The following is a 72,089-nucleotide window of genomic DNA, read 5'->3' on the forward strand; positions in this document are numbered from 1 at the left end:
CTTTCGTCTGGAATCAACCTTTGCCCAATGGATTTTTGATGTTGCTCTCAGACAGAACTCAATCAAAGGCTGGAGTACTGGGCAAGGAATATAGGAAACCTAATCATGTCCGCTCCGTGGCACGATATTGGACTGAGGCTTGGGGTGAGGAACGCATGGTTTCAACTATCCTCACCTGCTTTAAATCACTGTATAAAACAATACCAGATGCTACCCTCCGAGAGTTACAATTTCGATTCCTACACCATCTTATCTGCGATGATGTGCGACGATACCGAATGGGCCACTTGCCATCTGCTCAGTGTATTAAATGTGGCTTGGACTTGGGCACTCTGGCTCACAGACTTTTCAATTGCTCGACCTTGCAAGCATTCTGGGATGGGGTCTTCACACTCATAGCACAATGTTTACAGATCAATCTCCGAAGGTCCACCATCTTCACTTGGCTGGACTACGGGGAAGCGAAGTTGCGGCAGATGGGGCAATGGACAGGTTTGGACGCACCGCCATCCTTCTAGCCTGCCGCACGATATTAGCTACGTGGATTGAACCTGCTGCGTGTCCTGCACTTCATGCCTGGTACCTTCGACTTGCCTTGGCTATGCAAATGGAGAGGCTCATTGCCGTTCTTACACACTCATGCCCGTATGATAAATCTTGTTGTGACTATTGGTCCACCTGCTTCCTTCTACTACCCCAGGATGTACAAACTGGTTTAACAGCAACTAGATATCAAACAGCCTGGTGCTGACTTTTAATAGTGACGCTGCATCTCTCATCTCCTCTGGTAGCAATGTGGACACTACCGGTGCACTTTTTCTATGAGGCCGTAGGGTCTCTACTACTTGGACTCCCGAGGGGGGGAGGGGAGGGATTCATTAGGGACTGAAGGGTGTGTGGTGACTGTGGTTGTGTGTGTGGGTTACGTTTGTAGGGGGTATGTGTTATGTTTGTTGTAGTGCTTTAACTGAAGAAAAGAGGAAAAGGAGAGGGTGTGCGGGTTGGACATTGTCTCACAGTTATTGTTATTGCTGTTTTGCTCACTTGATGTCCTGACTTGCATGTCCTGGAAATAAAAATGATTTTGAAAAAAAAATATTACAAATTTAATATCAATAACAGAATATTTACAATCAAATCAAACATAAAGTTAGCACAATAATGGATCCAATACACCCAACATGGCCATGTTTTGACAAGATGTCTGCTTCAGGGGTGATTAAATAATTGATCATCTTTATTCCCTCCTAGATAAGAGGAGAAGAGACTGACCTCTATGACTATAATCAAGCTTAAAAATCACAAACCTAAAAGCAGCAGTAACAATTTCAAGGCACCCTAAGAGACACCAGAAATGGTAAAATGAATATTCTTCCTAACTTACAGGTCGATACAGTAAAGTGTGCTCCGTTGGAGCGCACTGTCAGCCTGCTCTGGACGCGTGTTTTCCCTTACCCCTTATTCAGTAAGGGGAGGAAAACACGCGGCTCACCCGCGGCACCTAATAGCGCCCTCAACATGCAAATGCATGTTGATGGCCCTATTAGGTATGCGCGCGGGATCCAGTAAGTAAAATGTGCAGCCAAGCCGCACATTTTACTCTAAGAAATTAGCGCCGACCCAAAGGTCGGCGCTAATTTCTTCCGGCGCCAGGAAAGTGCACAGAAAAGCAGTAAAAACTGCTTTTCTGTGCACCCTCCGACTTAATATCATAGCGATATTAAGTCGGAGGTCCCCAAAAGTAAAAAAAAGTAAAAAAAAAAAAAAAAAAAAATTTGAATTCGGCCCGCGGCTGTCGGGCCGAAAACCGGACGCTCAATTTTGCCGGCGTCCGGTTTCCGAGCCAGTGGCTGTCAGCGGGCTCGAGAACCGACGCCGGCAAAATTGAGCGTCGGCTGTCAAACCCGCTGACAGCCGCCGCTCCAGGCCAAAAGGAGGCGCTAGGGATGCGCTAGTGTCCCTAGCGCCTCCTTTTCCTCGTTTGCACCGCGTCACCTCATTTGCATACTGGATCGCTTGCACCGACGAAGGGCCGGTGCGTGCGCCGGGAGAGCGGGCGTTCGTCCGCTCTCCCGCGGTTTTACAGTATCGATCCGTTATTTGGAAACAGAAAGCACAGCTCACAGTGGACAGTCTGCAGTGCTGCACTGTAGAATGAGCCAATATTAATGAATCATCCCTGTTAGTCAAGCTAGTTGAGTGTTAATAGCAGCAGAGTAGCTGTCTCAATAGTTGATGACATCACAGAGCTCTTACTATGTATTCAGCTTGTTACCAGTTTAATTGGAAAAAAATATTAGATTAATTTGAAGTAGGAATATTTTAAGTAAGGTGTTTGAACATGAAATCAGTTGCTATAAGGAACATATATATAAAACTTAGATGGTGCATCCCATGATCATATCAGGGAATTTATCATTTTTCTTCTTGATTTCAAAGGTTGTTATCATTGCAATCCAATGAATCTAACCTTTGGGTAATCTTCAGATTATGGTCAGCATTTAGAATCATAATATTAACAGTGACATTGGTACCCATCTCTAATTTTCCTAGGGTTACTGCCTCACCCAGATTAACCAGGACAGACTGATCTAGTCCTGGTTTTGCATGGAGACCTAATCCTGCTTTTCTTAGGGAAATTAGAACTAGGGATGTGCATTTGTTTCATTCATTTAATTCGTTTCATAAGTTTCCCATTATATGCCAGATGTGCATTCGTTTCATATGTTTCATACGTTTCATATTATATGCTTGTATAGGAAATGTATGAAACGTATGAAACGAATGCACATCCCTAATCAGAACTACAGTTCTCTACATGCAATGGGGCAAACCAGGATTGAACCATCCTGTTGTTGTTTACCTGAGTGAGGTGACAGCCCTAAATTTTTCCCCATTATGTGGTTATTGAATAGGAAACACAGAAATCAAATTATTTATGATTATTAAATTTTTCATGTAGTACACCATGGTTCAATTTTCGATACAGTGTGTTGTTTAAAAAATATACATGTCATTGCAGGATTCAATGGAGCATATTTTGTATTATATTAACATGTATGCTCTCAAGCTCTTTTATATTGTAAATCAGTTGTTTGTCCTGCATTTTAAATCACTAAACAGAAATTTAAAAACAATGTTAATTAATCAAGCCCTTGATGTGACTCAATAATACAATTTGACCTCCTCAGAAAGCCATAGATCAGAATCCAACCTAGTGAACCAATGGGTTTGAATAGCAGAGTAATCTATTGCAATTACACTGCAGGTTGAATAGTAAGATACAATCTGATTAGCTATTGCACCTTACATGGCAGAACTTTCTTTTGCAGTGACAGATACATTTTATAACTGAGGTGAAAATTACAGTAATATAATTTTTCAATTGTGTTTGCTCATGAGGAAGAAAGCAGGAGACAAGGGGTGGCAAAAATGAAGCAACAACATTTTAGACTATGGAGAGCAAGAAAGCCTGCAGGCAAGTAGTTTAAAGATATTAAACAATAAAAACAGCATAGAATAAATTTGGGAGATAATAGTGACAGCAGGAGGAAGCATAGGCTACAGCATTTCACAGAAAAGCAGGTGAAAGACAAACGGTGAAGAAGGAACATAAGAAAGTTGTACAGCATAATTTGCTTAGTAATTAAAGTTTAACCCATTATGTCCCAAATTTTTAAAGAAGTTATCCTCAAATAGGATACTGGGATGAAATGAATTAAGAAAATATTAAGACAGCTGAAGATTTCTGGGACCAGTATTATAAAATATGGAAGGTCATAAGATGTACATAGAGCTGCTTTACAATTTACAGTTCAGGGAAGAAACATGTATGATACATAATGATGCACACCTTCCTGTCTATCCATCTATTAATTATCTTGTTCTCATGTATCTTGCTATCATTTTTCTATTTATCTGTCTATCTATATGTTCACCATTAAAATTATTTGCAGATTATCTGTTAAGACATTTACCAGACAATTACTTTGTCAGCTCTCAAGAACTTGCATAATAAAATGTATAAATGCATCAGACATGAACAGCAGAACACTATAACAAGCTATGTATTTCCAGTCCGCTTGTTCATTCATTGAAACAGTAGCCTTTTGGTTTTGGCAGTAATTTCATATGCTTTCTGGGATACTATATAACACTGAGAGCATATGGTTATCTGAGAAACAAAGCAGAAATGACTGAAACAATGTGATACCAACTAAAAAGCCAGGATTAACTTTATTATTATCTGTTGATTAGGTTCCAAAATAGGCATAGGATCTTAATATTAAATCATCTTAGCCTATGCATACATATTTGTTGTCACCTGTTGATTAGGAAATTTACAGTGCACCTTATGAATCATTTTCACAATTTGCTGTGTGCATAATGGAGGCCAATTTATACAGTTGTTAGAGGTTGCCCAGTTCAATTGCTGTGTAACATTGCAGAGACTGTTCCATTTTAGAGACTTCACTGTACAAGAAACCCAGTAAATCTTTAGTTAAAAATTCCAAACTTTAAATTGATTTCAGCAGCAGCTCTGTATTGATCTCAAAAGCTTTGTGTTCCTAACTAAAAGCTAATCTTTATTTCACCCTTTGGTGACTGCAGGCCGTAAATATGCTCATTCCTATTGGAGTCTAGTGGATTAATGGATATTGGGATTATAGCTTCCCACTGAGGTTGGTAAACCTTAACCTTTGGAGGACAACATGAAGGTATGTACTCCTTGCCATCTGTAATAAGTAGGTGCATTGTTGACAGTTACCTGGATGTAACAGAGCCTGAGATGGAAATGAAGCACCAGAGGCTGTGTTGGACAATTAATCAGCCATTAGAATAGCCCGAAGGGGAGCATTTTCCATAGGGTATCTAACTGCAAAGGTAAATGTGTACTTTTCAGCCTGCACAGAGGATTAAACACAAGGTATCCACCTTACTATGTTTGAATATCAATGTGGATGGATTTAGATTTTTATCAACTCTAGGCACTGTTGGTGGTGTTGCTCCTAAACCCTTAGCCATCCCAAGGGTAGACCAGACTCACAACCTCATCCCTCAGTCTCCATTCTCTTTCTCCTCCAATCTCTCAATTCCCACTCTCTCTCTCTCCCACCCCCACTTCATCCCAGAGTTCTTACTTCCCCTCCCTCATGTAATGCTGGGATTGTCATGGAATGACCCTGCAAATGGCCATTCACACCCCAGGATGCTGTGAATTTCACTTGCAGCAGAGATGTCGCCAATGCATCTTGCCCTGCTCCCATGTGTTGCCCCTTGAAGCACACATGCCATTGATCAACAGTTTTAGGCTACATGGTGGAAACTAAAGCCTGGTGCCAGGTGATGACATCAGCGCGACTGGATATTTAAAGCCCAGTCATGCTCTACACCAATGCCTCAGCAACACGTCTCCTGCCTTGCCATTCAGTGCGTGTTGCTATTCCTTCCTGCAATTTCATCCAGCCTGCCCTGCCTCATCCAGCCTAACTTGCTTTGTTCCAGCCTGTCCTCGTTTGGCCCTGCCTTTTGCCTGTTCATGTACCAGTCTTCTCCTGCTTTTCTTCAGACTGATCGCACCTGCCCTGACCTTTGCCTGGACCATGAGACTGCCTGACCTCTGCCTGCTCTGACTATTTTCTGGATCTTAACACTTCCTGATCTCGGCTTTCCCTCTGACTTGCCTTTCCTTTCTCTGGGACTCTCGCCAAAGACCTGCTGGCTCCTGAACCCAAGGGCTCAACCTGTGGGGAACGGGGTCAGTACAGGTGAAGCTCGACCTTGTCTTAGTCCGTGCAAGTTTGCCAGCTGCCAGTGTGGGCCTAGCAAGTTTGTTTGTGAGGCTGCATCAATCATGCCACAGCCAGAAGAGCTTACACACTGTGACACCCCATCCCTGAGACCCCAGCTCCTCCAGCCTTCCAGGGAGCCTCTATCCCTCTCTTCCATAGTTCAGCCTGGGGAAGAGCGGAACCAGTGGTCAGGTGCATCTAGCTAGCCATTCCTGCTGCCATTGTTTCCTCTCTCTCCCATGCCAGTCAGATCAGCTGGTTGAGAGGTGCAGAAGGAAGAGAGGCTCATGGTAGCAGAAGTCAATTAGAAATCAAGATTACTAGCCCCACTGTCTTCTGTGATTTTGCCTTTCAGGTTGGTGGCTCCAATGGGAAGGGGTTAGCAGCAGTAAATTTATATTTGGACCTGGGTTGCATTAGGAGGTGGGGGGCAGGGATACTGTGGTGTTGTGAGCACATCACCACAGTTTATTCTCCCAAGGCTGGGGTGGGAGGCATTGGAGTGGACAGCAGCAAGGGAGCAGAGGGGATGATGGTGGAGCCAGTGGTTCTGCATGGCCCTACTGAGGATGACAGGTAACACAAGGGGAGGGAAGCAGATGACAGTAGTAATGTATGTCCAGCAGCTCTGTTTGGCCCTGCTGCAGGATCTCAGTGAGGTGACAGGGGCTTTTCTTAGCTTGCTTTGGGTTTCATCAGGCAAGTGATGAGTGGCTGCAAATCTTCTTTGGCCCCACATCTACTGGGAGGGCAGTGGTTCTTCCTTAGCCATGGTATGCAAACATCAGTGGGGCAGTGGAGGCTCTTTTTTTTTTTAAAGTTAGAATGCTGGATGTTTTTTTACTGTGCCTGTTTACCCACCTTGACTCAGACCTACTATGCCTACTGACAAATCCAGGCCTGAATATAATCTTCTTATGCAGCTGAAAGTACATGTGTACACTTAGATGGTGCTGAATGATGGCACAATATGGGGTAGATTTTAAAAACATACTTGTGCACGTCCATGTGCATGTGCTATCCAGTGCGCACACATGGATGCACGATTTTAAAACATGTGTGCACCGGCGCATGCATGTTATAAAATCTGGGGCGGCACGCACAAGGGGGGGAGGGTGTTGAAAAATTCAATTTATGCGCGGCTAGGTAGGGATCAGGCCTATCCCAGTTCCCTCCCAGTCCGCTCCAATGAAGGAGCGGATTGGGAGGGAACTTTCCTACCTCCCTACCTATCCTCCCTCCCACTTCCCCTCTCCTCCCTGACCCCTTAAAATGCCCTACCTTTTTTTTTTCTTTGTTTTATGCCAGCTCCTGAGCTGCCAGCACGCAATCCCCCGGCACAGAGGCAAATGGCCACTGTACTGGTGGCCTCCAGCCTTGCCCCTTCCTGCCCCCTGGACCACCCTTCCCCGCCCCCCAGAAGGACCCTTTTCTTTGGCCCAGCTCTTGTGCGTGTAACCCCCCTTTTTTTACGCGCGTCTGCCATTTAAAATTGGGCCATATTTATCAAGATGCCATCTACATGCTCCATTTTATTGTTTATTTTGTTCTAAACTGCTGTGATTGACTAACAGAATAGCGGTATATAAACCTAACAAATAAATACATAAAAGAATGAATGAAGCTTTAATGTATATATACATACTTTCCAACTATGCTCCAGAAGTGTCTCCTTCAATGCCCTTGCCCTCCTACCCAAATACCTCTTTTGAATGTTGCTAAAGGTTTGCATATTGTGAAAATGCACAAATACTTTGAGGCAACTGAAAATGGTATCATGTGAATTTAGCAAACCAACCCACATTACTGCTTATTCTACATGCATAGATCCCAATCAAGCCTTTGAAAGGATATTCCTCTTTTGTTGTAAGGACAATTATGAATTTATTTCATTCATTCGTATTACAGAACCTTGATTAGTACACTGTAATTTGCAAGTAAAGCCTTTCAGTGAACTCAGTTTTCTCTAAATCACAACATGCTTTTCTTGTCCTTACACTTTACACACAATTAGTAAGTGAGACATACTTTATGTAGGTTAGAGCAGCCGTCTGTAATGTGTGCTTAATAGAGTTTTCGAAAGCAGCTCAAGGTGAGCATTGCATTCCACTGAAAGAAGTTATTAGTTATCTTTCAAAACATAATTATATCACTGATTGTTAAAATATAAGACCACTGGACCAATATATATTAGAAGTAGATTTTAATATGATTTTTCATATGTGAACCAAGGGGAAGCAATGCAAACATCAATGGCATAAACTTGATAAACATTTGATATGCTGATGATACAGTACTAATGGCATCTAAAAAAGAAGATCTACATGAGATGATGAATACATTTTATGTAACCTTCAAGGTCTATGGAATGATACTGAACACCAAGAAGATGAAAATTAGGATTATCAGACAAAAGAATACCAACACTATAGAAATAGTCGATGATGGAATTAAATTGGAATAACTAAAAGAATAGAAATATCTAGGTGGTTGGATTACAGAAGATGAAAAATATTTAATGGCATCACAAAGAATTGTGAATGCAAAAATACATTTTTTTGTCTGTAAGGAATTTCTCAGGAGGAACTAAAATTTAGAGATAAAAGAGAAGCTCCAGAGTTCACACATTTCAATAGTAGGTCACGGACGTGAAATATGGATTTATAGAAAAGAGAATAAAGAAAATATGGGCATGTGAAATGTGGTAACATAAAACATTCTGAAGATTAGATGGAAAGCTTGATCTCAAATGAAAGACTACATAAGATGATGGAAAGACTTGGCCTGGAAGAAGACTTGGTGAAAAGGAAAATGAGGTTTTCTGGTCATGAATTCAGAGGTTCTGGTGGCAGATTAGATAATCTAGTACTGGAAAACATGATAAAGGGCAAAAGAGAGAAGAGAGAGAGAGAGAAAGAGAGGAAAGCAGAGAGCAATCTAGGATGATGTTATTAAAAAAGATGGTCGCAATCTGGAAACATGGGAGAAGCAAAGAGGAAACTGAAACATAGAGATAATTTGTGTCCTACCAGCCTTTGCATTGATGGAAGCACTTGATAATGATGAATGCAAACAAGCATGAGACTACACAGAATTCTGCTGGGAAGGAGGGGCTGAGAAACAAAGTTTTGCTTCAATGCACAAATTGTTCTATAGTTATCCATGAAAATGGTAGTGCAAAACTGAAATAATTTTACCTCTGAAGGAAAATGTTAATAAATTACCTCCCCCCCAAGAAATAAAAAAATAATTTTGACTAATGATCCTCTCAAGATCACCTATTCTGCTTTAATTTCAGTTGCTTTGCCTTGTACCACACAGCATTTCTCTGGTTAGTGTCTCCAAAGTGGTTTGTTCTGCATATATCATGACAGGCATAAACGTCATTCTAAAGCCAACATGTGTCGATTTATCTAGTAAGCAAAAGGAGCATTCTCTCAAGATCCACTGCCATTATGGACATACCTTTGTATCAAAGTCTGTTTTATTAGACACTAGAGTCAATGATTAAAAGGATGTATCACACATCTCATACAACAAAATCAAGTAAAGTATTGGTAAAAACATTTTGAGTTGTGACATTATGCAGTTAAATACATTTCTGAACATGATTTGGCATTTGTGCCTATATAGTCACACATAGGTAACTCCTTGGACGATATGATTACCATCATCATCATCATTGATTTATATCTTGCTTTTCCACCCACAGAGTTCAAGCCATTTTACAATAGAACTTGGGGTACAGTGATCAAAAAGATTTAGCAAGTAAAGGTTATAGTTTATAGATTAAAGTATTTTACAGTTAAATATACAAGTATAAGTTTCAATTCACAGTGTAAATTAATTTTAAAAAGTGGGAATTATTTATTTATTTATTTATTTATTTAGATGATTTTATATACCATCTTTCCAAGAAATTATCCCAACGTAGAACATATATAGGCTATGTAGTAAGTGTAAAGTATAAGTTAGTAGAGATGTTGTTGCATCCGTCACTGCTCGATGCCCTCACTCTGCCCTCCTTACCACTGTGGCGACTCTCTCCGGGCCTGATGGATGGTTTGCTGCCGCGGCGTCTTCTTGCCGTCTTCCTCCGGCGTCCCCGGAGCGGCATGACGTTGTGGATCCGCCATGTTCCTGATGACGTAGGGTAGGGGTCCCCAAACCTGTCCTGGAGGGCCACCAGCCAGTCGGCTTTTTGGGATATCCTCAATGAATATGCATGAGAGAAAATTTGCATGCACTGCCTCCATAAAATGTAAATTTTCTCTCATGCATATTCATTGAGGATATCCCAAAAACCCGACTGGCTGGTGGCCCTCCAGGACAGGTTTGGGGACCACTAATGTAGGGCGTGCATGTATGCTCCGAATAATGTACCAGCTAGGGCGCGAACCTCGGGGGCGCCCCCTGATCTGACATCATCCGCTTCCAATATAAAAGGTCTCAGTATTTGCTAACGGATTGAGTTAGCAAGAATTTGTCCAGGCTACTCTGCCTCCTCGAACTTACCAGGGGTACCCGCTCCTCGGGGGCCTCACTCTCTTTTCTCTATTTCAGATTGCCGATAGGAACCGGTACTCATTCCTCAAGGGCCCATGTTCCTGAGCACTCTGAAGATTCTCTACTGCCTGGAAGCTATCACAGATACAGACAATTGTGAGTTAAAATCGCTCTCTCAGAGCTTTCCCTGGAACCAGGTACTCGCTCCTCGAGGGCCTAACCCTTTCCAGCTACCGAACTTTCTAAAGACCTTATGTGAGATCTGTCATCCAGTTCTGGCTATGAACACAACATACCCTATCTACTCACTATCTATAGTTTCTCTACAGCTCAGCAACCCTGGGATCGCAGTTCCAGTACCTGAGGGACTTCAGCCCTGTTGGGCATATCAGCTCACTACTGACACCTCTGGTGGTTCTAATAACCTGTCTAATAAAAGAATTATCTGTGTCTGTTTCCGTACTGAAGCCTAGCCAGTGGTCCCTCTCAGAATATCCTCCTGGGGGCACAGTCATCTGCCATCGGCCCAAGGATTCTCCTATCTACATTCCTCTCCAAGCACTCCGCTAGTAACAGATGGCTACTCCTTCCCCACCAGGAGTCTTCAGCAACAGATATTCATTACAGTTTGTTACTACTCCCTCTACAGGAGCTGAGCATATCAGTTTACTAACTTCTCCTTCCTCAGGAGTAGATTATAACAGATTGCTAACTCCGTACAGAGATTCATAACAGATTGTTAACTCCTCCCTCTTGAGGTGTCATTCACAACCAGCTTGCTCACTCCTCCTCTTCATAGGAGTATAACCATAACAGATTGCTAGCTCCTCCCTCCAGAGTAGCTCGCTCATAACAAGATCTCTAACTCCTCCTACCACAGGAGCAGATTCCTAACAGAATGCTAACTCCCTAGCAGTTTCATAACAGATGTGCATGGAAACATTTTTGTTTTGGTTTGTTAATTTATTTCATATGCCTCCATTATTTATTTTGCTCATTTCAAACAAAAAAAATATTTGTTTGTATCATTTGTTCATTTGTTTCCCATTAAAGTCAATGAGGGAAGCAATGTATCCTATTTTCTATTCAGTCATAATGAAACTTACAGGTAGACATCTCAGAAGAAGGAAGAGTGCTCCAAGACACCAAGACCATGTCAAAGTGACACCAAAATTGGTATGACTAGCACAAGATATCATGATAGGGCAAAATAGCCCAATCAGAGGCAGCAATAATCCAATGCAATGTGAAAATAGCAAAGTGGTACCAAGGGTAACAAAAACATTCCAAGAATACAAAAGACGGGCAAGGGCATCAACAACAATGGCATGAAGACTCCAATTCGCAAGAAGAACAAAAGAGCCCCAACAATGGCATGAACAGTCCATAGCTCCAAAAGAGAGTCAAAACACCACAAACAATGGCATGAACAACCCAGAGCACCATGAGAGGAGCAAAGCAGCCACCTGCATAAGTGGCAAGAATATCTTAAGGCTCCAAAGGCAAGGGACAAAGGGCACCAATAAAAGTGGTATGAAGATCCCAAGGCACCAAAAGAGGGGCAAATGGCACCAACAATAGTGGCATGGAAACCCCAAAACACTGTGAGAGTGATATGAGGCCATTCTGACTGTGACACCTGTCACCCCATTGATCACCTAGATTGATTCAGCTGATCTGGCTGGGTATGGGTGTGGATAGTTGTCACCCTACTTCCCTCACCACTCCTTTCTTGTCCCTCCAAAAGTTGTGCACTTGGTCAAAGAGAATGACTTCCTCCAATAGAAGAAATTCTGTTCTTTGGTCATGGTTATATGAAAATTTTGCTCCTCTGTTAGGATCTCCAAATCACCATGTGAGGGGAAAATCATTAGAAACCATGACCAACTCAGGAGAAGGTATGTAGCAACGATAATATGCAAATCATACTTCAGACCAATGTATATATATATAGGGCAAAAGACTAAGGGCTAGATTTTATAACATGCACGTGGGCGCAGATTTGTGCGCGTAACCCGGCGTGCACAAATCTACACCTCATTTAATAACATGTGCACGCAGCCGCGTGCATGTTATAAAATCCAGGGTAGGTGCACGCAAGGGGGTGCAAACTTGTGCACCTTGCGCGCACCGAGCCATAGGGGAGCCTCGATGGCTTTCCCTGTTCCCTCCGAGGCTGCTCCAGCAGCCTTGGAGGGAACTTTCCTTCCGCACCCCCACCTTCCTCTCCCTTCCCCTATCTAACCCGCCCCTTAGCCCTACCTAAATCCCCCTTACCTTTAATTCTTTATTTACGCCTGCTCTGGGCAGGTGAGGTTATGGGTGCTGGCCGAGTGCCAGTGCGTGAGCCCCCTGCATGACCGCTGTGCCCCCGCCCTGCTCCCGGCCCACCCACTCCCCGCCCATTTTTTCAAGCCCCGGGACATACGCGCATCCCGGGGCTTGCACGCACAAATCTGGGTTACGCGCATAACCCTTTTAAAATCCGCCCCTAACTGAACAATCTGGAAGTTGAAAGATAGTAAACTTACTATCCTTGGGTGGGGAGAAACCAGAGAAAATCTCTGCAGGAGACCTGATGTAGTTTCTCTACAGCATCATTGGGGAATGGGCTGTTGGTTCAGGCATGGAGATGGCCTTCCCCTTTGCTGTGGTAAAATCCACAAAAGGCTAAATACTGAATAAGATCAATAGTCAGAACCATAAAGGAAGGGAGTTTAATGTTTGTTAATATTTAGTAAAATTTGATATACTGCCAAACAACTGTAGCATATAAGTGGTTTACAAGAAAATATTATATATTACATGCTAGCATCCCCCCCCCCCACACACATTTCCAAAATATAAAAAACCCAGCTAATCCAAAATAAAATAAAATCAACTCCTACCCCTCAACATCAAGCTAGGTTGAGAGAACATTGTAAAAATCTCATCGTTGTTTGAGTTTCCTCATTCCGAAAGACATGAAATCTTCACAAGAGTGTACTGTTCTGTTCGTATGTCTCACTCTGCATATAAAAGTGGTGCCTAACCCCTACACAACTACCTAAACCTCAACCTGAGCTTTCTATGGTGCCAGCCACAGAGGCGCTCTCTCTCTCTCTCTGGCCCTTCCCCAGCTTAAAAATGCCCAAAATAGAATTTGCAAAAAAAATCACAAATCCTCTTATGGGCATAATGCACGATATCGCACAGCTTAACGCAATTGAAAAAGGTGTAGTTATTTTCGCCATTAAAACTGTGCGATATTGTGCATTATGGCTTTGTGAAGCCAACCCACTTTTCCGGAAATCCTGCCCCCGACTCCTCCCCAAACCCTCCCCTTTTAAAAATTTGCATCACACCATGCATTATGGTGCTTATCGCATGCGTTAAGGCATTTTACTCATATGAAAATGCCTTAACACGTGCGTTAACACCATAATGCATTTTGAAGAATGATGCGGTGAGTTAGCAAAAGATCTAACATGGCTGGAAAGAACAGAAATTCCATGTTTTTTCCAGACCTATCTGCAAGCAAATTGAAATCAATGAGCAAATTTAAATAAGAGCTTCTAGTAGAGAATTCTGCCCCCTGCTGAACTCTGGCAAAGCCAACCCCTCACCTCCCAGTACCTTGCCAAGACATCCCTGGTGGTCAGTGGGGGCCTGGAGAATCTCCTACATCTGTGGGCCTGGCACAGCCATTTGCAAAATGGCACCAGCTGGCCAATGTACTACCTTTGCCACTGTCATGTGATGGGGCAAAAGTAGTACATCAGCTGGCCAGCACTATTTTGCAAATGGTTGCACCAGCCCAGAGCCCTAAGAGGTGCTCCATGTCCCCACTTGACCACTAGGGATGTCTCAGCAAGGTGGGAGGTCTGAGGTCCTTGGGATTTGGCAAAGGAGAAGGGTTTGGATGAGCAGGGTTGGAGCCAGCACTCGTGATTAAGCATTTAAACATTTTTTTTTTTTACTTTAGCCATCTCCGAGGGTGGTTGTGGGGGCATACTTTGGGTTAATCAGTCCTTTTAATTGATGGCCCCCAGAGCATCAGGATGTGTGTTAGCATCCCAGTGCTCCCAGGGAAAGCTAGCTACAACGCAATAGTTGTAGCTAGCTTTAAATCAAATAACATGGCTTGTGAATTTTGAGGTAAGCCATGTTACTTGATTTACATCATTTTGGAGGGGGTTTTTTTTCAAATTTTGCAGGAGCTGAAGATCACTCAGTAGCACATTCTAAGTCACATTGGGTCCCTGAGGGCCCACTAGACCCCTACCTGCAATCCTTTAAAGATATGGTTCTGTAAGATGTGTCAACTCTGAAACAATGTTTGTCTCGCTTGATTATGAATTTAACAAAAGAACATCAAGTAGCCTTGAGGAAATTGGTAAATAACCAAAATGTAGTCATAAAACCCTCTGATAAGGGCAAAGGGGTAGTCATACAAAAACAGGCACAATATGTTGAGGTGATACAGAAACAATTGTCAGAAAGCATTTATTATAAGATGGTACTGAGTGATCTCATGGCCGAAATACTCATGCAGGTTTCAGAATCATTACAGTTCTCTGTTCAAAATAACAAGTCATTTGCCCCCGCCGAACATGCTGAGTCGACTGCAGATGATGCTGCAGTCTCGTCTCAACTGGGTGGAAGTTTTGGCGAGGTGGCTGAGCAGGGGAACTCACCGCATCCCCCTATGACTCCGGAAAACTCGGTAAGGAGGGAGGAAGAAACCGAGAGAACACCCCAAATAACACCGTCGGGTGAAGGAGGAAATGGAGTTGGCGGCGGTTTGAGAAGCCCCTTACAGGTAATAAGACCGGCTGTTATAACTATGGAATCCCTATGGGACTTGGTAGTAGGAATGAATCGAGTAGTGAATGAATATACCCATGAGACGGATCAGAACTCCCTTAAAATATCCTCTTTGGAAAATCAACTAAAAAGAGAAAGTGAAGAACAAACCAATAACTTGATGCAAGTTAAAAATGACTTGAAACAGATCTCTGATTTAAGTGTGATATCTTTTAAAGAACAAGCAGCCTCATTGAGGAGGCTTGAGTCTGTGGAGAATTATCTGAGACAATTAAATCTGCGGATCTTGAATTTCCCGAAGATAGTGGGCGAACCGCCACTAATTACATTTAAAAGATATCTAAAAGAAATTTTAAAGATCCCGGAGGAAATGATACCTACTCCGAAGAAAATTCTCTTTTTAAAGCAGAGACAGAGTCCAGTTCAGATATCCCCAGCGGGGGCTACAGGTGACTTTGAGAACTTATCTGAATATCTTGAAAGTTCAGGACTGGAAGTAATAGAGAGATTGGTGTTGTTTGTCTCACTCTACTCTGAATATGATAAATCATTGATTATGAAGTATTACTTTAAAGCCTTAAATATTACCTATTTGGGAGAGCTTGTCCGTATATTCCCTGATTTGTCCAGAGTTACCCAGTTACGCAGGAGAGATTTCTTAAAAATGCGCCCAGAGGTTCGTACACTGGGAGCAGAGTTTCTGCTGAGATATCCTGCTAGATGCGTAATTAGATACTCAGGAAATGTGTATGTTTTTTATAATCCTGTTCATTTAAGGGAATTCATAAACACTAAGAAGCTCACTCCTATATCTAATACAGTCGCGTAAAGATTGAAGAGGGTAATAACAGTGAGCCTTTCCATAAATTGTTATGTTTCTTTGAATTTCTCCTCAATTGTTTCCTCTCTCTCTCCCAATATTTCTTTGGAAAATGTAAAAGGAAGAATATTGCCCATTATTGGATATATTGTAGAAATATTTTGCTTATATGTTAACCTTTTGCTGTATTATTAACAAAGATATCTTTGTGTTATTGTAAAATTCAAGAAATAAAAAATTAAAAAAAAAAAACAAACAAGTCATTCATCAAAATGCATTATGGCGTTAATGTATGCAATAACGCAAGTGTTAACACCATAATGCATGCAATAATAATGCTAGTGCATGGCGTGAACTCAAATTTTGGGAAGGGGTGAAATTAGGGAGGAGTTTGGGTGGGATTTATGAAAATGAGGGGTAATAACACTGGAAATAACTACACCTTTTTCCTGGCATTAAGCTGTGCAATATGACTGAAACAGCAGTAATGCAATTTACAATATATTTTTTGAATTGTATTTTGGCCATTTCTGGAGTGGGGAGAGAGATCCTCTAGGAAGGCCTTCACAGTGTGCAACTATTTATATGCCTTTAGGAGGGGAATCTAATAGGTCGAGGTGAGGTGGTGGTGGTGGTGATTTAGGGTTTAGGGGCTAGTTTTTCATGTAGGGATTATCACAGGGTGCAAAATGTTTACCACACTACTGATGTGAAGCAATAATTTCCATAAACATGTCCCTTTTTCTTAGCGTGGGCATTATCCATGCATTATTATCACATTTTGATGAATCTAGGGGTAAGTTCCAGGAAGGAACTGGGTTTCTTGGAGGTGGTACATCCCTCAATACCGATTCTAAGCACAGTTCCTAAGGTACACAAATCATTATCTTCTCTGTTGGGCAGACCTATAGTTCCAGCGCGGGGGTCACTCTTAAAAGTTGGTAGTCTCTTTTACAGATTTGTTCCTAAAACCAATCTGTACAAGAAGTAACATCTTATGCTAAGGATTCCACACATATGTTATTTTTTTATTACAGAATGTCGACTATATTCCAGAGGGAGCTTTATTAGTGACCTTGGAAATTCAGTCACTATACACTAACATCCCTCAAAGAACAGCAATATCAGAGATTAATTCGATTTTACAATGCAGAATAAGTCCACAGAGAATTCCAAATCAATTTATTGCTCTCTTGGCAGAGATTGCTTTGTACAATATTTTTTTTCTCTTTGAGGATAAACATGGGGTCTCCCATGTCCCCACGGTTGCAAACTGTTGGTATCCTTGCATGTCCATTTGGAAAAGATACATTGATGATCTCTTCTCCATCTGGCATAATTCAGTGGGAGAATTTCTGGCCTTTTAAGAATGGATTAATTTGTTTGACCCGTGTTTACAGTTTGCTATGCAATATCATTCATAACCATGATCTTTTTTGGACATTTTGAGGGAGGGGAGACTTGACACAATGATTTAACACAAATCTACAGAGCAGAGCAATTTATTTAAATTTGACAATTTTCATCCTCGACAATTGCGTCTAACTCTCAACATCAACCAGTTTTACGTTTAAGACATCTATGCTCTAGCAGTGAAGAATTTAGAGCTCAGGCTAAAGATATGTTACAGTGTTTTTTGGAAAGAGGGTATCCACCACAAGCAATAAAATCAACATACAAACAAGCATGTTATGTTAAGCAGGATTTATTGTTCATACACTAGTCAGAGAGGAGGATCATCCCACATGTATCTTAAAACATTCTCAAATCTCAGGCACAATTACATCCGACTATTATGAGGAAACAGTGAGATTTGTTAGCATGTTAGAATGTTTTTCTGAAGCCCCTCTGTTTTGAACATAAGAACATAAGAAATTGCCATCCTGGGTCAAACCAAGGGTCCATTAAGGCCAGCATCCTGTTTCCAACAGAGGCCAAACCAGGCCACAAGAACCTGGCAATTACCCAAACACTAAGAAGATCCCATGCTACTGATGCAATTAATAACAGTGGCTATTCCCTAAGTAAACTTGATTAATAGCCGTTAATGGACTTCTCCTCCAATAACTTATCCTAACCTTTTTTGAACCCAGCTATACTAACTGCACTAACCACATCCTCTGGCAACAAATTCCAGAGTTTTATTGTGCATTGAGTGAAAAAGAATTTTCTCCATTTAGTCTTAAATGTGTTACTTGCTAACTTCTTGGAATGCCCCCTAGTCCTTCTATTATTCAAAAGTGTAAATAACTGATTCACATCTACTCGTTCAAGACCTCTCATGATTTTAAAGACCTCTATCATATCCCCCCTCAGCCATCTCTTCTCCAAGCTGAACAGCCCTAACCTCTTCAGCCTTTCCTCATAGGGGAGCTGTTCCATCCCCTTTATCATTTTGGTTGCCCTTCTCTGTACCTTCTCCATCACAACTATATCTTTTTTGAGATGCGGTGACCAGAATTGTACACAGTAGTCAAGGTGCGGTCTCACCGTGGAGCGATATAAAGGCATTATGACATTTTCCGTTTTATTAACCATTCCCTTCCTAATAATTCTTAACATTCTGTTTGCTTTTTTGACTGCTGCAGCACACTGAGCCGACAATTTTAAAGTATTATTCACTATGACGCCTAGATCTTTTTCCTGGGTGGTAGTTCCTAATATGGAACCTAACATCGAGTAACTACAGCAAGAGTTATTTTTCCCTATATGCAACATCTTGCACTTGTCCACATTAAATTTCATCTGCCATTTGGATGCCCAATCTTCCAGACTTGCATGGTCCTCCTGTAATGTATCACAATCCGCTTGTGATTTAACTACTCTGAATAATTTTGTATCATCTGCAAATTTGATAACCTCACTCGTCATATTCCTTTCCAGATCATTTATATATATATTGAAAAGCACTGGTCCAAGTACAGATCACTAAGGCACTCCACTGTTTACCCTTTTCCACTGAGAAAATTGACCATTTAATCCTACTCTCTGTTTCCTGTCTTTTAACCAGTCTGTAATCCACGAAAGGACATTGCCTCCTATCCCATGACTTTTTAGTTTTCTTAGAAGCCTCTCATGAGGGATTTTGTCAAACGCCTTCTGAAAATCCAAATACACTACATCTACTGGTTCACCTTTATCCACATGTTTATTAACACCTTCAAAAAAAAAGAAGCAGATTTGTTAGGCAAGACTTCCCTTGGGTAAATCCATGTTGACTGTGTTCCATTAAACCATGTCTTTCTATATGCTCTACGATTTTGATCTTGAGAATTGTTTCCACTATTTTTCCGGGCACTGAAGTCAGGCTCACTGGTCTATAGTTACCCAGATCGCCCCTGGTGTCTTTCTTGAATATTGGGGTTACATTGGCCACCCTCCAGTCTTCAGGTACAATGGATGATTTTAACGATAGGTTACAAATTTTAACTAATAGATCAGAAATTTCATTTTTGAGTTCCTTCAGTACCCTAGGATGCATACCATCGGGTCCAGGTGATTTGCCAATCTTTAGTTTGTCAATCTGGCCTACTACATCTTCCAGGTTCACAGTGATTTCGTTCAGTTCCTCTGACTCATCAGCCCTGAAAACCATCTCCGGAACTTGTATCTCCCCAACATCCTCATTAGTAAACATGGTAGCAAATAATTCAGTTAGTCTTTCTGCAATGGCCTTATCTTCCCTAAGAGCCCCTTTAACCCCTCAGTCATCTATGGAATGCTTTTACACAAGGAAAAAATATCAAAGAAATGGTAACGAAGCCAATATTGCCTAACAATTATTAGGACACTAATACATTACCAAGGCTTGCTCATATTGTGGCCAATGCATTGAAGGTTCAGAATGGTAGCTCCAGAATACACAATTAGCTATCAGATTGAGGAGATCCTTAGATTGTTCATTGAAATGGGCTGTGGATGCCATCAAATGTTCATGTGATCTGTTGTATATAGATCGACCTAGGAGACCCATTTGTATTAGATTAAATGAGCAGAGACATTGTTTACACACTGCCAAATTAAAGGCATCAGTGGTTCAGCACTACATTATGTGGAAACTGTTGCGATTCCGGGCCGACCCCGGAATCGCCTCCTACCTCGTCGGGAGGCCAGACGGGCTCCGCGCTCCCCAGGTCTCCAGGGACCCCGGCCGCTGCAGGCCCGGCGTCTCCCAACCTCGCCCGGGCCTGCAGCTTCTTCGGCTCCTGCCTCATTACCGCGCCGGAGCAGCCGGCGTCTCGCGGTGGTAGGCCCCGCCCCCTAGACGCACGCGCGCGTCTCTACTCTATATTTAAAGGGACCAGCGCGGGAAACTTGCAGGAACGCCCACCGATGACATCAGACGCTGCAGGGTACTTAAGCCCTGCAGCTGGACCTAGTCCCTGCCTTGCAACGTGGTTCCCAGGTTTACCCTGTCTCCAGTTGCTACGTTCCTGATCCTCTTGCTTCCCTGTGCTTCCTGATCCTGGACTGGCTTACGGTGATTCTCGGCTTCTGACTCTGGACTGGCTTACGACGACTCTTGGCTTCTGACCCCGGTGCGGCTTACGGTGATCCCTCTGGCTCTGGACCTCGGACTGGCTTACGACGACTCCCAGCTCTCGGACCCTGCCTTGGCTTACAGCGATCCTTTGGCTTCTGATCCCGGACTGGCAAGCGACGATTCTCTGGTACACGACTCCGGACTGGTGAGCGACAACCTCGGACTCCATCTGACTCCGCCCCCGCGGGCTCTCCTAAGTCCCAGCGGCCGGGTCCCTACGGGCTCCTCCTGGGGGGACTCCGGCTTCCAGGGTGAATCTCCTAAGTCCCAGCGGCCGAACTCCTACGAGCTCCTCTCGGGGGAGGCTCGGCTTCCAGGGCGAAGATCTCCTCACCATTGTACCAGCTCCACCGCTTCATCCTTCCTTGCCACGGCCCTTGGTCGCATAGGGCTTTCCCGGATCTTCCTCCAGCCACTCTCAACTCCGCCCTTGCCGCCTTCCGATCGGGACCTCCGTTGTCACCTCATTCAACGACTCTTCATCTGGTTCCGATCAGTCCAAGGGTCCACGTCCGTAACAGAAACATTCCTATGATGAATTCCAGTGGTTAGTAGTTGACCATGTTTTAGAGTCTATCCGAATGGGTGATGGGGAATCGCTTTTGAATACCCGAGAACAATGTTGGATTTATACTCTTACAATTCCAGAAAAGAAGTCACAGGTGTAACACAGTTCATTGGTTTACCCTCATAGATGGGCTAATGTACACTTCCACTGATTTAGCGTTTATAACTTTTATGCCTAGAAATCTCTGGCTGCCCATTCGTTTGTAACTTTTATGCCTAGAAATCTCTGGCTGCCCATTCATAATTCAATCACAGGGTAACCTATTAATGAACCGTGGTTGACACTGACGCTTAAGTGCTGCTGTTTATTTAAAGCAGAACTTCCAAAAGATTTCACACGATATTTTTTTTTTAATTTTTTCTCAAAAATCTCCAATTTTATTGATAGTTTCCATTAAATTGAGTAATTGTACTTATCTCATTGATATAGCGAAATTGCTGAAATCCGTCGAGCGTCTTTAGCTCGCTCTGCTGGTTTGTCTGGTTTGCCCGAAGCTATGAAGCATTCTGAGCTCGCTTCTACTGTCTTGCCCGACACCGCTGGTGTTTCGAAGTTTTTTTATCCTTCTTCTTCAGGGGCTTAAATACTGAAAGAGTCAAAGAAAAAATCTTGAGAAAACTACAAGATGTTAGTTACAACGAACCAAAAATTGAACACTTACTGCATTTGAAAATAAAGCGATTTCTGCGGCATATATTAGAGATCCGCCATCTTGACGCTGATGTTTTTTATATGTTACGTGTTAAGTTTCACTGGTATCATGGATCCAGCTATGCTGAAAGAACTTTAAACAAACAGCAGCACTTAAGCGGCAGTGTCAACCACGGTTCATTAATAGGTTACCCTGTGATTGAATTACGAATGGGCAGCCAGAGATTTCTAGGCACAAAAGTTACAAACGAATGGGCAGCCAGAGATTTCTAGGCATAAAAGTTATAAACGCTAAATCAGCGGAAGTGTATATTAGCCCATCTATGAGGGTAAACCAATGAACTGTGTTACACATGTGACTTCTTTTCTGGAATTGTATTTGTATTAAGTCACAATTGTTCCAGTTTTTCAGATAAAGGATTTATACTCTTAGCATACTGCACCCTAAGGGGTTGAATTTGGAGGTGGATTGGTACTCACTAATTTGAAAGTTAATTGATAAACTAAAACAAAACTCTTTTAAATAAAGTCAGGTGATTAAGACAGCATAACAATATGTCAGATACTTTGATTGGTGGCATGGTTTTATTAACATGGTGGCCGCATTTGTTCTTTCAGCACAGGGCTAGAATAAATGCTGTTTGGCACAAAGATAAGGAAGTTTTAAAACAAAGCTCTGTACTAAAAGCTTTGTGTGAAGATCTGAAATGTGGACCATGTCAGGGATAGCCATCATACCAAGGCTAAGTAAAATGTATTGATCTATTTGCCTTTGCTGCTATACATGCAAATAATAAAGACAAAAATTAAGAAAACTGAAGTGAAATTGGGACTGATGATTATATGTTGGAGAAAAGGAAGGACTCGAGTCACTGTATGTGATCAAAGGTGACATTTTTCCCCGTGTTTATGAAGGTCCTTGAAAGAACATTAAATTCAATATAAGAATATTGAATACAATCAAGCAGGATATTTCACAGTGGTACATATTGAGAGCTTTGATTTACTTTTTGTTGCTAAAAAACACAAAATGTTGGAGAATTTTAATGAATTGGTCCTTTAGTATATAACCCATAGCTACAAACTAACATTTAGCCAAGTGGTCTGGCAATGAGCTTAAGCAACAGAGAATACTAAGTCCTCTAACAGATAGAAAATGCAAACTTATGCTGGCTTTTTAAAATATTTGTTTAATTTCTCTGGTATAGAATAGTAATTATAATGTTTTTAGTCATTCAGAATACACTATTCCAGTGCAATTTATTTTGAACACTAATTAAGTTTTGGCATGGCTTTAGTACTTAATTGTTGAAATGAACAAGTATTTCCTAATATACTAATCAAGAAAGCACACTGGGACAGATGTACTAAGGAACTCCTTCCACTTTATCCCTATAGTGCTTCCACCTCATTATTGCACAACAGCACTCTTTTCTATGGTTAATAAACACAAATTTTTTAAAGTATCTTAGTAACATAAATCTTTGAAATTGAATATTTATATCCTTTTGATTTCTCTGTGTAGTACCCTCTCAGGAGCATTATATTTCCCTGCAGCTAGTGATAAACTATACTGTGTCTACGGTCTGGCTAGTGATATGCCAGGTATTAATGTCACCCAGTAAAGAATTACTAAATGATAAAGCATGATTGCTTTTTTCAACCAATGCTTAAACATGTATTTTGAGATAATTCAATAGGTACCAAATAGTTTCAGTCAATATGCTGTAGCACCATTCCTTTTAGCTAATGCTTCATCATCGTTTTTGTAAATAGAAAAGTTGTATATATTCATTTTCAATAATCTGGATTTGTTATCTATCAGCTAGAGACAGTTGAACAATTTCACTTCTCCTTCAGCTGGTGGCCTGACTCCTCACTATTTACTACATTGAAGTTATCCAACTAATATTTATTTTCAGTCTGGAAATGCTTCAGCCTCTGCTGTCACACACGTTACTTATATAAATAAAAACATTAAAAAGCACAGGGGGTCATTTTCTAAAGGAGTTACGCACGTAAATGTAACATACTATTGTAGCAATTTTCAAAAGCGCGTTTACTCGATTAAAGTGCCCTCAATCGGGTAAATCCTATGGAGAGTTCAATGGCATAGATTGTAGCAATTTTCAAAAGCCCACTTTCTTTGGTAAAGTGCAATTACTCGAGTAAAGGCCAGTTTTACTTGAGTAAATGTTTTTAAAATCAGGCCCATTTTGTCTCCAAAACTCTCATCTGACCTTGTGTCAGGTTGTTAGCCAAAAAATACCTTATAAGACATAGGAACATAAGATACGCCATACTGGGTCAGACCAAGGGTCCATCAAGCTCAGTATCCTATTTCCAGCAGTGGCCAATCCAAGTCATAAGTACCTGGCAAGTACCCAAATATTAGATAAATCACAAGCTACTACTGCTTATTCATTACCGTAATAGCAGTTGATGGATTTTTCCTCTAGGAACTTATCCAAACCTTTTTTAAACCCAGTTACACTAACTGCGGTAACCACATCCTCTGGCAACAAATCCCAGAGCTTAACTATGCACTGAGTGAAAAAGAATTTTCTTTGATTTGTTTTAAAAGGGCTACTTGCTAACTTCATGGAGTGCCCACTGGTCCTTCTATTTTCTGAGAGAGTAAATAACTGGTTTACATTAACCTGTTCAAGTCCTTTCATGATTTTGTAGACTTCTATCATATCCCCCCTCAGTCGTCTCTTCTCTAAGCTGAACAGCCCTAACCTTTTTAGCCTTTCCTCATAGGATAGCCATTCCATGCCCCTTATCATTTTGGTTGCCCTTCTCTGCACTTTCTCTAGTGCAGTTATATCATTTTTGAGATGTGGTGATCAGAATTGCACATAGTATTCAAGGTGCAGTCTCACCATGGAGCGATACAGAGGCATTATGGCATCCTACATTTTATTTGCCATTACCTTCCTAATAATTCTTAACATTCTTTTTGCTTTTTTGATTGCCACAGCACACTGAGCTGATGATTACAATGTATTATCCGCTATGACACCTAGATCTCTTTCCTGGGTGGTAACTCCTAAGATAGAACCTAATATTGTGTAACTACAGCAAAGGTTATTTTTCCCTATATGTATCACATTGCACTTGTCCACGATAAATTTCATCTGCCATTTGGATGCCCAATTTTCTAGTCTCGCAAGGTCCTCCTGCAATTCATCACAATCCGCATGAGATTTAACTACTCTGCATAATTTTGTGTCATTCGCACATTTGATCACCTCACTCATCGTACCCTTTTCCAGATCATTTATAAATATATTAAAAAGCACCAGTCCAAGTACAGATCCATGAGGCACTGTTTACCTTTTTCCACTGTGAAAACTGACCATTTAATCCTACTCTCTGTTTCCTGTCTTTTAACCAGCTTGCAATCCAACCTTGTAGGTTCAATGCAGGATTTATTCACATTCAGCAGGATTGACATAAAGAGTGTACATATTCTCTTCACCTTGTTAACTTAAACGTATCATGTAGGTTCTCTTCAAATATGGAGCACAGATACCTCTCAGCACTCCAATGCATGAACACCAAATCTGGCCAAGTAAATCAGTCCAAAGGGAGTGTTGACTGCAGAACCGCCATCTGATGGTAGTAAGATGGACTTGCTGAGAAATAATGCTTAAAATCTAAATAAAATTCTTAAAGATTTAAACTGTTACTGACTGCATTTATTGTGTGTTAGTTTTTAAGGCTAGCAGTTGTTTGCAAGTGTTAGGAATTGTGTGTGTTTAGAAATAGCACTCTGGGTTATTTTGTGATCTTAAATAAGTTAGTATTTGTTTGCCACTGTTAGTAATTGTGCATGTTTATAAATAGGACTTTGGATTATTTTGTGAGCCTTGTATAAGTTAGTATTTACTTGTAAGCACTAAAATTGTGAGTTTGCAAAAGTCACTTACTTGATCTGAAAAGGTAGGCGTACTGGTTCGTGACAGTCATTAATTTGATTCCCACTCACCCCTTTCCCCATCTCCTACTCACCCAGGTTCTTTTTCTGTTAAATAGATACCCCCTCCCCCTTCTCCTGCCTCCAGTTAGGAAAATAAATCTTGAAAATATGAATCAATTAGCAATTTGCAAAACATACAATTAATCCTGATTTTAGTGATTGACTGATTTTAGTCTTGTTGCTGGTCATTCACAAACTAACAAGAGTCACCTAGTTTATTTAAAAACCTTAGATTTTAAACGACACCAAATAATTTAAAACTCCTTAAATTGAGAGACATACCTACTCTATAATCAGCTTTAAAAGCTTAGCAACTTAATAAAATGAAAATGTCCAGCAGCAAATTGGGACAAGTGCCACATATATGATTATCTGCCAGTTAGTGAGCTGTTGTATGTGTGCACCTGGTCCAAATAGTTCCTGGCTCTCAGAGAATGAATCTGATTTCTGTAGGCCAGAGTGGCAGACCTGGAGGAGCTGAGACAGAGAGAGATGAATATAGAGGAGACCCAACTCCAGTCAAGCAGCACTTATGCTGCTTTGGTGGAACAAGGTCACTGGCAGGAAACTATCGCCTTGGTGTAGCAAGAGGTGATCCTATAACTAGGACCTGCCCTACAACTGATGACTTTTCCTATCACACCAAGAATGTTTCTCCAGGACCGTATGCCCAGGAAGGAAGGGTTATTACAGCCATTATAGTGGGTGATTTGATCATTAGAAATATAGATAGCTGGGTGGCTGATGGGTGTGAAGATTGCTTGGTAACTTGCCTACCTGCTGTGTAGGTAGCGGACCTTATGCACTGCCTAGATAAGATTTTAGAGAGTGCTAAGGAGGAGTCGACTGTCATGGTGTGGGTACCAGTGACATAGGAAACAATCAGGAGGGAGGCTCTAGAGGCTACATTTAGGCTTTTAGGTAGGAAACTGAAATACAGAACCTCCAGGATTACATTCTCAGACATGCATCAGGTTCCATGCGTAGGACCCCAGACACAGGCTGAGCTCCAGAGTCTCAATGCGTGGATGAAATGAAGGTGCAGGGAAGAGGGTTTTAGATTCGTTAGGAACTGGGGGACATTCTGAGAAAGGAATGGACTTCAGCTTAACCAGAGTGGAATCAGGATACTAGCATTAACCTTTAAAAAGGAGCTAGAGCAGCTTTTAAACTAGATGATGAGGAAAGATGACAATCACTCAGAAGCACCTGGTTTGGAATGATGTATCTTTGAGGGATACTAACAAAACAGGAATATTAGGGCATCCTGATAGAGAGATTGTAATACATGCTATAATAGCCCAGATGCCTTTAAGTAAAGAGCAAAAAGAGCAGAAAGATTCCAAATTACCCAGTCAACTGATAAGCAGATCATTAATACAAACAAAATACATACTTTAAAATGTCTGTATACAAATGCAAGAAATCTAAATAATAAGAGGTAGATTTTAAAAGTGTTGCTCACATAAAAACAGCCACATATGTGTATATGTGGGCCATGAGTGAATTTTAAGAAGCCAGGAAGAGTGTGCCCAAAATAAGGGTGGGACCAAGACTGATGCACGTAGCCACAAATTTTGCAAAGGCAACTTGTGTATGTTGCGTGTGTAACTTTGCTGCTGTTCCTCATGATGGGAGAGAGAGAGAGAGAATTGCGACAATGGACCCCTGAGATGAGACGAGAAAGACCTACCTGAGAGGAAACTTCCCAGACTCTCTTCATCGGGGAGGCAGATCTAAGTACCAGTTCAGGCAATGGTCAGCAGCAAATCCAGTACACAATCCAAGGGTCGAGGCAGGCAGTAATCAGGCAAATCCGGGGAACACTCTGAATTTGAGATAGGCAGCGAACAGCAGAATCCATTAACAATCCAAGGGTTGAGGCAGGCAGCTAGCAGCGGAATCCAGTAACAATCCAAGGATCGAGACCAGGAGACAATCCAGAAGGAAGGGAGCAGGGTAGGATGGAGAGGAACAGGAACCAGGACGAGGAGCAAATAGCGCAGCCAGCAGCTTCAGGAGACCTGTTGAGAGGCAAGGCTGGAGAGCCGGGACTCCCTAGGTGATGCATTGTTCTTTCACATCAAGGATGAGTCTCTCAGGGCTACTGCCCAAAAGGGAAGGGTTAGATCGACTATCTTAGTTGGTGATTCTATTATTAGAAATGTAGATAGTGTTATGAATCGGCTCCTGAGGAAGGGAGGAGTTAGCAATCTGTTATGCTTTGGCTTCTGTGGAAAGGAGGAATTAGCTAACTGTTATGATCTACTCCTCAAGAAGGGAGGAGCTATCAATCTGTAATGAATCTGCTCCTGTGGAAGGAGGAGTTAGCAATCTGATATGCTCAGCTCCTGTAGAGGGAGTAGTAAACAATCTGTTAGGGTTTAGACTGTGGAGTAGCAATCTGTTATGAATCTGTTGTTGAAGACTTCTGATGGAGAAGGAGTAGCAATCTGTTACCAGCGGAGTGCTTGGAGAGGGCACTCAGCTGTAGAGGAATGTAGATAGGTGGATCCTTGGGCCGATGGCAGATGACTGCGCCCCCAGGAGGATATCCTGAGAGGGACCACCGGCTAGGCTTGAGCATGGAGACAGACACAGATAATTATTTTATTAGACAGGTTAGTAGAACCACCAGAGGTGGCAGTAGTGAGCTGATATGGCCGGCAGGGCTGAAGTCCCTCAGGTACTGGAACAGTGATCCCAGGGTTGCTGAGCTGTAGAGAAACTATAGATAGTGAGTAGATAGGGTATGTTGTGTTCATAGCCAGAACTGGATGACAGATCTCACATAAGGTCTTTAGAAAGTTTGGTAGCTGGAAAGGGTTAGGCCCTCGAGGAGCGAGTACCTGGTTCCAGGGAAAGCTCTGAGAGAGCGATTTTAACTCATAATTGTCTGTATCTGTGATAGCTTCCAGGCAGTAGAGAATCTTCAGAGTGTTCAGGAACATGGGCCCTTGAGGAATGAGTACCGGTTCCTATCGGCAATCTGAAATAGAGAAAAGAGAGTGAGGCCCCCGAGGAGCGGGTACCCCTGGTAAGTCCGAGGAGGGTAAACAGTGGAATGCCTTAGGGATCTGTATTTGGACCGGTGCTTTTCAATATATTTATAAATGATCTGGAAAGGAATATGATCAGTGAGGTAATCAAATTTACAGATGATACAAAATTATTCAGAGTAGGTAAATCACAAGCAGATTGTGATAAATTGCTGGAGGACCTTGTGAGACTGGAAGATTGGGCATCCAAATGGCAGATGAAATTTACTGTGCACAAGTGCAAGGTGATGCATATAGGGAAAAATAACCCATGCTATAGTAACGCAATGTTAGTTTCCATATTAGGAGCTACCACCCAGGAAAAAGATCTAGGCATCATAGTAGATAATACATTGAAATTGTCAGCTCAGTGTGCTGTGGCAGCCAACAAGCAAACAGAATGTTAGAAATTATTAGGAAGGGAATGGTGAATAAAATGGAAAATGTGATAATGCCTCTGAATTGCTCCATGGTGAAACCATACCTCAAGTACTGTGTACATTTCTTGCCGCCACTTCTCAAAAAAGATATAGTTGCACTGGAGAAGTACAGAAAAGGGTAACCACAATGATAAAGAGGATGGAATGGCTTCCCTATGAGTAAAGGCTAAAGAGGTTAGGGCTGTTCAGCTTGGAGAAAAGACTGCTGAGGGGGGATATGATAGAGGTCTATAAAATCATGAGAGGCCTAGAATGGGTAAATATGAATCGGTTATTTACTCTTTCGGATAATAGAAGGACTAGGAGGCACTCCATGAAGTTAACAAGTAGAACATTTAAAACAAATCAGAGAAAATTATTTTTCACTCAATGCACAATTAAGCTCTGGAATTTGTTGCCAGAAGATGTGAATAGGGAAGTTAGTGTACCCGAGTTTAAAAAAGGTTTGGATAAGATCTTGGAGGAGAAGTTCATTAACTGCTATTAATCAAGCTGACTTAGGGAATTGCCACTGCTATTACTGGCATTAGTAGCATGGGATCTGCTTAATGATTGGATACTTGTCAGGTACTTGTAACCTGGATTGGCCACGTTTGTAAACAGGATGCTGGGCTTGATGGACCCTTGGTCTGACCGAGTATTGCAACTTCTTATATTTTTATCACTTATAAGGACTATAATTCTTTACTGATGTAAATTTTACTAAGAATACCTCTGAATGTGTCTGTAACCCCCACCTCCTGAAAACTCACTCCGATTCAAAGTGCCTCTCTAGAGTGGTACCTATATATAGAGTATTAGACTGACCCTAAACATAATTTCTCTCTCTCTTTCCATTTTCTCTCTCCCTTGAGTACAAAACATAACGCATGTAAAGGCTGTAGAAGTACATGAATGACAGTATTTTAAATGCTCCTTGTGTACTTTTATAAAATGAGGCATATTTATGGGGCACACGTAAGTTCCTTTTAAATTTTACCCATAAGTTGGAAGAGTTAGAATGTATAGCACTGAACGAAGGGGTAGATATAATAGGCATCTCAGAGACTTAGTGGAAGAAGGTTAATCAATGGGACCCTGTGATACCAGGGCACAAATGAAATTATATCACAGTAGTACACTGGATAAAATTGGTGGAGGGATGGCCATTATGTGTAAAAGCAAAGAGTCAAACAGGATAAAAGTTCTGCAGGAAACAAAATGCACTGTAGAATCTTTGTGGGTAGAAATTTCATGTGAGAAGGGGAATAGAACAACAGTGGGGGCATAATACCATCCACTTGACCAGAATGAACAGAGTGAACAGACAGATGATGAAATGCTAATGGAAATTAGGGAAACTAACAAAAACAGCAACACAATAATAATGGGTGATTTCAATTACCCCAGTATTGACTGGGTAAATGCCACATCAGGACAATCTAAGAAGGTAAAATTTCTAAATGATATAAAAGACTGCATTATGGATCAGCTGGTACAAGAACTGACGAGGGGTTATTTTAGACTTAATCCTTAGTAAAACACATGATTTGATGAAAGTGGTAATGGTATTAGGGATACTTGGCAATCGTGATCATAGTGACTTTATAACTGGAAGGAAGACACTGAGGAAATCTACTGCGATAGCCTTTAACTTTTCAAAGGGAGATTATGACGAAATGAGAAAAATGGTTAGGAAAAAACTGAAAGAAGCAGCTACAAAGGCCAAGAGTTTACATCAGGCATGGACATTATTTAAAAATACCATTTTGGAAACCCAGACCAGATGAATTTATGCATTAAAAAAGGTGGAAGGATGCCGACTGCCAGCATGGTTAAAAGGTGAGGTGAGAGAGGATAATGTAGCTAAAAGAATATCTTTTAAAAAATAGAAAGACATCCAAATGAAGAAAACAGGAAACAACATTTATTTTATTTATTGATTCTTCTGTTCCGCTCAGCATAAAGGGGTAGATTTTAAAAGAAGCGCGCATGGACTATGTGTGCACACGCTACCCAGCGTGCGCACATATATGCCCGATTTAATAACATACGTGCGCAGGCACGCGCATGTTATAAAATCCAGGGTTGGCGTGCGCAAGGGGGTGCACAATTGTGCACCTTGCATGCGCCGAACCGCACTGGCTTCCTCCGTTCCCTTCCCTCTAGCCTGATCTTCCCACCCCTTCCCCTAACCATTCCCCCCCAGCCCTACTCTAACCCCCCTGATCTTTATTTTACCTTTTGCGCCTGCCTCCAGGCGCGCACATGTTATTAAATCAGGCATATATGTGCGCACGCTGGGTAGCGTGTGCACATATAGTCCATGCACGCTTCTTTTAAAATCTACCCCTTTATGCTGAGCGGAACAGAAGAATCCCCTGAAGATTGGAGGGTTGCCAATCCCCTGAAGATTGGAGGGTTGCCAATGTACATTAGTTTTTAAAAAGAGTTCCATGAGTGATTCAGGAAACTACAGAGTAGTGAGCCTGATGTTAGTGCTGGAAAAATAATTGAAACTTTTGTAAAGAACAAAATTACTGAAAATATGTAGACATAGTTTAATGGGATAAAAACATGGATTTAGCCAAGGGAAGTCTTGCCTCACCAATTTGCTACATTTTTGGAGGTATGAACGAACATGTGGATAGAGGTGATCTGGTTTATATAGTTTATCTGGATTTTCAGAAATCTTTTGACTAAAGTATCTCATGAGAGACTGTTAGAAAGCCATGGGATAGGAGGCAATGTTCTATTGTGGATTGAGAACATGTTAAAAAATAGAAAAGAGAGAGTAGGGCTAAATGGTCAATTTTCTCAATGGAGCAAGGTGAATAGTGGAATCCCCAGGAATCTGTGATAGGACAATTGCTTTTTAACATATCCATAAATAACATAGAGATGGGAACAATGAGTGAGGTGATCAAATTTGCTGATGATATAAAATTTGTCAAAGTTGTTAAATTACAAGAGGATTGTGAAAAATTGCAGGAGGGCCTTGCAAGACTGGGAGCCTGGGCATCCAAATGGTAGTTGACATTTAATGTGGATAAGTACAAATTGATGCATGTAGGGAAGATCAACTCAAATTACAGCTACACAATGCAAGGTTCCACGTTGGGAGTTATCACACAGGAAAAGGATCTAGGCATCATCATGGACAATATGTGGAAATCCTCTGATCAGAGGGTGGCAGCAGCCAAAAAAGCAAATAGAATGCTAGGAATTAATAGGAATGGAATGGAGAATAAAACAGAGAATATCATAATCCCTCTGTATCACCCTATGGTGTGACTGTACCTTGAGTATTATGTGCAGTTTTGGTAACCACATACCAAAAAAGATATAGCAGAATTAGAAAAGAATAGAGAAGAGTGACCAAATTAAAAAAAAGGATGGAACGATTTCCCTATGAGGAAAGGTTAAAGAGGTTTGGGTTCTTCAGTTTGTATAAGAGATGGCTGAGGGGAGATATGATAGAGGTCTATAAAATAATGAGTGGAGTGGAACAAGTAATTGAAAATTAGTTGTTTACTCTTTCAAAAAGTACAAAGACTAGGGGACAATCAATGAAGTTACTAGGTGATATATTTAAGACAAAAGAAGAAGATATTTTTTACTCAAAGCATAATTAAGCTCTGGAATTCATTGCCGGAGGATGTGATGAGTGTTGCTGGATTTAAAAAAGCTTTCCTGGGATAAGCAGCATTGAATCTATTGACCTTGTGGGTTCCTGTAATTGTGACCTGGATTAGCCACTGTTGGAAACAGGATTCTGGAAACAGGATACAAAGATATATCATTGATGAACATTTGGTATGACCTGGTATGGTAAATCTTATGTTCTAATTTGGACCAGGTCAGAATACATGGTCTCAGCAAGGATACTAGAAAGTGAGGTTTCTTACAAACTCTTCATAGACTCAGCAGGGTTACATTTGTCCCTCCCTCATCTGTTATCCACAGCACAGCTCACTGCCTACAAATTGCCAGGACACTGTAGTGCTCCCAGCAATCCCTTGTGAACCCCTTTGGATCAATCCAGATCCTCAGGGGGTAGGGCCATATACCAGGCTAACAGTTATCTGTGCCTTCCTTTATTTAATAACTCTAGGGCTCTGCATGTAAACTCTGATCAGGCAGAACCTGCTTTGGGGCTAACTAGAGCAATTTTTGCCCTGACATCCTGGTTCTTTCCCAAGTTCTGTTCATGGATATTTTTTTCTTTCCTGCTTATCAGTCAGTTTTCCATGCACTGCTGACCACCTTCATATCCTGTGAGTCATATGCAGTATTTTAGTACAGGACTTCTCAAAGTGTAACACTTCAACAACTGAGAAGCTTGCTGAAAGCCTAATTTAGTATATTATGGCAGCACATCTTATCTGAAGAGCTGCGTGAAATGTCACTTATTTCTGATGGCAATTACTGGGGGTTGCGCCATATTATCTTTTGTATTACTATTTAGTAACTCTGTGCTGTGTGCCCCTTTTTATTGAAGAGTAACCAAAAGCATGTAAATCTAAACTATACATCCAGCTGTTTTGTGTTTTTGACAAACTCAATTTGCAACTGTTGCTATGGAGAAGCAACTTCAAATAATATGTGGCATTTTGTTAGTATAATTTTTGTCTACAAAATGTCTTGTAACTCTCTTTTTGACTCAGGCTTTACAACTAATACAACTCAGAAAGGGAACCTTATATATACATATGAATATATATATATATATATTTATAAAGCTCACTATATATATATATATATATATATATACTAGCTGTACCCGGCCACGCGTTGCTGTGGCTCAGTCTGGTTTAATTTCACAATGCGCATTATCTCTGCTCCGGCCGTCCCAACTCCCTCCCCCCCTTCCCCGGCGGTGGACGGACTGGCTCGGCGACTCTTTCACCCTTTCCTTCTCCTGTGTGTAATTGTCCGGCAGTCCCTACTCCCTCCCCCCTTCCCCAGTGGCGGAGGAACGGGCTGAGCCATTTCTCGGCGCACGTTGCTGTGGCTCAGTCTGGTTTAATTTCACAATGCGCATTAGCTCTGCTCCGGCCGTCCCAACTCCCTCCCCCCCTTCCCCAGTGGTGGACGGACTGGCTCGGCGACTCTTTTAACCTTTTCTCTTCCTGTGTGTAAATGTCCGGCAGTCCCTCCCCCCTTCCCCAGCAGTGGAGGAACGGGCTGAACCGTTTCTCGGAGCGGCGACTCATCTGCCCTTTCAAAACAACCCTAAAACCCACCCGTCCCTTTAAAAGAAATCCCCCACCCTCCCGAACCCCCCCAAAATGTTTTAAATTACCTGGGGTCCAGTGGGGGGGTCCCGGCGCGATCTCCCACTCTCGGGCCATGGCTGCGTTAAGAGAAATGGCGCCGGTGCTACCTTTGCCCTCACTATGTCGACATAGTGAGGGCAAAATGGCGCTGGCGCTACCTTTGCCCTCACTATGTCGACATAGTGAGGGCAAAATTGCGCTGGCGCTACCTTTGCCCTCACTATGTCGACATAGTGAGGGCAAAGGTAGCGCCGGCGCCATTTTGAATATTGGCAATACTGCCCGAGTGCAGAAGGTTGCTCCCGGACCCCGCTGGACTTTTGGCAAGTCTTGTGGGGGTCAGGAGGCCCCCCCAAGCTGGCCAAAAGTCCCTGGGGGTCCAGCGGGGGTCCGGGAGTGATCTCCTGCACTCGTGACGTCGGGTCACAGGAACCAAAATGGCGCCGGCGCTACCTTTGCCCTGTCATATGATAAGGGCAAAGGGCCACCGGCGCCATTTCTCTTAACGCAGCCATGGCCAGAGAGCGGGAGATCGCGCCAGGACCCCCCCCCCCCATTGGACCCCAGGTAATTTAAAACATTTTGGGGGGGTTCGGGAGGGTGGAGGATTTATTTTAAAGGTTCGGGGTGGGTTTTAGGGTTGTTTTGGTGTGCCGGTTTTCCTGCCCTCCCCCGATAAAATGATTTTTTAACCTAAAAAACTAAGACGATCAGATCCCCCCCCCCTCAGCCAAAATCGATCGTTAAGACGATCGATCACACGATTCACATCCCTAGTAAGTATAGCTTTCAGAAATTTTTGGGCTTATAAAAGTTTGGTGAAAGGTGAAATTAAGGGATATATTCTTTAGAGTTTGTGTGTGTCTGAGGTAATAAGAAAGCCAGAGATAGTTAATTCTAATGTCTGTCTTTCCTACCCACTCAACCCTTAATTTTTAGGCATGAGACACTTTCTCATTAAAAATCAATCAGGGTCTTATCTAAATCATACTATTGTACCAGCCCTTATTGAAAGTTTAATCATCCCCTTGAGGGACACTAGCTAATTAATTAGTAAATTCACCTGTAAATTTAAAATACTCTCATTCCAACTCCCCTAGTATCCTAAACTTAACTAGGAACTCAATAAAACTAAGATGAAGGCAGCAGTCCAGCAGCAAGAGGGGGGGCTTTCCAGTCTTTTGCATTGAGTGTCACATGTATGATTTTTTACCTGCTGGTGAGAGATTGTATGTGTGCACTTGGTGCAAAGAGCTCCTGGCTCTCAGGGAACGAGTCCAATCTCTGGAGGCTAGAGTAGCAGACTTGGAGGAGCTGAGGTAGACAGAGAGGTACATTGATGAGACCTTCAGGGACATGGTAGCCAAGTCCCAAATCCAGTCTGGCAGCCCCAGTGCTGCCTTGGATCAGAAAGGTCTCCCAGTAGGAGAACATCACCCTGGTGTAGCAGGAAGTGATCCTGAAGCAAGGACCTGCACTCCAGGTGATGTATTGTCCTCTCGCACTGAGGACAAGTCTCCCAGGGCTACTGCCCAGGAGGGAAGGGTTAGGCTGGCCATCATAGTTGGTGATTCAATTATTAGAAATGTAGATAGCAGGGTGGCTGGTGGATGTGAGGACTGCCTGGTAACTTGTCTGCCTGGTGCGAAGGTGGCAGACCTCACGCGTCACCTAGATAGGATTATAGACAGTGCTGGGGAGGAGCCAGCTGTCGTGGTACATGTGGGCACCAACAACATAGGAAAATGTGGGAGAGAGGTTCTGGAAGCCAAATTTAGGATTTTAGATAGGAAGCTGAAATCCAGAACCTCCAGGGTGGCATTCTCTGAAATGCTTCCTGTTCCACATGCAGGTCCCCAGAGGCAGGCAGAGCTCCAGAGTTTCAATACGTGGATGAGACGATGGTGCAGGGAAGAGGGATTCAGCTTTGTAAGGAACTGGGGAAACATTCGGGGAAAGGGGAGACTTTTCCGAAAGGATGGGCTCCACCTTAACCTGAGTGGAACCAAGCTGCTGGCACTAACTTTCAAAAAGGAGATAGAGCAGCTTTTAAACTATAACAAGGAGGAAAGCTGACAATCACTCAGCAGTGCAAGGTTAAGAGAAATGTATCCTTGAAGGACACTAATGAAACAGGAGAGTTAGGGCATCCCAACAGAGAGATTCCATTAAAAACAAACATAGTCCATGTGCCTATATGTAAAAAATCACCAAAGCTAATGATTTCCGAATTTTCCCTAACAACTGAAAAGCAGGTTGTTAATACAAACAAAAAACACACTTTGAAATGTCTGCATGCCAATGCCAGAAGTCTAAGAAGTAAGATGTGAGAGAGTATAGCAGCAAATGATGAGATTGACATAATTGGCATCACAGAGACTTGGTGGAAGGAGGATAACCAATGGGACAGTGCTATATCAGGGTACAAATTATATCGCAATGATAGGGAGGATCAATTTGGTGGGGGTGTGGCACTATGTCCAGGAGGGTATAGAGTCCAACATGATAAAGATCATACAAGAGACTAAATGCTCAGTAGAATCTATATGGGTAGAAATCCCATGTTTGTTGGGTAAGAGTATAGTGATAGAAGTATAGTACCGTCCACCGGGACAAAATGGTCAGACAGATGCTGAAATGCTAAGAGAAATCACGGAAGCTAACCAATTTGGCAGTGCAATCATAATGGGAGACTTCAATTACCTCGGAAAAACGTTGTAACACACAATTTTGAATCATGTAGGTATCAGTATTTAAACATATATGTCATATTTGTAAATTAGGGACCTTCATAACATCCACGGTGCTGCAAGTTAGTACTTGTTTTTTGCACCTATGTGGATCATTTTTAATCATTGGTCCAATAGTCCTTTATGCAGTGTCAAACTTGTATACTTTTTAAGACGTTTTTATAAATTTTTCAATTTTTTATGTTTTGGTAAAACACAGAGGGTTACTTCCCTTTTTGTGGTCAGCTCAGCTGGTGTCAGAGGTCCGAAGCGTGCGTTTCGTGGTCCGCTGCTTCAGGGATTTTTTTTTAAATTTCTTTATTGAGGCGAGAAAAACAATGCAACCAAAAACAGTACAAGAATATCGCCCCTGATTTTGACAACTTTTATACCCCGTGTCCTCACCACCCCGCACCTACCCTCCCCACCCTACAGAGAACCTCAGCCATCTAAGAGAAAGAGAAGGGAATCAGATAAATTCAAAAAGAATCTGAACACAATGTCTGATTTCCAGGAATGGTCAGAGCATTGACACAAGCTTTTTCCGAAAACCCGATGATCGTAATAATTTATTAAGATTTAACAGTTTTCACCCTGTCACTTTTAAAACCAACTTACCAGTTGGCCAATTTTTACGCTTGAGGAGACTTTGTACTGACCGTAGTGAGTACAAAAATCAAGCCAAATATATGGCCACTCGCTTTTTACAACGAGGCTGTCTGATACAATGTGTAAAATCAGCATACTGAAGAGCTTTGTTTTCAAACAGAGACTATTTATTTTTACCAAAAATATCTTTGGCACAGGATTTGAACCCACAAACCATGGTGCTGAGACATACATTGAGGTCAGCCCCAATCAGTATAGCCATCAGGAAACACTGGGAAGTTTTTTAACGAATTCGCCCTCTATTCAATCAACCATTAAGAATTGCATATTCAAGAGGCAGGAACATCAGGGACTATGTAGTCCATACTAGCTGCTACAATCCCAGCGATAAGCTTGAGCCAGTGAAACCATACACCAAGTATATGTGTTGCCCCCTCAAAGCTACTCAGACTATCATTACCACAGCTATGGGCAAAGTATTCACCTTACCTGAGTCCACATGTCATTCCACCTTTGTGGTATATGCAATTTTCTGCCCATGCCCGCTCACATATGTGGGCATGACTAAACGCCAAATCAGAATTCGGTTGACTGAGCATAAGTGCTGTCTAAATACAGACAGGCTTGAGGAAACTTTGGTTGCCCATTTAAAGGAACAAAAACATGAGTTCAAGGACATCAAGTGGACAATCCTTGAGACAGTTAAACAACATTGGAGGGGTGGAGATAGGATATTGCAGCTACGGCAATGTGAACAAAAGTGGATTTTCCTACTGCAATCAGTAACCCCAGGTGGACTCAACAAAGAAATCAAGTGGCACCATTTTGTGTGATTTCCCGGTAAAATCACAGTCAATTCATCACATCAGGTGAGATCAGGATATCTGCCTATAAAACAGTCTCGTTTTCAGTCTCACAGTTGCTATCATGCCGAAATCGCACATGGAGACAGGTCCGGTAAGCGTCGGTTTACCCTTTGAGTGAGATGTGTTTGTTGTAAAATGTTTGTCAATTGAGTTTCTAGAAGACATACAATTCAAAGTGCCTTACTTTTAGGAATAACTGATGGGACCCTTGCAAAATTGTCAAGTGGAGTCTTTACCCGCAGCAGCACCGTGGTGAAGTGCGCCGGCTATACAAGTCAGTTTAAAAACATCCCTGAAGCAGCGGACCACGAAATGTGCATGTCAGACCTCTGTCTCCGGCTGAGCTGACCACAAACAAGGAAGTAACCCTCTGTGTTTTACCAAAACATAAAAAAATGAAAAATGTATAAAAACATCTTAAAAAGTATACAAGTTTGACACTGCATAAAGGACTATTGGACCAATGATTAAAAATGATCCACATAGGTGCAAAAAACAAGTACTAACTTGCAGCACCATGGATGTTATGAAGGTCCCTAATTTACAAATATGACATATATGTTTAAATACTGATACATGATTCAAAATTGTGTGATACAACGTTTTTTCTGAGGTTATTTAATTTGTTGTACAGTGGCTATAAGAGTATTGTTTATTTAGATTTCAATTACCCCAATATTGCTTGGGTAAATGTAACATCAGGACTTGCTACAGACATAAAGTTCCTGGATGTAATAAATGACTGCTTCATGGAGCAATTGGTTCAGGAACCAACAAGAGAGGGAGCTATTTTAGACTTAATTATTAGTGGAACGCAGGATTTGGTGACAGAGGTAACGGTGGTGGGGCCACTTGGCAACAGGGATCATAACATGATCAAATTTAAACTAATAACTGGAAGGGGGACAATAAATAAATCTGCAGCTCTAACACTAAACTTTCAAAAGGGAAACTTTGATAAAATGAAGAAAATAGTTATAAAAAAACTGACATTGTTTAAAAATACAATCCTAGAGGCACAGTCCAAATGTATTCCACACATTAAGAAAGGTGGAAGGAAGGCAAAATGATTACCATCATGGTTAAAAGGTGAGGTGAAAGAGACTATTTTAGCCAAAATGACTGGAGGGTGGCCAATGTAACCCCAACATTTAAAAAAGGCTCCAGGGCAATCCGGGTAACTATAGACCAGTGAGCCTGACTTCAGTGCCGGGAAAAATAGTAGAAACTATTCTCAAGATCAAAATCGTAGAGCATATAGAACGACATGATTCAATGGAACACAGTCAACATGGATTTACCCAAGAGAAGTCTTGCCTAACAAATCTGCTTCATTTTTTTGAAGGAGTTAATAAACATGTGGATAAAGGTGAACCGGTAGATGTAGTGTATTTGGATTTTCAGAAGGCGTTTGACAAAATCTCTCATGAGAGGCTTCTATGAAAATAAAAAGTCATGGGATAGGAGGCGATGTCCTTTCGTGGATTACAAACTGGTTAAAAGACAGGAAACAGAGAGTAGGATTAAATGGTCAATTTTCTCAGTGGAAAAGGGGAAAACAGTGGAGTGCCTCAGGGATCTGTACTTGGACCGGTGCTTTTCACTATATATATAAATGATCTGGAAAAGAATACGACGAGTGAGGTAATCAAATTTGTGGATGATACAAATTATTCAGAGTAGTTAAATCACAAGCGGATTGTGATACATTGTAGGAGGACCTTGCAAAACTGGAAGATTGGGCATCCAAATGGCAGATGAAATTTAATGTGGACAAGTGCAAGGTGTTGCATATAGGGAAAAATAACCCTTGCTGTAGTTACATGATGTTAGGTTCCATATTAGGAGTTACCACCCAGGAAAAAGATTGTCAGCTCAGTGTGCTGCAGCAGCCAAAAAAGCAAACAGAATGTTAGGAATTATTAGGAAGGGAATGCTTAATAAAACGGAAAATGTCATAATGCCTCTATATCGCTCCATGGTGAGACCGCACCTTGAATACTATGTACAATTCTGGTCGCCGTATCTAAAAAAAGATATAGTTGCGATGGAGACGGTACAGAGAAGGGCAACTAAAATGATAAAGGGGATGGAACAGCTCCCCTATGAGGAAAGGCTGAAGAGGTTAGGGCTGTTCAGCTTGGAGAAGAGATGGCTGAGGGGGGCTATGATAAAGATCTTTAAGATCATGAGAGGTCTTGAACGAGTAGATGTGAATCGGTTATTTACACTTTCGAATAATAGAAGGACTAGGGGGCATTCCATGAAGTTAGCAAGTAGCACATTTAAGACTAATCGGAGAAAATTATTTTTCACTCAACGCATGATAAAGCTCTGGAATTTGTTGCCAGAGGATGTGATTAGTGTAGTTAGTGTAGCTGGGTTCAAAAAAGGTTTGGATAAGTTCTTGGAGAAGTCCATTAACGGCTATTAATCAAATTTACATAGGGAATAGCCACTATTATTAATTGCATCAGTAGCATGGGATCTTCTTAGTGTTTGGGTAGTTGCCAGGTTCTTGTGGGCTGGTTTGGCTTCTGTTGGAAACAGGATCCTGGGCTTGATTGACCCTTGGTCTGACCCAGCATGGCAATTTCTTATGTTCTTATCTGATGGGTACTTGTAACTCTGACTGGCCACTGTTGGAGACAGAATGCTGGGCTCAATGGACCTTGATCTGACCCAACATGGCAATTCTTATATTCTTATATTCTTAATCTCTCTTTTTAGTCAAATAAAATACTTGCTTTATGGGCATATGATTGTCTCCCTGACGGGGAGAGGTTAAATGTGTGCATCCAGTGCACATAGTTCCTAGCTCTTTGAGTATGATTTCTGAAGGCTAGATTGGCAAATCTGGAGTTGGTGAGGCAGACAGCGAGGTATATAGAGGAGACCTTCAGGAGCACAGTAGAATGGAACCACTTGTACCATAGTAGCTCTGTGCTGCTTTGGGGGATCAAAGTCACCAGGAAGTACAGCATCATCTTGACATAAGAAAAGGTGAGCCTGTAGCTGGGACCTGCTTTCTGTGTAATGTGTTATCCTCTCGCACTGAGGTTGTGTCTCCAGCAGTATGTGCCAAGGAGAGTAGAGATATCAATATTTAAGGTGTTTTATTGCCCTCAGGGTGACTTCAAGGTTTCTCATATCAGATGCTATTCTTTTCCTGCCTTGAACCAGATTGAATAGGCAGGAGAAAACAAATCAAAGTAATAAATAAAAAAATAGAATTTTCCAAATGCGCTTTTTTACTACCAGAGATTTTCTGCTGGAGTCTCTCTCAGCAAGTGGACTTCAGCTTTATAGAATCAGCTCCAGAATTTTGTGTTTTATTCTTGAATGAAAGCTGAACTATTGAAATGTTTTGTTTATTGGCAGACCTAAAGAACTGATAAATATCAGCAACTGATGCACAATCCTGCAGCACACATTATAACTGGCTGCAGGATCAGGGATATGAAAAGTTGCCTAGGCTTCCAATCGAGTTTTGCATACAATTTAAATTTGTCTGCTTAGATTTAAATGCCACTCTTGATATGGGAGCTAAATATTTGTGTGATCAACTGCCTCCCACAGAGATATAAATACCTATCTAGGGTGAGGGCATTATGGCTAGGCTCTCTCTCTCAATCTCTCTCTCTCTCTCCATCTCTCTCTCCCCGATGGCCTGGATAGCTAGGCTGGTGCTCCGGGAGCCTCAAAACTACTACAACAGGCCTTTGAGAACACATCGCAAAATGTGATGAAGCCTATATGCAACCTATCGCACGGCTTAATGCCACTGAAAAAGGTGTAGCTAAAATCGGCGTTAAAGCAGTGCGAAAGGACTTCGCAAAATGGTTAACCCAGCCCACTCCCGCCCCTAACTCCTCCTCTTTTTCAGATTTGCATCGCACCGTACGTTATGATGCTATCGCATGCGTTAAAGGCATTTTCGCATGTAAGGGCTTATCGCATGTGTTAATGGCGCTTTTTGCATGTGATAAGCCCTTTAACGCATGCGAAAACGCCTTATAGCATTTTGATAAAGGACCCCCATATCCTCTTCTCCACTTAGCTTTGTGAAGAAAGCTTACTCCTCCTTCAGACTTCCAATTCTATCCCAACTCCTCCCCACTGTGTAGTGGTTAGAATAGAGTCCCAATAATTTATTAGAATGTAAGTCCCAATGTTATTACCTTTTCTGAAGTCTTATTAAATATTTCAGAAATATTATGAAAACCTCAAGAGAGCATGTAATGAACACAATGTAGGGAAAAAGAAGGGGGGGGGGATAAAATTTTATGAATGTATTTTTAATTTATGTTAATTTTTTGATGATAGGTTTTATTGTAATTAGCTTTTTGAAGTACATAACCTATAATCATGACTTTTTACTATTATTAATAAAATGTTTGTTGTGAACCGCCATGATTGTATACAGAATGACAGTAAACAAATGACAATAAATAAATAAATTAATCTCCTTATAAAGTACTTCCTTCAAGTGTAACACACCTGAATCAGCAGTAAGCACCATCATGGATTTCCTTCCTCTCCTTCCCTCTAGCAAGAGACAGGATTCCATTTCTTAGATGAAAAAAGTCTTCACTCCTCAGGCTCTACCTAGATGAAAAACACCCCTTCGTAATAAAATGGAAGGTACAGAGAAGGGCAACCAAAATAATAAAGGGAATGGAACAGCTCCCCTATGAGGAAAGGCTGAAGAGGTTAGGGCTGTTCAGCTTGGAGAAGAGATGGCTGAGGGGGGATATGATAGAGGTCTTTAAGATCATGAGAGGTCTTGAACGAGTAGATGTGAATCGGTTATTTACCCTTTCGAATAACAGAAGGACTAGGGGGCATTCCATGAAGTTAGCAAATAGCACATTTAAGACTAATCGGAGAAAATTCTTTTTTACTCAACGCACAATTAAGCTCTGGAATTTGTTGCAGAGGATGTGGTTAGTGCAGTTAGTGTAGCTGGGTTCAAAAAAGGTTTGAATAAGTTCTTGGAGGAGAAGTCCATTAACAGTTATTCATCAAGTTTACATAGGGAATAGCCACTGCTATTCATTGCATCAGTAGCATGGGATCTTCTTGGTGTTTGGGTAATTGCCAGGTTCTTGTGGCCTGGTTTGGCCTCTGTTGGAAATAGGATGCTGGGCATGATTGACTCTTGGTCTGACCCAGCATGGCAATTTCTTATGTTCTTATTCCTTGGTACAAAGAGCATGCAGCTCCAGCTGGAACAAAAATAGTTTTTTTACAAAAAGGGAAGAAACAAACCAGAGACAGGAAGAGTGGAAACTCTTCCTTGCCTCGAAAATGAGGAGATAGCTACAAGAAGAATAAAACCAACTGAAGCCTGAAATTTCATTGCATCAGGTCACAGACAAGTTCAAATCCTGGAAGAGTTATAGCATACAGTCTGCATCTTCCCTTCCCTTTATTTAACCATACACAGGAATACCCCAATCCTCTGTGCACCATTCACCAAGAGTCTCACAAATGGAAGACTCCCAAAAATGTGAATAAAAGAGTAAAAAATAAAAAAACAATTATAAGTAGGTCAGGTTGATAAACTGACTCACAACAGTAAAAACAGGCAGTCCTTATGTTGCGGGCGCAGACCCTTGGAAGAAGGTGGAGTTGGCACAACTTGCATGTCCCCACCGCCAGCTAGCAGAGCTGCCTATGCAGAAGCACAACTGGAGCTTTGCCTATACCAGCCCTCATTCTGCTTAGGTTGAGCCCTCGGGTGCTGGGGCCAGCAGAATTTAGGTGTGAGACTCTGTCTATGAAGTGAAGATCTGTCGAGGTGGTCATGTCACAGGCCAGGATCTGGGACAGGCTGATACAGGCAGAGTCAGAGTCAGGCAGTGGTCAGGGTAGATGGCAATCAATCTAATTCGAGAATCAGGCAGTGGTCAGTGGCAGGTGGAGTCCAATTAGAGAGTCAGGCAGTGGTCAGTAGCAGGAGGAGTTCAGAGTCAAGAATCAAGCCGAAGTCAAAACCAGAGATCCATCCAAGGGGACACAGGACAGAGATGCAGGTAGGGAGTCAGAGAACAGCATAGGTAGGCAGAAGAAGATACTGAAGACTGATGACTTGAAAACAGTGAATTGAAGACTGACCACGGGGTGACGACGAAGAGCCAAAGACTGACCACAGGATGAAGACAAGGAACCCAGGAACACAGATTAGGAACTGCCAATATAAAAGACCAGTTTACACAGGAACCAGTTACACAGAAACGAAGACCAGGAATGAATATCAGGAACACGCTGAGACAACTTGCTATACTGGAAGGTAGTCAACCTATTGCTGAGGCATCGATTGCTGGGAGCTGGGCCTTTTAAAGGGCTAAAGGCAGTGACATTAGAAGTGGGCACCATGGGGGATTTGCTGCCATGGCCCTTTAAATCTCTGACAGGCACGTGCAAACTCCTAGGAGGAGCATTGAGCGCAGCCAGCGACATCTTGTCGCAAGTATATTGTACATTTGTATATAATTAACCCCCTCTATCTCTCTTTATTTCTTACAATCCCAGTTCATTAGCCCTTGTTAATTGTAACTGCTTCTTTTCATCACGTTTTATTATGTTTTTTGGTTGTATTCTTCGCACCCCTGTTTTCTGTAAACCGACATGATGTGAACGAGTTCATGAATGCCGGTATAAAAAAACCTTAAATAAATAAAAATAAAATAAATAAGTTGCATCGGGCCTGTAGGAGCATGGCTTCTTGCTATGGTGTCGGGGCTGGAGGTAAGCATGGTGGTCCGCAGCCTTGCCCTGTGGACTGCTGAATGCAACACTTTATTGAACAATTTAGAAAAATAAGTACAGGAGAAAGAGAGCTCCTGCCTTATAGTAATCCAAGCTAAAATCCACACTCCTAAAATAGTGCCTGCTGGTGATAAACAGCTAGAGCACATCATCTGCAGCTCCCACATCAGGAAGTAAAATCCAAACCTCTTTTCACTAATTCTCTCGGAAACTCCTCAGCATAGTTAGTTCATTCCTTCTGGTAAGGAAACCAGAGGTTCCTTACAAGTAGGCAAGAAATCATTTAAAGAATAAGTAACAATAGGTTTGATTTTCACTTTTATTTGGGCAAAAAAACCCCACAACATGCAAATAGTGTGGAATTAGGAAAATCAGTTAAAGGTATTTTGCATATTTGCTGGTTGAAATGTAAAAATACTCATTGAGAAATGTTCCTCAATTTAAATAACATCTGAATATTACATATAGTTGGATTGAATGGTTGTATGGCATGTTAATCCAAATTTTATCAATATACTTATTTTATTTTAAAACATTTTTAGACTGACTCCCCAGTCATCAAGTGGTGTACAAAAGTGAAAGGCCATTTAGCCAACAATACACGTAAACAACAAGACCAGGACAAAACAAAATTAACCTTTTAGGTACCAATGTTCCACAAGTGGAACATTTTTTCATATTCTTTTAATTACTTGCAAATTTTTTTATACCATATTTATACCATATTTGGGTCTAGTTAACTAACATATGTAAAAAGGGGCATCAGGAAATAATTCCTTCAATGAGCAGAATCTAAAAGGCTAAAACAACAGCATAGGTAGAGTATGGGATAAATATATAGCAACATCAAATCCCTGAAGTACACATTAAGGGGGTCATTTATCAAAGGCTTATCGCATGCGATACGGCCATATCGCATGCGATAAGCCTCTATCGCATGCGAAAAGGGCCTTTTTGCATGCGATAGAATGCAAATTAGGGGAAGGGGAGGAGTCAGCGGTGTCTTCGCTGCCGGCGATAATGTTACTAACATTATTGTCGGCAGTAGCGCACCAAATAGCACCACCTTTCACGGTGGCGCTATCCAGTGCGAAAGCCGGCAGCCGGCGCACGGCCGTGGTGCGAAGGCTGCGGGCTTTCGCTGGCCCACCCCCCCGCCCCCCGGTTTCGCAGGATTCATCATTCTGCGAGGAATGATGAATCCAGGCCTAAGACTGTTAATGTGTGGAAAAGATGACATTTTTACTTTCTTCTAAAACCTTAAATAATTTGTTTCTAATTTAAAAGTGAATGTTAAAAGTGATGCACACGCACAAGATACCTGTGCATATTTACTTCTGCTCTTTATCCGGTGTAAGTCACTATAAAACTTGTTATAGCCAAAAACTGAGTAGGTGAGGGGTCTTGGTAAACTGGGTGGAGTGCAGGCTGAGGAACCAAAGGGGTCTTGATGATCTAGAGATAGACTGGGCAAACTGGTGAGCTAATTGGTAATACTGGTAATTTTCTTCTTGCCCTCATTTTATAAAATGTGCTCACTTGTACATGCAAAAGCTGCCAAGTCCTTAGGAAAGATACACGAATAACGTTTCCTCATGTAACTGCCTAAAAATGGAACACAAATATGTGTCTTAGGTGTATTTTATATAATATGCGTGCATGTGCATGGATGATATATAATTCTAGCTCATGTGTGCTTGTGCCCACATATAAGCATATATGGGTGTGTGCATGATCGTGGCAGTCAAAAAGCAAACAAAATGTTAGGAATTGTTAGGAAGGGAATGGCAAATAAAACGGAGGATGTCATAATGGCTCTGTATGGCTCCATGATGAGACCGCACCTTGAATATTGTGTGCAATTCTGGTTGCTGCATCTCAAATTGCACTGGAGAAAGTGCAGAGAAGGGCAACCAAAATGATAAGGGGCATGGAACAGCTGCCCTATGAGGAAAGGCTAAAGAAGTTAGGGCTGTTCAGTTTGGAGAAGAGACAACTGAGGGGGGAGGATATGATAGAGGTCTACAAAATCATGAAAGGACTGAACAGATTAATATAAATCTGTTAGTTACTCTCTCAGATAATAGAAGGACTAGGGAGCACTCCATGAAGTTAGCAAGTAGCTCATTTAAAACAAATTGAAGAACATTCTTTAGGTTTAGATAAGTTCCTAGAGGAAAAATCCATAAACTGCTATTAATTAATAAGCAATAGTAGCTTGAAATCTATTTAATGTTTGGTACTTTCCAGGTACTTGTGACTTGGATTGGCCACTGTTTGAAACAGGATACTGGGCTTGATGGACCCACGATGGAATATCTTATGTTCTTGTTATGTTCACTGAGGGTAAATGACACATATTATAATGCTTGTAGTAGCACTTTTTTTTTTATTATCCTGTGATAGCCATTCATAATGTATTAAATAAAAACTTACATTGCTTTGAATGTACAGGATATAGTTGTTTGCTTCTACTTTTGTTTCAATTTCTTTTTTGTGGTAGCTGATTTGGATTTCCCCTTTTTCATCTATGCACTAGAACCCGAGCCAAAAAAGCTTTGGCATATACACTAAAACTGCTCTTAATGGGTGACACACTAAGGGGTAGATTTTAAAACCCCTGCGCGCGTAAATCCGGGAGGATTTACGCGCGCAGAGCACTCGCGCGCCGGCGCGCCTATTTTGCATAGGCCACCAGCGCGCACAAAGCCCCGGGACGCGCGTAAGTCCCGGGGCTTCCTAAAAGGGGCGGGAGGGGCATGTCCAGGGGGCGTGTCGGGGGCAGGGGCGGTCCGGGGCGGGTCTGGGGGCATGGCGACGGTTCGGGGGCGGGCCGGGAGGGCGGTACCCAGTCCCCCGGCACTGTGGCCTGTGCCGGGGGATGCCGGGGCGGCGCACGCAAGTTACTTGCCCAACAAAGGTAGGGGAGGATTTAGGTAGGGCTGGGGTGTGGGGGGACACGGAAGGAAAGTTACCTCCGAGGCCGCTCCGATTTCAGAGCGGCCTCGGAGGGAACGGAGGCAGGCTGTGCGGCTTGGCGCGCGCAGGCTGCCGATTTTGCGCAGCCTTGCGCGCACCGACCCCGGATTTTATAAGATACGCGCGGCTACGCACGTATCTTATAAAATCTGGTGTACTTTTGTTCGCGCCGCTACTGGGGTAATTTAAAGGGACCAGTACAGGAAATGGTCATGGCTCCTCTCTGGGACTCCTTCCTGGTCTCCTGTATTTAAGGCAAGGTCTGCTATTCAGACCTTGCCTTGGTATCTTGGCTCTTGGTCCTGTGAGTTCCTGTGCCTCGAGTCCTTGGTCCACTGCCTGCTCATCTGGTTCCTGTTCTTCTTGGTCCTTGTTCCTGGTTCTCCTCTCGTTGGATGGACTCCTCTGGCTTCGACCCCTGGACCGGCTTCCGACCATTCTTCTGGCTTTGACCCCTGGACCGGCTTCCGACCATATCTCTGGCTTTGACCCCTGGACCGGCTTCCGACCATTCTTCTGGCTTCGACCCCTGGACCGGCTTCCGACCATTTTTCTGGCTTAGACCCTCAGACCGGCTTTGGACCATACTCCGGATATCTACTCTTGAATTGACTTCGACCTGCAGGAGGCGCCAGCTATCTGGATTACACAACCTGCAGGAGGCGCCTGCATCCAAATCTTCTTCGGTCTCCAGGGAGTCTCCTAAGTCCCAGCAGCCGGGTTCCTACGGGCTCCTCTTGGGGGAATCGCGAGCTTCCAGGGTGAAGTCTTCATTCCACGTCTACATCACCAGGCCTTGCCTTCCGACGATAGGGACCTAAGAGGGTTTATTCTCCTAGGTAGCGCTAACTCTACCTCGGACCTAGGGTCCACTGCCAGACCAGCAACATTCTCGATGTTCCCCAGCCACGTATGATCCCCCCAAATCAAAGGGGCTTCATGCCCCAATCCCCTGCCCTGGCAACACCAATCCTCTCACCAAGTGGCCTTTCCATCTGTCCCTTCCAACCAGTCTAAAGGTTTGATGGAGACAAAATGAACATGTGCTCAGGGGCAAAGTAGAGCAAGATTTCAGCCGGTGCCATTTTAAAGTTGGCAAGAGACAGCAGGAGGGAATTGTGTTTCCTTCTGCCTCCACTGAACTAGCTGCATGGTTGAAAGGGTTACGTAGGAGAAAGGGAAAGCAGGGGTACCTGGGAACCGTAGGAGAGATTCAAGGCACAGAGAATCCTTGATCTTGGGGGAGGGAGGGTAGAGTTGGATATGGAGGACATATCAGGCATTCTGGAAACTTTCTACATGATTTTGAGATGAAGAGGTTGGGGGACATTTAGTACTCTGGAGGCTTGCTACTTGGTGTCAGACCAGTTGGATGAAGGGAGGGGAACAACAGCCACTTCAGATACTTTCTACTTGGTGTTTTAGGGGAAAGGGGTCAGAAACTTGTCTAATTGGGAGGTTGAGAGTAGAGGGAGTAAAAGTTTACCTGCTACCTGTGGACTTTTTCCAGGGTAAGATTCACTCTTGCCCTGTTGATTTCCTATTAACTCCAGCTGAAACACGCATCGAGCCGAGAGGGGCGTTCTGGAGGCGGACCCGGAAGTGACTATTTAACGGCATCGCTTGCGGCGAGCAGCAGACGCCAGTGCGCCGCTTAAGCCACGCCCACTCAAGAGGCACACAGCTAAGCAGGGCTTTGCCGGGCTTCGCCAGGATTCATCCGGGATTCAGCTGGAAAATAAGAACTGAGAAAATTGTTTTTTTATTTTACTTCATCCCCCTCTATCTCTCTCTAACCTCAATCTTGAGATCCAATAGAATGCGACGTGGTGGAACTGAGTGTCCTTTTTCAGTGATTAATAATTTAAATAAATGCCCCACTCTGTTCCAAAAAGGAAAGCCAAGGAACGTATAGCCTCAGGCATTCCAGAGGTTATACCTACAGTAGGACTAATGGATGTGCATATCCTCCGTAGGATGAATTTGGAGGCAGAGAACTCGCTGAGTGCTGTGAGGGGAAGAGGAGCCTTCTAACACTCCAGAGTTTTTAACATCTCTCTCCTCCAAGGGGAGATCATCACCACCAAATCCGGCCGTTAGGCTCCAGATGGAAGGGGAGAAAATCGGGCCGCCCGAAGTGGAGAGCCAGACAGGACCCCCCCTGAGGCATGGTATTCATCAGGAAGTACCCGCGGAACAAATTAACAACCAGGAGGTTGGTGAAAACTTCAAAGGAGTGGCAGATGAAAGAACTGGACAGAACTCTATTGAAATTCCTCTACTACCTTTCAAGGATTTGGTAAGGCCTCAGACTTTTAGTATGGGACTTATCTTGGAGGCTATAAATGCTTTAAATAAGAATATGGGGTCACAAACGGAAGTTTTATTGAAGAAGGCTACAGACATGAAAATTAGAGTTGAAAAAATTGAAATGGATAATTTACAAGTTAAAAAAGATGTATTCTTGCTTAAGAATGATGTGGGGAAAGTAAATGATCTACATTGTGCTTTGATCAAAGAAAATCAAAGTTTGCAACTTAAGGGGGTCATTTATCAAAATGTGGTAAGGTGTTTTCGCATGTGTTAAGGACTTATCGCATGTGAAAAGCCCCGTTAATGCATGCGATAGCACCATATCGTATGGTGCAATGCAAATCTGAAAAAGAGTAGGAGTGGGCTGGGTTTGCCAGTTTGTGAAGTGCTATTGCACAGACTTAATGCTGGTTTTAACTACACCTTTTTCAATAGTGTGGCAAGGTGTTAGCACATTTCACAATGGAGAGAGAGAGAGAGAGTGAGTGAGTGAGTGAGTGAGAGAGAGAGAGAGAGACTAGCCATAATGTCCTCTACCTAGATAGGTATTTGTATCCCTATGGGAGGCCCACCTAGTAACTCGAGGTGAGGTTTAGGTATTAGTGTAGGGGGGTTAGGGGCCACTTTGACATTCAATGTGAGACGTACGAACAGTGGTCTCTTGTGAAGATTTGATGACCTATGGAGAGAGGAAACTCACTCCAAGATGATATTTGTGCAAGGTTCTCTTAATCTAGCTTGATGGACACTCTACCTGGGTGACATCAAGCTAGGTGGAGAGAACATTGCACAAATCAAGTTTCTGAAGGAACTCAAAAATAAAATTTCAAATCTATTAGTTAAAATTTGTAATCTATCATTAAAATCATCCACTGTACCTGAAAACTGGAGGGAGGCCAATGTAATCTCAATATTTAAAAAGGCTCCAGAGGTGAGCTGAAAAGCTTTAGACCAGTGCTGGGAAAAATAGTGGAAACTCACAAATCTGCTTCATTTTTTTGAAGGGGTTAATAAACATGTGTATAAAAGTAAACTGGTAGATGTAGTGTATTTGTATTTTCAGAAGGCGTTTGACAAGGCGTTTTAGTTTTCTTAGAAGCCTCATTAGAGGCTTCTAAGAAAACTAAAAAGTCATGGGATAGGAGGAGATGTTCTTTTGTGGATTACAAACTGATTAATAGACAGGAAACAGAGAATAGGATTAAATGGTCAATTTTCTCAATGGAAAAGGGTAAACAGTGGAGTGCCTCAGGGATCTGTACTTGGATTGGTGCTTTTCAATATATTTATAAATGATGTGGAAAGGAATACGACAAGGGAGGTAATTGAATTTGCAGATGATAAAAAATAATTCCGAGTAGTTAAATAAGCAGATTGAAACCTCTTCTCCAGTATCACAATCTAATGAGACATGAATCAATTAAAACCAGCAGTGGTTTATGTATTTATCATATATGGTTTAAAGTAATTTCCAACTAAATCTCCTTATTTCTGTGTAGTCTCAGTTATATCTTTTATTGTTCCACTGGTTAGTTTCTCAATTTACAAATTATTATATATCAGCTATAATTATATACGTTAGCAGTATATCTTAAATTGTCTGTTTTAGATAATTTCAATTAGCTATAGCTGAATTTATTATTGTTAAAGTTTCAATGCAAGTAATTGAATGAATATAATTTTCTTATTTGTAAATTTGAAAAATGATAAATAAATAATTAAAAAAAAAAAAAAAGCAGATTGAGATAAATTACAGGAGGATCTTGCGAGACTGGAAGACTGGGCATCCAAATGGCAGATGACGTTTAGTGTGGATGATTGCAAGGTGATGCATATAAGGAAAAATGACCCTTGCTGTAGTTACATGATGTTAGGTTCCATATTAGGAGCTACTACCCAGGGAAAAGATCTAGGCGTCATAGTGGATAATACATTGAAATTGTTGGCTCAGTGTGCTGCGTGGGTCAAAATAGCAAACAGAATGTTAGGAATTATTAGGAAGGGAATGGTGAACAAAATGGAAAATGTCATAATGCCTCTGTATCACTCTATGGTGAGACCACACCTTGAGTACTGTGTATAAATCTGGTCACCGTATCTCAAAAAAGATATAGTTGCACTAGAAAAGGTATAGAGAAGGGTGCCCAAAATGTTAAAGTGGATGGAATGTTTCCCCTATGAGGAAAGGCTGAAGAGGTTAGGGCTGTTCAGCTTGGAGACGAGACGGCTGAGAGGGAATATGATAGAGGTCTTTAAAATCATGAGAGGTCTAGAATGAGTAAATGTGAATCAGTTATTTACTCTTTCGGATACTAGAAAGACTAGGGGGTACTCCATGAAGTTAGCAAGTATTATTCTTTTTCACTCAAAGCACAATTAAGCTCTGGAATTTGTTGCCAGAGGATGTGGTAAGTGTAGTTAGTGTAGCTTGGTTTAAAAAAAGGTTTGGATAAGTTCTTGGAGGAGATGTCCATTAACTGCTATTAATCAAGCTGATTTAGAGATTAGCCACAACTATTACTGGCATCAGTAGCATGGGTTCTACTTAGTGTTTGGGTACTTGCCAGGTACTTGTAGCCTGGATTGGCCACCGTTGGAAACAGGATGCTGAGCTTGATGGAACCTTGGTCTGACCCAGTATGGCAATTTCTTATGTTCTAAACAACAACAACAAAATAAATTGATACCTTTGTATTGGACTGTTTGTTACACTTTATTTCCATGCATTCAAGTGAATTAATATGGCTACTATACTATTCTACCCATGAAGAAAGGCAGCCTATACAGTATGCTGTACATCATGTTAATTATCTGATGTATCAGGGCAATGCTTACCTTGTAGTGGAATCTATACTTCTAAAATATCATGCCAAAATGCACTAAATTATCCACAAATACTGAGTGAAATACTGTAGCAGGAACATAAAAACTCAGCAGCTTTGGGTTTTTTAAAATATTCATCTTCAGGGTCGTTCCTCTTCTTTCTTCCTTACTATTTGCAATGTGCTGAGAAGGAGGTACTCTTGAGTCTTTTCCTGACAAGAGGCCATGGTACTTGTCTCATTTGTAGTATGGAAATATTTCTCTTCCAAATAACTGATGACTTAAACAAATAAGCCAGTAATCTCTCTTGCACTGAGAGAACCCATGACTATTAGTTTATTCTGGATCCTTGTTGCCTGAACTTGGTGTCTTGGCAACCCTATAATCCTCTAAAGTCTGCTGCCTTTTGTAGGTTTCCAAATTCCTTGCCTTTGAAATCTGGAAATCTGACCTCTGGTGTTGGCAGGTCATTGCTTGCTCCACTTGTAAAGACAGATTGAAAGGAATAGTTTTGCCTCTCTGCTGTTGCTTTACCTTCTTTTTGCTTGCTATTTTTCTTTCCCTATTATACATTCTTCAGAGGTCAGACCTTTGCTTTCACTGCCTCTGCTGCATGAACAGGCAGAAAACCCTTTTCACAGTAAATTGAAATGTTCTAATTTACTTTATATTTGTTATTTCATTTTTAGCGTTCTCAAGATGTTTTTCAAGTACTACATTTGCATCTCATTTAGGTCCAGGTTTAAGGATGGGGCAAAAAAAAAAATGTAAAAAGCCTGCAAATGTATTTGCTTGCATACTTTTGGAACAGCACATTTCTTTTGCCCAGGGATTTAATTTCTCTACAGCAGAGCTTTCCAAACTTTTCATGTTGGTGACACACTTTTTAGACAAACATAATTTCACGACACGGTAATTCAGTCTACTAGTAAACCAGAGGTTAAAGGTTAAACAAACGAAACATATTTCGACAATTTATGTATGTTTCCTTCAATATATACATAAATAAAATGTTTCACGACACAACCTATCTCATGAAAACCTTACATTTATATTAAAAATATATATTCCAAGATTCATGTTATTGTTATAATTTATGAGAAACAATAATTGTCTGTCCCCCACACTCCTGTACCCCAAACAAATTGTCTGTCCCCCACACACTCATCTCTCTCCTCCCCCCAGCACATGTCTGGCCCCCACACACTCATATCTCTCCCCCTCAAGCACATGTCTGTCCCCCCAGCACGTTTGCCCCCCACTCACTCATCTCTCTCCCCCCAGCACATGTCTGGCCCCCACACTCCTGTACCTCGACTTTTTGATTGTTGCCAGTTAAGTGCTTCACTCCCTTCCATGATCACCAGACACTGCTGCTTGCAGTCAGTACTCCTCATGGCCAGGCCTCATCGGCAGCAGCAGCCAATGCAAGGATGGCTGGGCTCGTTCCACCCACCAAGCCCCCCAAAAAAACGCGATTGACAGCAAAAATCACCCAATAATAAGCAACCCATAAACTGAAAAAAAAAGTGAATCTCTAGGAAAAAAAAAGCCCAAACTCGCATCAGAGTTGACCGGGTTTGCACGACACACCTGCACACTGCAGGCGACACACTAACGTGTCCCGACACACAGTTTGGAAAGCTCTGCTCTACAGCTTCTGGAAAGTAAAAGGTCCACTGAAAAAAAATCATGCAGGCAAAAACTTGTGCAAACAGTGCTGTGGAATATTTGCTTGTTTCTAAGTTTGAGGCATACATTGCACAGTGCTTTATATAGAAGATTTTGCTTGTGGGGGGCCAGCCCAGTAGCCATGCACAGGATGTGGGTTTGATTCCTGTCTCCAGACTTTTGCTTCCCTTTTTGGCTGGGGTTGCCATAGAGGTAGCATTCATAGCTCCTTAAATAGCGAGCTCCAATCATAAGAACATAAGAACTTGTCATACTAGGTCAGACCAAGGGTCCATCAAGCACAGTATCCTGTTTTCAACAGTGGCCAATCCAGGTCACAAATGCCCGGCAAGTACCCAAACAGTAAAAAAAAAAATCCCATGCTGCTATCGCACAGTGATAAATAGTGGCTATTTCTTAAATCTACTTGGTTAATAACTATTTATTGACTTTTCCTCCAGGAATTTGTCCAAACCTTTTTTAAATCTGGTTACACTAACTGCCTTAACCACATCCTTCAGTAATGAATTCCAGAGCTTAATTGTGCATTGAGCAAAAAACATTTTCTGATTTGTTTTGAATGTACTTACTAACTTCATAAAGTGTCCCCTAGTCTTTGTATTTTTTTGAAAGAGTAAATAAGAAATTTACATTTACCCATTCTATTCCATTTATGATTTTATAGACCTCTATTCTATACCCCCTTAGATGTCTCTTCTCCAAGCTTAACAGACCCAACCTCTTTAGCCTTTCCTATAGGGGAGCTGTTCTTTCCCCTTCAACATTTTTGTTGCCCTTCTCTATACCTTTTCCAATTCAACTGTATCTTTCTTGAAATGCAGTGATCAGAACTGCACACAGTACTATAAGTGTGGCCTCAATGTTGCGGACTCCACCGCTTCCCCCTTGCTAGCTGTGTTCAGGGCTCACCTCCGAGGCCAGGAACGCTGCCTCCGCGGCTCTGCTGAGCATGCTGGGCGTCCGCCATTGCTGGGCCGTCTCGCTGCCGCCCCGCGCACGCGCGGGGACGCGCGTTATGGACATATGCTCGCCGGAAGCCTGACCCCGCCTGAGCTAGTTCAGCCACGCCCCAAGCCCGATATAACCGGCGTCCCGCAGTCCTCTCATTGCCTTGCAACGAGGATCGCTACCGTGAGTAGTTCTTAGTTGCACTTCCGTTGTCCTGCCTCAGCTACCGACTTCTGCTCACTCCTGACTCTGCTTCTGCCTGCCGCCAGCCACCGACCTCTGCTCGTTCCTGCCTCTGCTTCTGCCTGCCGCCAGCCACCGACCTCTGCTCATTCCTGACTCTGCTTCTGCCTGCCGCCAGCCACCGACCTCTGCTCGTTCCTGACTCTGCTGCTGCCTGCCGCCAGCCACCGACCTCTGCTCGTTCCAGACCCGGCCACTGTCTGCCGCTGCTGCCTCGCTCGTAGACATTGCCTCCTGCAGGCCTGGGCTGGAATCACTGCCAGGCTCCGGCCTACTCGCTGCTGGCTCCCAGCTTGCACCTTGCAAGCTCCAGTCTAGACATTACTGACTCTGATCCTGCTTCCGCTTGCCCTGTGCTCCCTGGCCTATTGACTCTTGCTACTGGACTCTGTGCTCACCCTTGCCCGGGTCTTCCTAGAGAGACTACCACTGTGCAGAAGTCCCAAGGGACTGGGACCCTACGGGCTCCTCCTGGGGGGTCCTGGTTCCCGGGTGAAGAGCTTAGCTGCACTCCCAAGTCCCGAGCCTCTGAGACCCTACGGGCTCCTCCTGGGGGGTAGGGATGTGCAGAGCAAAAGTTTATGTTCATAAGTCCATAAGTCGAAAGGGGGTCCCATTTGCGGTCAATATGGACATATGGAGAATTCCATAAGTTGAGTCTATGTCCATACGTGCAAATAAAAATTTAAACCCCTCACCCTCCTTAATCCCCCCCCCAAGACTTACCAAAACTCCCTGGTGCTACAGCAGGGAGTCAGGACGCCATTTGTGAACTCCTTTGCGAGGAGCACGTGACGTCGGCGTCACTTGATTCCCCGCGCGATCGCTCCGGGACCCCCCCAAGCTGGCCAAAAGTTCCTTTTGGGTGCAACAAGGGTCCCGGAGCGATCACGCGGGGAATCACGTGACGCCGACGTCACGTGCTCCTCGCAAAGGAGTTCACAAATGGCGTCCTGACTCCCCGCTAGACTACCAGGGAGTTTTGGTAAGTCTTGGGGGGGGATTAAGGAGGGTGAGGGGTTTAAATTTTTATTTAGGATCAACAATCGCGATTTCCAACTTATTCAACATAGCTATGTTGAATAAGTTGGAAATCCGATCGTTTTCGCCTCATCACTTTTTTAAGTTAAAAAAAAAAAAAAGTTGCGTTTTACATTTAAGTTCAAAACGAATGCACACCCCTACTGGGGGGTTCCCAGTTCTCGGGTGAAGACCCCTGTGTGTCTCCTAAGTCCCAAGGCTCCAGGACCCTACGGGCTCCTCCTGGGGGGTTCCTGGTTCCCGGGCAAAGACCTGTGCTCGTGACTCCGCATCCCGAGCTACTCTACCCAGGGTGGTTCGGCTCAAGGATCCACTCTCGAACCGCGGCTCCCAGGCCGCAACACTCACCATGGAGCAATACAGGAGCATTATAACATTTGCCGTTTTTTATGCATTTCTTTCCTAATAATTCCTAACATTCTGTTTCCTTTTTAACCTGGCCACACATTTAACAAAAGATTTCAAAATATTGTCCACTATGATACACATTACACAGGCCCTTTTCCTGGGTAGTAACTCCTAATATGGAACCTAACATTGTGCAGCTACAGTGTGGGTTATTTTTCCCCATGTGTATTAATATGCATTTGTCCACTTTAAAGTTCATCTGCTATTTAAATGTCCAGTCTTTCAGTCTCGCAAGATTTGATCACTTCACTTGTTGTTCCCTTTTCCAGATCATTTATAAGTATATTAAAAAGCACCAGTCTCAGTACAGATCCTTGAGGAACTCCACTGTTTACCCTTCTCCACTGAGAAAACTGACCATTTAGTCCTCCTCTCTGCTTCCTATCTTTTAACCAGCTTGCAATCCACAATAGGATATTGCCTCCTATTCCATGACTTTTTAATTTTCTTAGGAGTCTCTCATGGGGCATTTTGTCAAATGCATTCTGAAAATCCTAACACACCATATCCACTAGTGATGTGCAAAGCCCGCTGCGGGAAATATCGTTTTTCCCACGGTTTGGGCCCTTGAAATTCAGGGGGACCCAAATTTCAGGTTAGCGTGCACTAACTCCCATTAGTGCACACTAACATTAAAATCGTTTAGTGCATGCCAACGGGAAGTTAGCACGCACTAACTCCTGTTAGGGCACGCTAACCCGAAAACAAATTTTTCCTGAAATTTCTGGAAAAATTCGTTCGGGATTCATATGAATGCACATCCCTAATATCCACTGGCTCACCATTAACCACATGTTTATTAACCCCTTCAAAAAAGTAGCAGATTGGTAAGTCAAGATTTCCCTTGTGTAAATCCATGTGGGCTGTGTCCCATTAAACTATGTCTTTTTATATGCTCTGTGATTTTGATCTTTTGAATAGTTTCCATAATTTTTCCTGACACTGAAGTCCGCCTCACTGGTCTATAGTTTCCAAATCACCCCTGGAGCCCTTTTTAAAGATCAGAGTTACATTGGCCACACTCCAGTCTTCAGGCATGGTGGACAATCCCAATAATAGGTTACAAATTACCAGTAAGAGATCTGCAATTTTATTTTTTATTTCTTTTAGAACTCTGGGATATACCATGTGGTCCAGGTGATTTGCTATTCTTTTAATTTATCAATCTGCCTTATTATATCTTCCAGCTTCACAGTGATTTATATAAGTTCTTCTGAATCACCACAATTGAAAATAGTTTCCAGCACAGGTATTGCTCCAATATCCTCTTCAGTAAACACTGAAGCAAAAAGCAGGGTGTATTAACTCTAATACATGTTTAACATGTTCTCAGGCTAATGCTCCTCTGCTGCACTGTCTGTGGTCTTGCTCATTTATTGAATGTGCTTGGCATGTAATCAGTGGACAATTGATGATTATGACAAAAAAGGTAATGCCAATGACTGGAGCCTTCCGTATACTAGTCTACTTGTCAGAAAACACTTTTATGAGTAAATATAAATTGTTCTTGACAAAAGCATCCCTAATTGCAAAGCAATGTATCTTGGTAAAATGGCTTGATGAGTTATCAACTTGACTTGACCCTATGGAAATCTAAAATGTATGAAATGCTCTGTTTGAAAATTTGTTCTACCATTCTTTCTACTAAGAAGCAAAAACAAACTTTTCTGGGAGTATGGGAGCCTTTTCTTAATCAACTATTTCAGTCTGACCCAATGTGACTTTTCTTTAGTTTAACTTCTCTCTAGGACCCTTTCTAAAGATCCTTGAAAAATCAGCTGCTACCCAACCTCTACTGGGCATCTTTTTTTAAATCTTTTTCTTATGTCTGTAAATTGAGCTGTTATATGTCAAGAATATGTCATGTACCATCATTGGCTACTGTTGGGAGGGGAGTTGGAGGTGGGTGGAACTGGGTATATATGTAAAATGTATCTTTTGAAATGTTGCTCTTTTCTGTTTATCTTTTATTTCTTAATAAAGAATAAACAATGAAGCAAAGAATTCAATCTTTCCATGGTGGCCTTATCTTCCCTTATTTCCCTTTAACCCCCTTGATTATCTAACGGTCCAACCGATTCCTTCACAGGCTTCCTGCTTTTAATGGCTTTTATTATGAGTTTTGCCTATAAGGACAGCTTCTTTTCAAATTCTCTTTTAGCCTGCCTTATTATATATAACTTGCCAATGTTTATGTTTTTTCCTATTTTTTTTAGCTGCATCCTTTTTCCATTTTTTGAAAGAAATTATTTTGGCTGAAATAGCCTCTTTCACCTCACTTTTTAACCAAGCCAGCAGTTGTTTGGCATTCCTTCCACTTTTATTAATGCATAGAACACATTCTAACATGGCATTTTTAAACAATGACCACGCCAGATGTAAACTCTGAACTTTTGTAACTGTACCTTTTTTTTTCTATTTTCCTCATTTTAACAATGTCTCCCTTTTGAAAGTTTAATACTAGAGTTGTAGATTTACTTAATGTCCTCCCAGTCATTAAGTCAAATTTGATTGTATTATGATGGCTGTTGCCAAGTGGCACCACCATTGTTATCTCTCGCACCAAAATCTGCATTCCATCTAGAATTAGATGTAAAATGGATTCCCCTCTCCTGAGTTCCCGGGCCAACTGTTCCATGTAACAGTCATTAATTTCATCTAGAAACTTTACCTCCCTAGCATGTCCTGATGTAACATTTCAGAAGTCAATACTGGGGTAATTGAAATTTCCCATCATTTCTGTGTTGCCAATTTTATTAGCTTCCCTAATCTCTGATAGAATTTCATAGCAACATAGTAGCAAAGTATTGACGACAGAAAAAGACCAAATGGTCCATCCAGTCTCTCCAGCAAATTACTTATGGTAGTAACAGCCTTCTTTGCAAGTTGACCCCATGTTTCTGTCAAGGACAGTAACTGTTGCTCCGTGCAGGTTACCCCCATGTTTCTGTTAAGGACTAACTGCCACTTTATGCAGATCACCCCCAAGTCTTGTATGTTAACAAAGTAACATTTTTACTGGGTGAAGAGCCTTCTTGAAAATTCAGACAATGTTCCTTGACAAGCTTTGCTTTTGAACTTGGCCATAGAAGCAATCCTGTGCTTTTTCCGTTATGTCTGTGTATCAGTACCCTAGACCATAAAAGTCGAGGTCCGAGTTGGTTGTCCTCTGAATTCAATTTCCCTATTTCCCCCACACCATCAAAGTGGAGAGTGATGTCAGTTGTGTCAAAAGCATCAAGGCTTATTGGTTAAGGGTAGTAATCCCCATCCATATTGTGCCACCGAACAGGTATCTTCCTGTACCCTTTTATTGATTTGTATTCCTCAGCCTTTAGGGATCCATAGTGTTTATCCCATACCCCTTTGAATTCTTTGACTGCTTTTGTATTCACCAGAAAGGCATTCTAGGCATGCACCACCCTTTCCGTGAAGAAATATTTCCTGATATTAGTTCTGAGTCATCCCCTCTGGAGTTTCATTTCGTGACATCTAGTTTTACTGTTTCCTTTCCAATGGAAACGTTTCAAAGTACGTGCATCACTAAAACCTTTCAGGTATCTGAAGGTCTGTATCATATCTCCCCTGTGTCTCCTCTCTTCCATGATGTGCATATACAGATCCTTCAGCCTCTCCTCATAAGTCTTCCAGTACAGACCCCTTAACATTTTGGTTGCTCTTCTTTGGACCGCCTCTATCCTGTCTCTATCTTTTTTTTAGATATGGGCTCCAGTACTGAATGCAGTACTCCAGGTGAGGCCTCACCAAGGACCTGTATAAGGGCATCACCACCTCCTTTTTACTACTAGTTATTACTCTCTCTATACAGCCCAGCATTCTTCTAGCTTTAGCTATCATCTTGTCACATTTCTTCACCACCTTCAGATTGCCAGACACTATCATCCCAAGGTCCCTCTCCCAGTCCATGTACATTAGTTTTTTGGATTACAGCACTCCATATATATGTTTCTGCACTTCTTGGCATTGGATCCTAGTTGCCAAATCCTCAACCAGTCTTCAAGCTTTCTTGAATCACTTTCCATTTTCTCTACTCCTTCAGGTGTGTCCACTCTGTTGCAAATCTTAGTATCATCCACAAACAGAAAAACTTTACCTTCTATCCCTTTTGCAATGTCGCTCATAGAGATATTGATCCCTGTGGCACTCCATTTAACACCATTCTTTTTCAGAGTAGGTTTCATTTACCATTACCTGCTATCACCTGTCAGTCAACCAGTTTGCAATCCATACCACTACCTTGGCACCCACTCCCAAATTTCTCATTTTGTTCATGAGCCTCCCATGTGGGACTGTATCAAAAGTGTTACTAAAATCCAAGTAAATCACATTGAGTGTTCTCCCCTGATACAATTATCTAGTCATCCAATCCAGAAAATCAATCAGATTTGTCTGACAGGACCTTCCCTGGTGTACCCATGCTGACTCAGGTTGAACAACCTACCAGAATGTAGATAGCTCATTATCCTTTCCTTGAGTAGAGTCTCCATTAATTTTCCTACCACCAAATTGAAGCTAAGCAGCCTGTAGCTTTCAACCTCTCCTCCGCTCCCACTTTTGTGAAGATGGTCCACCACTGCTCTTCTCCAATATCATGGCACTACTCCTGTTTCTAGGGACCTATTGAACAGATCTTTCAGCATACCCACCTGCACCTCAGTATCCTGGGATGCATCTTATCTGGCCCCATGGCCTTGTCCATGTTCAGTTTTCCTAGCTCTTCCCATACATTCTCTTCTATAATCAGAGTTTTGTCTAAATCACCCCATCTATGATCTTGTCTACCAGCAACGGTCCTTCTCCATGGTCTTCTTTGGTGATCACCTAACTAAAGTGTTTGTTTAATGTTACCGCCATTTCTTTGTCTCTCTCCACACATTGATCTTTGTCACCTTTCAATTTCACTATACCACTTCAGACCTTTCTCCTTTCTTTAATATATCTGAAAAATGCTTTGTCACCTCACTTTACCTCTATGGTAATTCTGCCTGACCTTTTGCATTCTTGATTTCTTTCTTCATCTCCCTCAGTATCACCAGCTATTCTTCCCTGTGCTCCTCTTTTTGGGATCCTTTATACTTCTTGATCACTGTTCCTTTTGCCTTTATTTTTTTAGCCACCTCCTTTGAGAACCAGATTGGTTTCTTATTCCTCTTATGTTTGTTTACTTTTCCAACATATAGATTTGTTGTTTTGTAATTCTTCTTTTAGTATGGCCCACTGTTGTTCCATCTCTCTCATTTTCTCCAGGTCTTCTAGTTCTACCTCCAGGTACGTCTCCATTTTGACAAAGTCTGTGGTTTTGAAATTCAAAACTCAGGTATTTGAATGACCTCTCTGTATTTGAATGACCTCTCTGTATCCTATTTGTGATATCAAACTATATTGTTTGATGATCAGTGGTGCTAAGATGGGCACCCACCTGGACATTAAAGACATTATCCCATTTATTGAGCACTAGATCTAGTATAACTCCATCCCACATGAGTTCCATTACCATTTGTTTGAACACAATCCCTTGTAGGGTATCCACTATTTCTCTACTTCTGGTAGATTCCGCAGAAGAGATTCTCCAGTCTATATCTGGCAGATTAAAATCTCCGCAAATGCAATGTAACTGATGCGTGGCAGATGTAAATTACTGGTCAATACATCTCAACTGGAAAATTTTTTTATTGTGAATACAGTCACATCAGTGGTGTACATTAGTCAAGGGAGTCTTAGTTTGTAGTGTGGAAACAGGGACCCTGACAAGGCTGTGTTTTGCATCAGGGCTGCGTCAGGGGGACCGGACACTGTGCATATTTTGAAATGGAGGTTCTCAGATGAAACAAATGTTTTGAGGTGAATATAAATAATAGAGAAGTCTTTACTATACTTGTGCGTGATGGCAAGTTCATAGTTGCTTCAAAATGAAATTCAGATGTATAAATACTTATAAGTAGAATGCATTCGCAAGAGACGTCCAGGCGGCCATAATATTTCACTGAAAAATGCTCACTCTGCATCTCTTGTGGTCCCCCTGATGCAGCCCTGATGCGAAACACGGCCGTGTTGGGGTCCCTGCTTTCACACTACAAACTAAGACTCCCTTGACTAATTTACACCACTGATGTGACTGTATTTACAATAAAGGTTTTTCCAGCTGAGGTATACTGACCAGTGATTTATGTCTGCCATGATTCAGTTATGTTGCATTTGCTCTATAGGTGTGTGCTGCTTACTCTGCCCCTCTCATGTGCAGATTAAAATCTCCAACATGCAGCACTTCTTTCTTTTCCACCTTTTGGATGATTTCAATCACATCTCTATCTTCTTCTTCTGTTTGAGTCAGAGGCCTGTAGATCACACCAGTAAAAATGGAAACACTTTTTTTTTTTTTTTTTTAGGACTGTCCATAATGCTTCTTCTCTACCCCACATCCCTTGCAATTCAGTTGCTTGGATATTGTTTTTGACATAAAGAACTATTTCTTCCCTTTTTCTGTCCTCTCTGTTCTTCCTTAGCAAGTTATTGCTAGGGATGTCTATATCCAGTCATGAGATTCAGTGAACCAGGTGTCTGTTACAGTTCGCTTCCACCACCACCACCCCTGCTGGAGCCCTTCATCACCGCTGCCATGTGGCGTACCACCCTCCAGCCAACCCATCAGGATCATCCACATGGAGGACCACCTAAGTCCAGCTGGCCCAAGGGCTCAACCTGCGAGGAACGAGGGCTGATCTTGGTAAAGCTCCAGCCGGCCTCCACTTCACGTTTGGCCTCACCTCCCGACGGTGGGGACCTGTGGGGGTATCCCCACAGGTGGTGCCAATCCCACCTCAGGCCAAGGACCCACCTCCGCAACAGGTTGCCAAGGCCATGGACCCTTGCACTCAAGATCCAGGAACAGCAGCGGTTCCTTGAGGCATTGGTAGCTTCCATAGGATGCCTCAATGCCCAACTGGATTCTCACCTGGTGGATCTGGCTGTGCTGAAAGCCATCCCTGATCTAGTTCAGAAACTGAAAAACCTCTAGTCGGCCTTAGAACTTGTGGTGGCTGATGTGAACTGCCTTGCTGCATGCCAGGACTCTCTGACACAATCCAATGCCCCACCACCGCCCCTTGCGGCTTCTGTACCGGCCCCTGAGTCCGGCCGGGCAGTCATTTCTTTGCCGGGACCACCTCATTACACAGGTGGCGCCAATCCCACTTCATGCCAAGGGTCCACCTCCACAACACATGGTCTGGGATATCGATAGACAGACATATGGGAAAAGTACAGGACTGCTTCTACAGGCAAGTCCTAAAGGAAACAAAGAAAGCATGCATGGGGGTAACTTGCAAGTGTGGTGGTTACTATCCTTAACTAATAAGCCTTGATACTCTTGATGCAACTCCAACATTGCTCTCTACTTCAACAGCAGGGGAAAAGGAGAATTGGATTTAGACAGCAACCAACGAGGGTCCAGACTTTTATAGTCTGGGGAACTGACAAGCATGAAGGTAACCTGTACAGATTAGCAGTTACTACCCTTAACAGAAGGCATGGATTACTATCCTTAACCAATAAGCCTTGATGCTTTGGGTGCAACTACATCACTCCATGCTTTGAAGGAGGTGGGTGGGGGATAGAAGGAAAGAGTAATTTGGATTCAGAGGCAACCAACACGAGCCATGACTTTTTTACAGTCTGGCATACTGATGCGCAGACATTAAGGAAAAAAACACAGGACTGCTTCTACAGCCAAGTCCATAAGCAAAGCACATCAAGCAGCACTGACTAATGCATGGGGGTAATCTGCATGACATGGCAGATGCTGCATGGGAGACTTGTTATGCAGACTGGATGGACCATTGGTCCTTTTTTGCCGTCTTCTCTATGTTTCTATGTTTCTTCTCCTACCCCTCACCTCTAGCCAATACAAACCATTTCTCACCAATCCCTACCCAACATCACCCTTTTCTCTATTCTCCACTTTACTGTTACCCAACATCACCCTCTCTCCCCCCACCCTCATTACTCCTTTCTCTCTACCCTACCGATTCCTTTCTCCCACCAGCCTCATATCCTCTCTCTTCCCTTTTCCCTCTTCTCCATCTCACAAGATACTCTTCCTCCATCCTCCACTACTTCCCCCACCCAGCAATCCCCACCTACCCAGCATCTCCTCTTCATTCTCTTCCTCCCTCCCCTTCCCTTATCTAGCATCTTTCTTCCTTCCTACTTAATCTCTTACTCAGCATATCCCATTACTCTCTCCTCTTCCAAATAATGTTCCTTGCCGAGCATCTCCCTATGGCACCCAAGTTATCTTCTCTACTTGGACGAAGAACCAGGAGGAGACAAAACTAAATCAAACATGGGGCCTTTCTTTGAGCTGGCGTGCACTCAGGTCCTGCTGTGGCCTCACCCCCTTCCTTCCCCATAGGTTTCCAGTTTCCTAAGCAGTCAGTGTGGAGGTAGGGTTGCTACAGGAGCTGAGTGCACACTGGAGATAGGCACCACATTCACTTTATGTCTCCTGCTTCTTCAGCTTTTACAGAAGCACACCGTTTACTATTCCCCCCTGCCCCAGCCCCGGCATGGGGGAAAGAAGACTGGACTGGGGTGGCAAGGTGAGGGGAACTTATGAGTTAGTAGTAGATGGTAGATAGGAGGAGAGAGAAAGCATCAGAAGAAGTGCTGGGTCCATGAGCACACACACTCCTCCTGCACCGGTGGCCCCACCATGAATAACTGCATGCAGCGGGGATAGCGGTGCAGTGCCCTTCAGCAGTGGCGCCTTTGGCCAAGACCATATTGGCTATAGGCTAACCACGACTCTGTTTCCTTCTTCACTGTTTCATCCTATTACATTTCTTGTGATCTGCTGCTATTTTCCTTCCACACTTCTCCTCCCTGCTGCTGCTGCTGCTGCTGCCTCCCTTCTAACCCTCTCTCCTTTCCCTCGGTTTCAGCAGCTATCATCTCCACACATACACAATCTCTGGCGAGCTGCTAGTTTCCTTGCGGCCACCGGCCGCCTCCTCCTTCATCTCAGCTGCTAGCCTCCCCTTCCTCACTACTAATGGCTCCTGCTGTTCCTCTGCCCGCTGCAGTGATTACTCTGGAGCTTCTGGCACCAGGGCGCCACATGACTGTTTCCTGTCAGCCACCTGATATCAAGGGTATCTCTCTCTGATTCCCATTGTTTCTCTATTGGCACACACTGAATGAGATGAGGTCCCTTCATGGTTTCACTTACTCTTCGCTTCTGGAGGAATTCTGCACAATGCAGAATCTGTGCAGAACTCCTATCTTACGCAGAATTCTAAATCCCCGCACAAAAAAATTGGCAGGAAAGATTGCAGTGTTGATTGTACGGGCTGAAAGAGGAAAAGAGAAGTTGCTGCATGTATTTGTGAGAGGCCAGAAGAGCCAGATTTCATAGGCTTGCATGGACCCATTACAACAAGAGAAACAGCATTCTGGGTTAAAAGAGCCGGAAGAGGATGAAATGGCTGCAGCTAAAAGAAAACAGAGATGGCTGAGGGGATACTTATGGAACCAAAAGGGGCTGAGAGAGGTGACAGGATACCACTGCATTGCAGTGTTAAACGTTTGACGGGGCAGGCTGAGGGAGAGCGAGGGGAAGAGAGTGCCAGTGCTGGGGGAGGGTGAAAAGCCTGGAGAGAGCAGGAAGAGAGTGAGCTGAAAAAGGGGGTTCAACCTGAGAGCAGAAGGAGAGCAGGCCAGGCAAAAGAGGGGGGGGGGGGAGATGGGAGTAAAACAGGGCAAGGGGGTCAGCAAACAGGTGGCGCAGAAGTCAAGCTGGGAGAGAGAATGAGCATGGGAACATGGGAATGGATGGATTTGAGCCAGAGGGAAAGAATGAATTGGGGGGGGGGTAGAGTAGAACCAGGAAGAGAAAGAGCATGAACTGGGGGAGGAGCTGAACCAGGGAGAGGGAGAGGGAATCAGAGGGAGAGAATGAGATGGTGGGAGTGGAGGATGGAGAAAAGGGGTGCCAGATGTTGGGTGAATTCTGCAGGAAAAAATGAAAAATTCATCATCTTTGAGTAATAACATTTCAAAAATTTGATTTTAAATTATTACTCAAAGACTGATTAAATGTTGACAAAGTATGCAGAATTTTGTATAATTTGAAAATATTGTGCTCAGAATTTTAAATTTTTTTTTGCATAGCATTCCCACAGGAGAAGGTTATCCAGCAGACACTAGGGATCACCTGTTTGCTGATTTACTCAGTCAATTTCCAAGCAGAGAAAGAGCTGCAGCTGGATCCAGAGGCTCAGAATTAGTCCAATTCTGAGAAACTGAGAATATTAGTACTTTTAGAGGGTAGGTTCTTTTTTTCAAACTGTCTGCATTTGGACAAGGACCACTCATAATTTTTACTTATGGGCTTTGGCACCAATTTTCCCAAGTGAAAATATGTGCATACTTTCTTTTTGAAACTCTCAGTGGGTATAAAGTACACATGTAGGTCATCTGCACCTGCTTTTTCTGCAGGTAGAACTTTGCTGGAAAAGTATATGTGAAGATTAAAAAATCAAATTCATACATGCATTTTCCTTCCCAGACCTAAATGCACCCCTGGGAACGCGTCCTCTTAATGTGACTAAAAATATACAATGCATGGACTTTTAGCTGCATTGAAGGAGGGCAATTTTCAGGAAACTGATTAATGTGGTTAAAATGTTATTAATCCATGTAAATTGCTTTGAAAATTGTCTTCCTATAAGGTAAGTAACTTGTTTTATATTTTGTGGCAAGTTAAAAGCTGAGGGAAGTTTGCTTAACCACACTGTGGAAGCAAATTTATTGCAAAAGGATCTTACAGGTAAATTACAGGATGGGTTTTGGGAGGGGGCGGAGTTACATTGGTCTGCCTAGAGCGCAAGGGTCTGTAGACCCTTGTAACACTGCCCCCCTCCCAAAACCCGCCCTGAGTTGAAAGTGCCCCTCTTACAGCGGGAGATATAGAGAGTAGCAGATTGTCTCTCTAACAGAAGCTCTCTTCTCTCTCCCTTTCCCTTCCCCTCCCTTTCTCTTCCCCCTCATCCCCACCCCAGTGTTCAGGATGTCTCTGGCCCAGAATCTCTTCATCAGGACCAGTAGTAAAATTACACAGGTAACATGGCACACACTGCCATGTTCAGCCTTACAAAATTCAGGGGTTATTTGTGTAAGACATGGCCCTCATGCTCCGCCCCTTCCTGCCTCCTTATTCTCGTCACACACACTTCCCAGCTTCTTAAAATTCCTGTTGCTCACACATGGCCCACAGACACATGTATGGGGATGTTCTTGCATGAGCAATGCTTTCAAAATCTATCTGATAGTTTGTACAAGGGATTTTTCATCTTTATTGTCTTAGAGTAACACCAAGGCTGCTGTTATATTATTAATCTTTGAAAGTTTCATACCACATCTTTGATGATATTGTTGTGTATTAGTGTATGCAAGAAGGAAATGAATCTGAGATGTGAAATGTACTGAGCCACTGTAATGGTTATGCTCTTGCAAATGATATTTGGTTGAACTGTAATGTAATATAGTTTAAACTTGTTTGCTGCTGCATTCAGTCAAGCATCAGGCAGAGAAAAAGCTGCAGCTGGTACCAGAGGCTCAGCACTAGCCTAGTTCTGAGAAACTTTTAAGGAGGGATTTCAAAACTGTTATTTGTTTGCCATAACCTGCTGCAGTACCTTGTATTTTGGCAGAAAAATCAAGCTGCAGGAGTAATGTTCCAGCTCTGCAAGAAGCAGCTTTAGGTGGTGACCAGCAGGTCACAAAACTTACAGAGTCTGCATATAGAACATAAGATTGCTATCCTGGGTCAGACCAAAGATCCATCAAGCTCAGTATCTTGTATCCAACAGTGGCCAATCCAGGTCACAAGTACCTGGCAGGATCACAAAGAGTAGATAGATTCTATGCTGCTTGCTGAACAGTTTGATTGCTTCTTAAGATTGTCTGATCCATACAGAGCATTCCAAACTTTTGGTTTTGATGTAGCTGATTTTGAGGGCTTGGGAGGAGTATCCTAGTGGTTAGCCCAGTATGCTACAAACCAGGGAGACTATGGTTCAAATCCCACTGCTTTATTTATAGCAATTTAATAAATCTAAGCCTAAGTTTGCACCTGTGGCAACAGGGGGCAAATTGACTTACCCAAAGTCACAATGAGCAAGCAGTGGAAGTGCTGTTAGCTCGGGTGAAGGACAAGCTGGCTTCTCGGGAGCTCCCCAAGATTCTTGATGCTGTCATTAACTTGGCTAGGTGAATCGACTGCCATCTCCAGCAGCTGGCCTGGGAGCTTTTCCCTCTTCATAGGCAAGTTGTCATAGTTAGGTTTTGGGTGGACCCTTGGACACTGTGGCAGCTGACCACGCCCACGGGGGGAAGTCCTGTGAGGGCCATAGGTCAGGCTCAGCTCTGGATACACAAACAAATACTATGTTAAGACCACTTCAAATACTTCAGAACACAGCAGCTAGAATACTAACCGGAAAAAGGAGGAGGGACAACATAACCGAAACCCTAGCGGAACTACATTGGTTACCGATTGAACACAGAATTAAATACAAAACCCTATGTACCATCCATAAACTAATTCATGATGAGAAATCAGACTGGCTAAACACAGCATTACGGGTACACGTCCCACACAGAAATCTTCGATCAGCAAATAAAGCACTCCTAACCATCCCTTCAGTTAAAACAGCAAGACTAACCCAAGTGAGGGAAAGGGCCTTATCATTAGCAGGACCCACAATTTGGAACACAATGCCTCCAGAGATCAGATTACAAAGTGATCTCAAGGCATTTAAGAAAAGTTTAAAAACATGGCTTTTTAAACAGGCATTTTACAAGGAGACGGGAGAATAGAAATTATTCAGGAATAAGCAGATAAGCACCGACACACAGTACTTAGGACAATACAGTAGAGTAGTCTATGAACCCCACATCACAACTAGCATATTGATAACACTATGTATGATAAATTTACCCATAAAAGTACTTTCAGTGCACTCGGTCATGACCCACTTCTCTAAAAATTATTTTGACTAATGATATATTGCAACCGAACCTTTCACGGCGCCTGTTAGAATGTACTGTAGTACACTTTTACCTATATTAAATATGTGCCTACATGGAAACCGTTGTGATGGTATATAACTTAGCGACGGTATAGAAAAGATTTTAAATAAATAAATAAATAAATAAATAAATAAACAAACACAGATAGTTCTTTATTTAGACAGTTTGAGAAGACACCAGAGGTGGCAGTAGTGAGTAGAAGATGTAGCCTGGCTGGGTTAGTATTCCCCAGGGCGCTGGAACAACGGTTTCTCCGGTAGCAGTGCTGTAGTGGAGAGAACTGAGAAAGTGAGTACAATAGAACATTCACAGAGTCCCAAGTATGAAGAAGCCCCAAGATAGGGAGAGCTGGCCCTCGAGGAGCGAGTACCAGATCCCTGGAGATAGAGAGACTTGTTGGCAAAGTACTCACACAGCGGTTCCACGTAAGAGATGGCACTGGCGCTGGAATGGGGGCAGGGCCTCGAGGAGCGAGTACCTGGTTCCAGGGAGACAGCTCTGAGGAGTAGATGATAGTAGTACTCACTGATGGTGTCTGTAGTAAATTCCTCCAAGTAGAAAATGTTGCGACCGTCGCTGCTCGACGCCCTCTTTACCTTTGTGGCGACTCCCTCCGGGTCTGGTGGACGGCTGGCTGCCGCAGCGTCTCCATGCCTTCTCCCTCCGGCTTCCCCGGGCCAGCTCGGCGTTGCAGATCCGCCATGTTGCCTGGGGAATTGGGGCGCGCGCGCGCTCTGATTGCAGTACCAGCAAGAGCGCAAACCTCAGGGGCGTCCCCCTGAGATGACGTCATCCGCTTCCAATATTTAAAGGTCTCTGATATCTCTAACAAACTGAGTTAGCAAGGATTTGCCAAGGATATGGATAAGGACTCATTTCGGCTATCCAAGCTACTCTGCCTCCTCGGACTTACCAGAGGTACTCGCTCCTCGGGGGCCTCGCTCTTTTTCTTTATTTCAGATTACGATAGGAACCGGTACTCGCTCCTCGAGGGCCCATGTTCCTGGACCCTCTGAAGATTCTCTACTGCCCATAAGCTATCGCTGCTACAAACAATTGTGAGTTACCATCGCTCTCTCAGAGCTTTCCCTGGAACCAGGTACTCGCTCCTCAAGGGCCTAAACCTTTCCAGCTCCTGAGCTTCCTT

This window comes from Rhinatrema bivittatum, chromosome 2, assembly GCF_901001135.1.
Source record: "Rhinatrema bivittatum chromosome 2, aRhiBiv1.1, whole genome shotgun sequence".
Taxonomy (NCBI): Eukaryota; Metazoa; Chordata; class Amphibia; order Gymnophiona; family Rhinatrematidae; genus Rhinatrema; species Rhinatrema bivittatum.